The 67,345-nt window shown below is 47.0% G+C and overlaps 22 non-coding genes across 22 annotated transcripts; all 22 read left to right on the forward strand.

Moving 5' to 3' along the window:
- Positions 1-651: 651 nt before the first annotated feature.
- TRNAH-GUG (transfer RNA histidin (anticodon GUG)) lies at positions 652-723 on the forward strand. Its single transcript has one exon. It is a non-coding gene; the product is annotated as a tRNA-His (tRNA).
- Positions 724-3,044: 2,321 nt separating this feature from the next.
- Positions 3,045-3,116, forward strand: TRNAH-GUG (transfer RNA histidin (anticodon GUG)). Its single transcript has one exon. It is a non-coding gene; the product is annotated as a tRNA-His (tRNA).
- A 2,321-nt stretch (positions 3,117-5,437) lies between these two features.
- Positions 5,438-5,509, forward strand: TRNAH-GUG (transfer RNA histidin (anticodon GUG)). The gene has a single exon. It is a non-coding gene; the product is annotated as a tRNA-His (tRNA).
- A 2,321-nt stretch (positions 5,510-7,830) lies between these two features.
- Positions 7,831-7,902, forward strand: TRNAH-GUG (transfer RNA histidin (anticodon GUG)). The gene has a single exon. It is a non-coding gene; the product is annotated as a tRNA-His (tRNA).
- An 8,385-nt stretch (positions 7,903-16,287) lies between these two features.
- Positions 16,288-16,359, forward strand: TRNAH-GUG (transfer RNA histidin (anticodon GUG)). Its single transcript has one exon. It is a non-coding gene; the product is annotated as a tRNA-His (tRNA).
- Positions 16,360-18,757: 2,398 nt separating this feature from the next.
- Positions 18,758-18,829, forward strand: TRNAH-GUG (transfer RNA histidin (anticodon GUG)). The gene has a single exon. It is a non-coding gene; the product is annotated as a tRNA-His (tRNA).
- Positions 18,830-23,697: 4,868 nt separating this feature from the next.
- TRNAH-GUG (transfer RNA histidin (anticodon GUG)) lies at positions 23,698-23,769 on the forward strand. Its single transcript has one exon. It is a non-coding gene; the product is annotated as a tRNA-His (tRNA).
- Positions 23,770-26,166: 2,397 nt separating this feature from the next.
- On the forward strand, positions 26,167-26,238 carry TRNAH-GUG (transfer RNA histidin (anticodon GUG)). Its single transcript has one exon. It is a non-coding gene; the product is annotated as a tRNA-His (tRNA).
- A 2,398-nt stretch (positions 26,239-28,636) lies between these two features.
- Positions 28,637-28,708, forward strand: TRNAH-GUG (transfer RNA histidin (anticodon GUG)). Its single transcript has one exon. It is a non-coding gene; the product is annotated as a tRNA-His (tRNA).
- A 2,279-nt stretch (positions 28,709-30,987) lies between these two features.
- On the forward strand, positions 30,988-31,059 carry TRNAH-GUG (transfer RNA histidin (anticodon GUG)). Its single transcript has one exon. It is a non-coding gene; the product is annotated as a tRNA-His (tRNA).
- Positions 31,060-33,380: 2,321 nt separating this feature from the next.
- Positions 33,381-33,452, forward strand: TRNAH-GUG (transfer RNA histidin (anticodon GUG)). Its single transcript has one exon. It is a non-coding gene; the product is annotated as a tRNA-His (tRNA).
- Positions 33,453-35,773: 2,321 nt separating this feature from the next.
- Positions 35,774-35,845, forward strand: TRNAH-GUG (transfer RNA histidin (anticodon GUG)). Its single transcript has one exon. It is a non-coding gene; the product is annotated as a tRNA-His (tRNA).
- Positions 35,846-38,166: 2,321 nt separating this feature from the next.
- TRNAH-GUG (transfer RNA histidin (anticodon GUG)) lies at positions 38,167-38,238 on the forward strand. The gene has a single exon. It is a non-coding gene; the product is annotated as a tRNA-His (tRNA).
- A 2,398-nt stretch (positions 38,239-40,636) lies between these two features.
- On the forward strand, positions 40,637-40,708 carry TRNAH-GUG (transfer RNA histidin (anticodon GUG)). The gene has a single exon. It is a non-coding gene; the product is annotated as a tRNA-His (tRNA).
- A 2,398-nt stretch (positions 40,709-43,106) lies between these two features.
- On the forward strand, positions 43,107-43,178 carry TRNAH-GUG (transfer RNA histidin (anticodon GUG)). Its single transcript has one exon. It is a non-coding gene; the product is annotated as a tRNA-His (tRNA).
- Positions 43,179-48,046: 4,868 nt separating this feature from the next.
- Positions 48,047-48,118, forward strand: TRNAH-GUG (transfer RNA histidin (anticodon GUG)). Its single transcript has one exon. It is a non-coding gene; the product is annotated as a tRNA-His (tRNA).
- Positions 48,119-50,515: 2,397 nt separating this feature from the next.
- TRNAH-GUG (transfer RNA histidin (anticodon GUG)) lies at positions 50,516-50,587 on the forward strand. The gene has a single exon. It is a non-coding gene; the product is annotated as a tRNA-His (tRNA).
- A 2,398-nt stretch (positions 50,588-52,985) lies between these two features.
- Positions 52,986-53,057, forward strand: TRNAH-GUG (transfer RNA histidin (anticodon GUG)). The gene has a single exon. It is a non-coding gene; the product is annotated as a tRNA-His (tRNA).
- Positions 53,058-55,336: 2,279 nt separating this feature from the next.
- Positions 55,337-55,408, forward strand: TRNAH-GUG (transfer RNA histidin (anticodon GUG)). Its single transcript has one exon. It is a non-coding gene; the product is annotated as a tRNA-His (tRNA).
- A 4,868-nt stretch (positions 55,409-60,276) lies between these two features.
- TRNAH-GUG (transfer RNA histidin (anticodon GUG)) lies at positions 60,277-60,348 on the forward strand. The gene has a single exon. It is a non-coding gene; the product is annotated as a tRNA-His (tRNA).
- A 2,398-nt stretch (positions 60,349-62,746) lies between these two features.
- TRNAH-GUG (transfer RNA histidin (anticodon GUG)) lies at positions 62,747-62,818 on the forward strand. Its single transcript has one exon. It is a non-coding gene; the product is annotated as a tRNA-His (tRNA).
- A 2,398-nt stretch (positions 62,819-65,216) lies between these two features.
- TRNAH-GUG (transfer RNA histidin (anticodon GUG)) lies at positions 65,217-65,288 on the forward strand. The gene has a single exon. It is a non-coding gene; the product is annotated as a tRNA-His (tRNA).
- Positions 65,289-67,345: the final 2,057 nt, after the last annotated feature.

Here is a 67,345-nt window from a genome sequence, read left to right on the forward strand (position 1 = left end):
TGCATCCCTGCATGAGGGTGAGACAGGGAGGAGATAAAATCCCTGTATGAAGCCAAGAGAACGAGGCGGCATGAACATACATCCTTGTATGCAGGTGTGGCATGGAGTCATCATGAACATGCATCCCTTTATAAGGACATAACATGGAGGACGCATGAACATGAATGCCTGAATTTTATGGTGGTGGCCTTCGGGTGATTTGGCACGTGCAATTGGTGAAGAGCACTTCTCCTGCGCAAAAAAAGAAATGTACTATTAGCACCCCGGAGGGAGCCTCTGCACTTCTTATAGGGAGAAAACTCTGCAATGGAAGGGGACAGGGTCAATAACAGCTGTAAACTCTCACAAGACCATCACTGCTCTCACACTTTCCTGCTCTCAGGCTGGCGGGCCATTATCGGCCCTGGCTGCCGCACCATTGCCAGGTTTGTGTAACTATATTATTTCTAATTGGCTCCACTTTGATGACTTTCATTTGGATTCTGACTTGATTATTGAGATCTTAAATAAGTGACTGGGGATCAGGTGTCCACTTATTCTCATGGATAACATCACAACCAACCTTTAATTCAAACATGAGTCATGACATCACAGATGGATTACAGCTTATGATAGAGGTGGAACGTCACATTGTAGTAGCCCAAGTAGCTCGCCGTGATCGTATAGTGGTTAGTACTCTGCGTTGTGGCCGCAGCAACCTCGGTTCGAATCCGAGTCACGGCATTGCGGTGAGGCAATGTCACGGCAGTTGGGCAGATATTTTAGAATTTCCATTAATACATTGGCAATCTCTGTGGAGGACTGAAACAATTCGATATGTCCTGTTACTGTTATGAACCTTTTGTTTCTTTAATGCTCTTTGCACACTTTTTCATCGGGTGACTGTAATGTATTTCAACCAAATCTAATTAAGAGCGCATTATGTGGTGACATTTGCAGTACATGAAACATTATAACACTGCCATTTACGTCAATAACCACTAGCTTGATTAAGACATATGTATTGCAGCGACAGTATTTCCCAGTTACAAATGGGAATAAAAACAACATCCGCGAGGGATTGAACCAGCGACATTTAACTGATGTTGCCAATGGAGCGCGTTACAGAGAGCGCGAGGTCCCGCCTTTACAGTCACACGCTGATGATAATACAGATGTTTAAATAAACAGGCATATCTGTGGACTTGTGGTCTTTCTACATTGGGACTCATAGTCTAGTCCTAGGCTATTGTAGGCACTGGAGTATCTTTTAGTGGAATGAGAGGCATTCTGTAGTCGCGTGAAAGGACCTTTCAAGTCAATCTGATCTGTATTGTCCTGTGAAAAAAAGCGTTCTTAGACACAGTGAGGAGTTTTTGGGGATAATGGGAAAATCATTTCCAACTAAATGACAGGAATTTCTTAGTCCAATCATGAGGTGTGCTAGGCTTTTTTATACTGTGGCGGAAAGAGAGAGAGTATAACAGTCATTATAAATAAAGGGCCAAGGAAGTGACAGTTTATGGAAGGAACAATTTGCACATAGTTTTAGAATGTGGTCAGGAGGAGGACAATGTGCTTACACATATGAAACATTAGAAGGTAGACATTATGGAAGCACATATATTTCTTTATTTTTAGTGTATTTGGGGAGAGGGGGTTAATATAGCACGTCCAATGTGGAAAAGTGCTTTCCATAGCACCTTGCAGGTGGGCGACATCTAGAGCTGTGCAGTAGCCACCCATGCCCCAGACGTCAAAGAGAACAAGAAGTTACACATGTTGGAAGTGAGGGTGAGACATTGAGGAGATATGATCCCCGTATGAAGCCGAGAGAAGGAGGAGGCGTGAACGTGCATCCATGTATGCGGGCGAGACAGGAAGGAGCATTGGTCATGCATCCCTGCATGAGGGTGAGACAGGGAGGAGATATGATCCCCGTATGAAGCCGAGAGAAGGAGGAGGCGTGAACGTGCAGCCATGTATGCGGGCGAGACAGGAAGGAGCATTGGTCATGCATCCCTGCATGAGGGTGAGACAGGGAGGAGATATGATCCCCGTATGAAGCCGAGAGAAGGAGGAGGCGTGAACGTGCATCCATGTATGCAGGCGAGAAGGGAAGGAGCATTGGTCATGCATGCCTGCATGAGGGTGAGACAGGAAGGAGCATTGGTCATGCATCCCTGCATGAGGGTGAGACAGGGAGGAGATATGATCCCCGTATGAAGCCGAGAGAAGGAGGAGGCGTGAACGTGCATCCATGTATGCGGGCGAGACGGGAAGGAGCATTGGTCATGCATCCCTTCCTGAGGGTGAGACAGGGAGGAGATAAAATCCCTGTATGAAGCCGAGAGAACGAGGAGACATGAACGTGCATCCATGTATGCGGGCGAGAAGGGAAGGAGCATTGGTCATGCATCCCTGCATGAGGGTGAGACAGGGAGGAGATAAAATCCCTGTATGAAGCCAAGAGAACGAGGCGGCATGAACATACATCCTTGTATGCAGGTGTGACATGGAGTCATCATGAACATGCATCCCTTTATAAGGACATAACATGGAGGACGCATGAACATGAATGCCTGAATTTTATGGTGGTGGCCTTCGGGTGATTTGGCACGTGCAATTGGTGAAGAGCACTTCTCCTGCGCAAAAAAAGAAATGTACTATTAGCACCCCGGAGGGAGCCTCTGCACTTCTTATAGGGAGAAAACTCTGCAATGGAAGGGGACAGGGTCAATAACAGCTGTAAACTCTCACAAGACCATCACTGCTCTCACACTTTCCTGCTCTCAGGCTGGCGGGCCATTATCGGCCCTGGCTGCCGCACCATTGCCAGGTTTGTGTAACTATATTATTTCTAATTGGCTCCACTTTGATGACTTTCATTTGGATTCTGACTTGATTATTGAGATCTTAAATAAGTGACTGGGGATCAGGTGTCCACTTATTCTCATGGATAACATCACAACCAACCTTTAATTCAAACATGAGTCATGAAATCACAGATGGATTACAGCTTATGATAGAGGTGGAACGTCACATTGTAGTAGCCCAAGTAGCTCGCCGTGATCGTATAGTGGTTAGTACTCTGCGTTGTGGCCGCAGCAACCTCGGTTCGAATCCGAGTCACGGCATTGCGGTGAGGCAATGTCACGGCAGTTGGGCAGATATTTTAGAATTTCCATTAATACATTGGCAATCTCTGTGGAGGACTGAAACAATTCGATATGTCCTGTTACTGTTATGAACCTTTTGTTTCTTTAATGCTCTTTGCACACTTTTTCATCGGGTGACTGTAATGTATTTCAACCAAATCTAATTAAGAGCGCATTATGTGGTGACATTTGCAGGACATGAAACATTATAACACTGCCATTTACGTCAATAACCACTAGCTTGATTAAGACATATGTATTGCAGCGACAGTATTTCCCAGTTACAAATGGGAATAAAAACAACATCCGCGAGGGATTGAACCAGCGACATTTAACTGATGTTGCCAATGGAGCGCGTTACAGAGAGCGCGAGGTCCCGCCTTTACAGTCACACGCTGATGATAATACAGATGTTTAAATAAACAGGCATATCTGTGGACTTGTGGTCTTTCTACATTGGGACTCATAGTCTAGTCCTAGGCTATTGTAGGCACTGGAGTATCTTTTAGTGGAATGAGAGGCATTCTGTAGTCGCGTGAAAGGACCTTTCAAGTCAATCTGATCTGTATTGTCCTGTGAAAAAAAGCGTTCTTAGACACAGTGAGGAGTTTTTGGGGATAATGGGAAAATCATTTCCAACTAAATGACAGGAATTTCTTAGTCCAATCATGAAGTGTGCTAGGCTTTTTTATACTGTGGCGGAAAGAGAGAGAGTATAACAGTCATTATAAATAAAGGGCCAAGGAAGTGACAGTTTATGGAAGGAACAATTTGCACATAGTTTTAGAATGTGGTCAGGAGGAGGACAATGTGCTTACACATATGAAACATTAGAAGGTAGACATTATGGAAGCACATATATTTCTTTATTTTTAGTGTATTTGGGGAGAGGGGGTTAATATAGCACGTCCAATGTGGAAAAGTGCTTTCCATAGCACCTTGCAGGTGGGCGACATCTAGAGCTGTGCAGTAGCCACCCATGCCCCAGACGTCAAAGAGAACAAGAAGTTACACATGTTGGAAGTGAGGGTGAGACATTGAGGAGATATGATCCCCGTATGAAGCCGAGAGAAGGAGGAGGCGTGAACGTGCATCCATGTATGCGGGCGAGACAGGAAGGAGCATTGGTCATGCATCCCTGCATGAGGGTGAGACAGGGAGGAGATATGATCCCCGTATGAAGCCGAGAGAAGGAGGAGGCGTGAACGTGCAGCCATGTATGCGGGCGAGACAGGAAGGAGCATTGGTCATGCATCCCTGCATGAGGGTGAGACAGGGAGGAGATATGATCCCCGTATGAAGCCGAGAGAAGGAGGAGGCGTGAACGTGCATCCATGTATGCAGGCGAGAAGGGAAGGAGCATTGGTCATGCATGCCTGCATGAGGGTGAGACAGGAAGGAGCATTGGTCATGCATCCCTGCATGAGGGTGAGACAGGGAGGAGATATGATCCCCGTATGAAGCCGAGAGAAGGAGGAGGCGTGAACGTGCATCCATGTATGCGGGCGAGACGGGAAGGAGCATTGGTCATGCATCCCTTCCTGAGGGTGAGACAGGGAGGAGATAAAATCCCTGTATGAAGCCGAGAGAACGAGGAGACATGAACGTGCATCCATGTATGCGGGCGAGAAGGGAAGGAGCATTGGTCATGCATCCCTGCATGAGGGTGAGACAGGGAGGAGATAAAATCCCTGTATGAAGCCAAGAGAACGAGGCGGCATGAACATACATCCTTGTATGCAGGTGTGACATGGAGTCATCATGAACATGCATCCCTTTATAAGGACATAACATGGAGGACGCATGAACATGAATGCCTGAATTTTATGGTGGTGGCCTTCGGGTGATTTGGCACGTGCAATTGGTGAAGAGCACTTCTCCTGCGCAAAAAAAGAAATGTACTATTAGCACCCCGGAGGGAGCCTCTGCACTTCTTATAGGGAGAAAACTCTGCAATGGAAGGGGACAGGGTCAATAACAGCTGTAAACTCTCACAAGACCATCACTGCTCTCACACTTTCCTGCTCTCAGGCTGGCGGGCCATTATCGGCCCTGGCTGCCGCACCATTGCCAGGTTTGTGTAACTATATTATTTCTAATTGGCTCCACTTTGATGACTTTCATTTGGATTCTGACTTGATTATTGAGATCTTAAATAAGTGACTGGGGATCAGGTGTCCACTTATTCTCATGGATAACATCACAACCAACCTTTAATTCAAACATGAGTCATGACATCACAGATGGATTACAGCTTATGATAGAGGTGGAACGTCACATTGTAGTAGCCCAAGTAGCTCGCCGTGATCGTATAGTGGTTAGTACTCTGCGTTGTGGCCGCAGCAACCTCGGTTCGAATCCGAGTCACGGCATTGCGGTGAGGCAATGTCACGGCAGTTGGGCAGATATTTTAGAATTTCCATTAATACATTGGCAATCTCTGTGGAGGACTGAAACAATTCGATATGTCCTGTTACTGTTATGAACCTTTTGTTTCTTTAATGCTCTTTGCACACTTTTTCATCGGGTGACTGTAATGTATTTCAACCAAATCTAATTAAGAGCGCATTATGTGGTGACATTTGCAGTACATGAAACATTATAACACTGCCATTTACGTCAATAACCACTAGCTTGATTAAGACATATGTATTGCAGCGACAGTATTTCCCAGTTACAAATGGGAATAAAAACAACATCCGCGAGGGATTGAACCAGCGACATTTAACTGATGTTGCCAATGGAGCGCGTTACAGAGAGCGCGAGGTCCCGCCTTTACAGTCACACGCTGATGATAATACAGATGTTTAAATAAACAGGCATATCTGTGGACTTGTGGTCTTTCTACATTGGGACTCATAGTCTAGTCCTAGGCTATTGTAGGCACTGGAGTATCTTTTAGTGGAATGAGAGGCATTCTGTAGTCGCGTGAAAGGACCTTTCAAGTCAATCTGATCTGTATTGTCCTGTGAAAAAAAGCGTTCTTAGACACAGTGAGGAGTTTTTGGGGATAATGGGAAAATCATTTCCAACTAAATGACAGGAATTTCTTAGTCCAATCATGAAGTGTGCTAGGCTTTTTTATACTGTGGCGGAAAGAGAGAGAGTATAACAGTCATTATAAATAAAGGGCCAAGGAAGTGACAGTTTATGGAAGGAACAATTTGCACATAGTTTTAGAATGTGGTCAGGAGGAGGACAATGTGCTTACACATATGAAACATTAGAAGGTAGACATTATGGAAGCACATATATTTCTTTATTTTTAGTGTATTTGGGGAGAGGGGGTTAATATAGCACGTCCAATGTGGAAAAGTGCTTTCCATAGCACCTTGCAGGTGGGCGACATCTAGAGCTGTGCAGTAGCCACCCATGCCCCAGACGTCAAAGAGAACAAGAAGTTACACATGTTGGAAGTGAGGGTGAGACATTGAGGAGATATGATCCCCGTATGAAGCCGAGAGAAGGAGGAGGCGTGAACGTGCATCCATGTATGCGGGCGAGACAGGAAGGAGCATTGGTCATGCATCCCTGCATGAGGGTGAGACAGGGAGGAGATATGATCCCCGTATGAAGCCGAGAGAAGGAGGAGGCGTGAACGTGCAGCCATGTATGCGGGCGAGACAGGAAGGAGCATTGGTCATGCATCCCTGCATGAGGGTGAGACAGGGAGGAGATATGATCCCCGTATGAAGCCGAGAGAAGGAGGAGGCGTGAACGTGCATCCATGTATGCAGGCGAGAAGGGAAGGAGCATTGGTCATGCATGCCTGCATGAGGGTGAGACAGGAAGGAGCATTGGTCATGCATCCCTGCATGAGGGTGAGACAGGGAGGAGATATGATCCCCGTATGAAGCCGAGAGAAGGAGGAGGCGTGAACGTGCATCCATGTATGCGGGCGAGACGGGAAGGAGCATTGGTCATGCATCCCTTCCTGAGGGTGAGACAGGGAGGAGATAAAATCCCTGTATGAAGCCGAGAGAACGAGGAGACATGAACGTGCATCCATGTATGCGGGCGAGAATGGAAGGAGCATTGGTCATGCATCCCTGCATGAGGGTGAGACAGGGAGGAGATAAAATCCCTGTATGAAGCCAAGAGAACGAGGCGGCATGAACATACATCCTTGTATGCAGGTGTGGCATGGAGTCATCATGAACATGCATCCCTTTATAAGGACATAACATGGAGGACGCATGAACATGAATGCCTGAATTTTATGGTGGTGGCCTTCGGGTGATTTGGCACGTGCAATTGGTGAAGAGCACTTCTCCTGCGCAAAAAAAGAAATGTACTATTAGCACCCCGGAGGGAGCCTCTGCACTTCTTATAGGGAGAAAACTCTGCAATGGAAGGGGACAGGGTCAATAACAGCTGTAAACTCTCACAAGACCATCACTGCTCTCACACTTTCCTGCTCTCAGGCTGGCGGGCCATTATCGGCCCTGGCTGCCGCACCATTGCCAGGTTTGTGTAACTATATTATTTCTAATTGGCTCCACTTTGATGACTTTCATTTGGATTCTGACTTGATTATTGAGATCTTAAATAAGTGACTGGGGATCAGGTGTCCACTTATTCTCATGGATAACATCACAACCAACCTTTAATTCAAACATGAGTCATGACATCACAGATGGATTACAGCTTATGATAGAGGTGGAACGTCACATTGTAGTAGCCCAAGTAGCTCGCCGTGATCGTATAGTGGTTAGTACTCTGCGTTGTGGCCGCAGCAACCTCGGTTCGAATCCGAGTCACGGCATTGCGGTGAGGCAATGTCACGGCAGTTGGGCAGATATTTTAGAATTTCCATTAATACATTGGCAATCTCTGTGGAGGACTGAAACAATTCGATATGTCCTGTTACTGTTATGAACCTTTTGTTTCTTTAATGCTCTTTGCACACTTTTTCATCGGGTGACTGTAATGTATTTCAACCAAATCTAATTAAGAGCGCATTATGTGGTGACATTTGCAGTACATGAAACATTATAACACTGCCATTTACGTCAATAACCACTAGCTTGATTAAGACATATGTATTGCAGCGACGGGGGCGTGGCCGACCGCCATGTGAGAAAGCCGCGCTTCGTAGCAGCTCCGTTGATGCGCTCATCATTTTGCCCACAACCTGCATCCACCTTAAATGAAACTACACCTGCGACCCGAAGATCGCTTCGGTACAGTCGGCTGACCTTCCGACGGTGTTTTGGGGCCGGTGCGTGGCCTCACCGAGGAGAAACGCCGTGGTGTAGGAGGAAAGCGCACGACTCAAAATGGCGACCGCTTGCTGACCGCGGAAGAGACGAGCGCCGGATCGCGCCCAACACAGAGCGGAAAAGGAGGCTCGCCTCGGACTCCGGCTACCAGGGGGAATTGGCCCAGTCGACCGACGGCCGGAGACTGCATCTGCCCCGTGCGCCTCCCCTGCGGTAGAGGCGCACAACGAAGGGCTCAGACCCGGTAACAGCGCTACGAGGTACGGAGTGGGAACAGGGCTGGGGGGACATTCGGCTCGTCGACCGAACCTGCTGCATCATCCCTGAGAGAGGTTGCACTCTACCACCGGCCCTATTGGAGGCCGGGGCGCTCCGGAAGCAAGGGTTTGCCGAGATCATAATCCTCGCCCCCCAGCACCCCAACCCGCCGGCGCCCCCCATTCCAAGCCCGCCCGCACAAGAGATGTCCGCAAAAGGCCCCAGGAACAAGCACAAGCAGACAACCATGGAGGCGTTCGCAGCCACTGGCGCCCTCAAACCAGATGCCGCCTCGACGACCTCGGAGGTAGGACCCTCTGAACCCACGAACTCGCAACTACTGGAAGCCATTACGGCGCTCCAAAAAACCATGGAGGGCAAGATAGATGCCATGGCCATCGACTTAAACCTACTCAGACAAGATGTGCGCTCCATTGCGGGCAGAACGGAGGCATTGGAGTCCCAGGTTAAAGAAAATACTGACGCCAAAACTCGCCTCTTAAGAGAGGTAGATGCCCTAGCCCAGAAAGTCAAGAACCTCGAAGACAGGGCGGACGAGGCGGAAGGACGGGCACGCCGCAATAACATAAGAATTATCGGATTGCCGGAGGGGACGGAAGGGAACGACCCCACGAACTTTGTCGAAAATCTGCTGCTGCAAGAGGTCGGTGCCGGCAAATTGTCTCAGGGGTTCACCATCGAGAGGGCGCACAGATCCCTCACTAAGCGCCCACCACCGGGGAACCCGCCAAGGCCGATAATAGCTAAAGTCCTCAATTACAAAGACAGAGAGACTATCCTGGCCCACTCACGGAATGGGGGCCACATTGAGTCTGGCTCCGCCAAAATCGCAATCTACCCGGACTATACCCTCCAAGTCCAAAGGAGCAGAGCCCAATTCGCCCACATCAAGGCCAGATTGAAAAATGCGGGCTTGCGATACATGCTACTATACCCGGCCAGACTTAAGATCATCCATAACAATCGAACGCACCTCTTCGAATCACCGACAGATATAAATGAATGGATGGACAGGGAGCAGATCCCTGACATAGAAGGAAGGCAACGGAAAACAAGAGAAAACGGCACCCCCAAGGAAGCCTAATGAAACCACTTTATCGGGACGTATGCGAAGTAATCTCACCTTGCAGATTGTGGCACCATCGAGTGTCTTGGAGCTGACCGAATGGCACCGCTTGGTATCGGACACTACCAAGGGGATTGGCCCGCACCCCCGAATCTCTTTGGGTATCTAACCCGCCCGTAGGGCACCAGAGGACCGTAGGTCTAATGGAGCAGAAACGGGGATGTCAGGATGGGGGGAACCCCGTTAGACTAGTTCTGTTATTGGCTAACGCCAAGTTCACTGTTTGCAGGGTCGGGAAATTGCCCGTTAGCATCCCGTCCCAGTTAGTTAATGGGAAAGTCCGGAACCACCTTGACCACCACACATCACCACTTCAAACTAGTATTGTTAAGTGCCACCGCCAGAGCAGGCCACTGAACCATACACTGATAGGCCGGGGGGCGACACCACAGGGCAGCCCACCCACGTCCTCACACTCACGCTACACCCATGACTAACGTTGTTAAAGTCATGTCATGGAACGTTAGGGGCCTGAACAGCTACATCAAACAACACAGGGTCCACACCTTCCTCAAACGCCACAAGATAGGAATCGCCCTATTGCAGGAAACCCACCTGAATGCACAGAAACTTGCGGCACTGGCTAAGAGATGGAGAGGAACCCTGATAGGCACCACGTACTCTAACTATGCACGGGGAGTCCTGATATGGATTGCCCCCACCATTCCCGTCAACCTCGCATGCACCCACATCGATAACGAAGGTAGGATGGCCTTGCTCAGAGGCACCATAGACGGCAGAGAATTCTGCCTAGTAAACACCTATGCCCCCAACCATGATGCGACGGTCTTCTTCCGCTCCTTATACACCCGGCTTAGCCCGGACAGAGACGGCACGCTCATATGGGGTGGCGATCATAACTGCACCCTTGACCCGCGTATGGACAGATCGGATAACAAACATACCCGCCCCTCCCCTCCCGCTAAAATACTGAAAGCCCTCTTACATCAATACGCCCTGCTAGACCTCTGGAGGACTCAGCACCCGGAAGAAAGAGGCTACTCCTTTTACTCACCCCCTCACGCGGTCTACACTAGAATCGACAGCCTACTGGTGAGCGAGGAACACTTAGACACATTTGTAGACACGCAATACCTCGCTAGAGTGCTGTCTGATCACTCCCCCATAGTAACCTCCTGGACATTAACGGCACCGCGACCCCCCATACCCACATGGAGACTCAGAGGCGAAGCACTGTTAGACAAGGCTTTCCAAGAACAGATTAGGCAATGCACGGCGAACTATTGGCTGACAAATAAGGACAGTGTCCAACATGTCAGCACGGCATGGGAAGCTTACAAAGTAGTGATTAGGGGGGAGGCGATAGCCACTATAGGGGGGGCCCAAAAGTCTATCACAGCTAAGTTGGCTATTGCTGAAAACGAGCTGCAGCAACTAGAATCTTTGGCCTCCTCAGACCCAGCCCACGTACATAGCATAATCGAACTAAAGAAGGCCTGTCTACAACATTGGGAGGCCCTCGGGAAACTCAGCTACACGAAATACATCGAAAGAAACCACGCCCTCGGTGACAAACCGGGCAAGCTACTAGCGTGGCTCTGCAAGCGGGAAACCCCTAGAATACCTATCTGCCACATGCGCGATGATGAAGGCGTAGACACGTACTCACAAGCAACCATAAACCATATATTCACGAAGTACTATCAGGCCCTCTACACCGACCCCTCACAGCCAACAGACACTGAAATAGGGGATGTATTGGACATCATTGATTTACCACACCTCGAGGAACACGCGGCTGAATCCCTGGAAGGGCCAATAACCCCCGACGAGGTCGCAGTGATCATTAGAACGCTCCCCGCAGGGAAAACCCCAGGTCCGGATGGGCTCCCGGGCGAGTTCTATAAGGCCTACGAAGCCGAACTAGCCCCACTACTTGCCCAAGTCTTCAACGAGGCATACGACACAGGCCGACTACCCAGCACCATGAGAGAGGCAACCATCATACCCCTCTTGAAACCTGATAAAGATGGCGCAGAGTGCGGCTCGTACAGGCCGCTATCCCTACTGAACACAGATAGCAAGATTCTCGCAGCAATCCTGGCCATGAGGTTACGCAGAGTCATCCCGTCCCTGATCCACCAAGACCAGACAGCATATGTGCCCGGTAGAACCATTACGGAAAACCTACGCAGACTGCACCATGTTATCCACAGCACTGAAGGCAGACGGACACAATGTGCAGTAGCATCCCTTGACGCCTCTAAAGCATTTGACTCAGTGCGCTGGAGATGGCTCCTGGCCACCATGTCTAAGATGGGAATAGGGCTCAGCTACATAAAATGGGTCACACTCCTTTACACCAATCCAGAGGCCAGAGTACGCACCAACAGCACCTTCTCACACAAATGGGAGCTTTCTCGAGGAACTAGGCAGGGATGCCCCCTATCACCCATGCTGTATATTATAGCTATAGAACCCGTGGCAGCATATGTGAGACAGGAATACGGGGATGGAGGCATACTAGTAGATGGGGTGAACCATGTGATTTCCATGTACGCCGACGATATGCTCCTCTATCTAACAAACCCCACACACATACTGCCCTACATACTGGAAACCTTAGATAGATTTCACAGATACACGGGGATCCAGATCAACCGGGACAAATCATGCCTATTCCCCCTCGCCGCCTTGAGCGGGAAAATGGCCGGTCAGCTCCCCGATCTTGCCCTAAACTGGGAACCCTCCTCCTTCAAATACCTGGGCATCAGAGTGCACAGAGACCCCAAGACTGAGCACGTACTGAACACAGTGAGGGCAAAGGAAGGCCTGGCAAGGTCAATGGAGTTCTGGAGCAGGCTGCCGCTATCGGTAGCGGGCAGGGTGGGCCTGCTGAAAATGGTGGCGCTTCCCAGACTGCTGTATTTCTTCACCAACGTACCACACAACATACCACGACAATTTTTCAACGAACTACACAGACTGTGCAGAACATTCTTGCGGCAGGATGGCAGGCGTAGGGTCGCCCTCGAAACGATGCAGAGACCGTATGACAAGGGGGGCCTCAGAGTGCCCAACTTCGAACTGTATTACCTGGCCGGACAATTGAAGCACGTGATACAATGGATGGCCGACGAGGCCACTACGGACACTCGCTTGCTACAGCCGCAAGTCCCGCAATTGCTCCTCAGGGACCTGCTATGGTCTGAACCCAAGTCTAAACAACCTCACTCATACCTGATTCTCTTGGGCGTCCAAATCTGGCGGAGGGCCTGCAAGGCTGCACTGATCCCTGACCCCTACTCTCCTCAGATCCCTATAGCCGCCATCATGGCCAACAGACCGGGAAGCCATAGGATAATAAGAGACACTTGGGAACCTTGCGGCGTAGCTACCCTGGGCGACCTGGCGGATGATCAGGGAATCTTAACCTTCGCGGAGTTACAAAAAGTCTCTGGTATCCACACGGGACAGTTCTTACTCCACAATGCAGTGATTAGGAAACTGGTGACCCGCTGGCCACCAACGGATCCGTTAAATACTGGTCACGAACACATTGAGGACCTGCTCGGGGCGGCCGAGGGTGGCCATGAGACCTCAAGAATATATGACACACTGCTAGACAGCGTCACCCAACGAAACCTCCAGTGTAAGGCGGCGTGGGAACAGGAACTAGGATCACAATTCGAAGACAATGAATGGGGGGCCATAATGGGATACCACAGGAAAGTATCCAGGAACGCCAGGTTCCAACTCATCCAATTCTACATTACGAATAGAGCGTATCTCACACCAGACGTCATCTCCAGATTTAGTGGAGCTGTGACCACTGGGTGCCCCAAATGCAACGAAGCCCACGCGGCGATGATACATATGTTTTGGGGATGCCCCGCCATTCAGTCTTTCTGGGCCCAGGTCAAAGCCAAGGTGGCCGAGGCGAACATCACCCTAGAAGTTCATACGCCAAAAGCATGCATCCTCGGCATATACCCCAGAAGCAAGAAGAACAGACCACTCAATAAACTAAAAGACCTAATGTATATACTGGCGAAGAGACGCATTACAATGAATTGGAAGCGCCCGCGGGCCCCCTGCTTGTTGACTTGGTGGCAAGACCTCCGCAAATGGACGAACGCAGAGACAGCGGTCTGGGAGATGGCGCAGTGCCAACAAAGGCAGGACACCTCAGACGACCTACTACAATGGGTGGAGCTAACGGTTACGCTGTTCAGCCCCAACATGGGAAGCTCCTCTGGCGATGACACAGATGACCCACAACAATCACGTGGATGAACTGGTGGTGTAACACGTTTGGGCCCGGACAAGTTGGGATAGGGAGGGGGGAGGGTGGGATGGGTGTGATTGCACTTTGTTTTTTGTGTATGTTCACGTTGATGACACAATGAAAATAATAAAACAGATTAAAAAAAAAAAAAATGTATTGCAGCGACAGTATTTCCCAGTTACACATGGGAATAAAAACAACATCCGCGAGGGATTGAACCAACGACATTTAACTGATGTTGCCAATGGAGCGCGTTACAGAGAGCGCGAGGTCCCGCCTTTACAGTCACACGCTGATGATAATACAGATGTTTAAATAAACAGGCATATCTGTGGACTTGTGGTCTTTCTACATTGGGACTCATAGTCTAGTCCTAGGCTATTGTAGGCACTGGAGTATCTTTTAGTGGAATGAGAGGCATTCTGTAGTCGCGTGAAAGGACCTTTCAAGTCAATCTGATCTGTATTGTCCTGTGAAAAAAAGCGTTCTTAGACACAGTGCGGAGTTTTTGGGGATAATGGGAAAATCATTTCCAACTAAATGACAGGAATTTCTTAGTCCAATCATGAGGTGTGCTAGGCTTTTTTATACTGTGGCGGAAAGAGAGAGAGTATAACAGTCATTATAAATAAAGGGCCAAGGAAGTTACAGTTTATGGAAGGAACAATTTGCACATAGTTTTAGAATGTGGTCAGGAGGAGGACAATGTGCTTACACATATGAAACATTAGAAGGTAGACATTATGGAAGCACATATATTTCTTTATTTTTATTGTATTTGGGGAGAGGGGGTTAATATAGCACGTCCAATGTGGAAAAGTGCTTTCAATAGCACCTTGCAGGTGGGCGACATCTAGAGCTGTGCAGTAGCCACCCATGCCCCAGACGTCAAAGAGAACAAGAAGTTACACATGTTGGAAGTGAGGGTGAGACATTGAGGAGATATGATCCCCGTATGAAGCCGAGAGAAGGAGGAGGCGTGAACGTGCATCCATGTATGCAGGCGAGAAGGGAAGGAGCATTGGTCATGCATCCCTGCATGAGGGTGAGACAGGGAGGAGATATGATCCCCGTATGAAGCCGAGAGAAGGAGGAGGCGTGAACGTGCAGCCATGTATGCGGGCGAGACAGGAAGGAGCATTGGTCATGCATCCCTGCATGAGGGTGAGACAGGGAGGAGATATGATCCCCGTATGAAGCCGAGAGAAGGAGGAGGCGTGAACGTGCATCCATGTATGCAGGCGAGAAGGGAAGGAGCATTGGTCATGCATGCCTGCATGAGGGTGAGACAGGGAGGAGATATGATCCCTGTATGAAGCCGAGAGAAGGAGGAGGCGTGAACGTGCATCCATGTATGCGGGCGAGACAGGAAGGAGCATTGGTCATGCATCCCTGCATGAGGGTGAGACAGGGAGGAGATATGATCCCCGTATGAAGCCGAGAGAAGGAGGAGGCGTGAACGTGCATCCATGTATGCGGGCGAGACGGGAAGGAGCATTGGTCATGCATCCCTTCCTGAGGGTGAGACAGGGAGGAGATAAAATCCCTGTATGAAGCCGAGAGAACGAGGAGACATGAACGTGCATCCATGTATGCGGGCGAGAAGGGAAGGAGCATTGGTCATGCATCCCTGCATGAGGGTGAGACAGGGAGGAGATAAAATCCCTGTATGAAGCCAAGAGAACGAGGCGGCATGAACATGCATCCTTGTATGCAGGTGTGACATGGAGTCATCATGAACATGCATCCCTTTATAAGGACATAACATGGAGGACGCATGAACATGAATGCCTGAATTTTATGGTGGTGGCCTTCGGGTGATTTGGCACGTGCAATTGGTGAAGAGCACTTCTCCTGCGCAAAAAAATAAATGTACTATTAGCACCCCGGAGGGAGCCTCTGCACTTCTTATAGGGAGAAAACTCTGCAATGGAAGGGGACAGGGTCAATAACAGCTGTAAACTCTCACAAGACCATCACTGCTCTCACACTTTCCTGCTCTCAGGCTGACGGGCCATTATCGGCCCTGGCTGCCGCACCATTGCCAGGTTTGTGTAACTATATTATTTCTAATTGGCTCCACTTTGATGACTTTCATTTGGATTCTGACTTGATTATTGAGATCTTAAATAAGTGACTGGGGATCAGGTGTCCACTTATTCTCATGGATAACATGACAACCAACCTTTAATTCAAACATGAGTCATGACATCACAGATGGATTACAGCTTATGATAGAGGTGGAACGTCACATTGTAGTAGCCCAAGTAGCTCGCCGTGATCGTATAGTGGTTAGTACTCTGCGTTGTGGCCGCAGCAACCTCGGTTCGAATCCGAGTCACGGCATTGCGGTGAGGCAATGTCACGGCAGTTGGGCAGATATTTTAGAATTTCCATTAATACATTGGCAATCTCTGTGGAGGACTGAAACAATTCGATATGTCCTGTTACTGTTATGAACCTTTTGTTTCTTTAATGCTCTTTGCACACTTTTTCATCGGGTGACTGTAATGTATTTCAACCAAATCTAATTAAGAGCGCATTATGTGGTGACATTTGCAGTACATGAAACATTATAACACTGCCATTTACGTCAATAACCACTAGCTTGATTAAGACATATGTATTGCAGCGACAGTATTTCCCAGTTACAAATGGGAATAAAAACAACATCCGCGAGGGATTGAACCAACGACATTTAACTGATGTTGCCAATGGAGCGCGTTACAGAGAGCGCGAGGTCCCGCCTTTACAGTCACACGCTGATGATAATACAGATGTTTAAATAAACAGGCATATCTGTGGACTTGTGGTCTTTCTACATTGGGACTCATAGTCTAGTCCTAGGCTATTGTAGGCACTGGAGTATCTTTTAGTGGAATGAGAGGCATTCTGTAGTCGCGTGAAAGGACCTTTCAAGTCAATCTGATCTGTATTGTCCTGTGAAAAAAAGCGTTCTGAGACACAGTGAGGAGTTTTTGGGGATAATGGGAAAATCATTTCCAACTAAATGACAGGAATTTCTTAGTCCAATCATGAGGTGTGCTAGGCTTTTTTATACTGTGGCGGAAAGAGAGAGAGTATAACAGTCATTATAAATAAAGGGCCAAGGAAGTTACAGTTTATGGAAGGAACAATTTGCACATAGTTTTAGAATGTGGTCAGGAGGAGGACAATGTGCTTACACATATGAAACATTAGAAGGTAGACATTATGGAAGCACATATATTTCTTTATTTTTATTGTATTTGGGGAGAGGGGGTTAATATAGCACGTCCAATGTGGAAAAGTGCTTTCAATAGCACCTTGCAGGTGGGCGACATCTAGAGCTGTGCAGTAGCCACCCATGCCCCAGACGTCAAAGAGAACAAGAAGTTACACATGTTGGAAGTGAGGGTGAGACATTGAGGAGATATGATCCCCGTATGAAGCCGAGAGAAGGAGGAGGCGTGAACGTGCATCCATGTATGCAGGCGAGAAGGGAAGGAGCATTGGTCATGCATCCCTGCATGAGGGTGAGACAGGGAGGAGATATGATCCCCGTATGAAGCCGAGAGAAGGAGGAGGCGTGAACGTGCAGCCATGTATGCGGGCGAGACAGGAAGGAGCATTGGTCATGCATCCCTGCATGAGGGTGAGACAGGGAGGAGATATGATCCCCGTATGAAGCCGAGAGAAGGAGGAGGCGTGAACGTGCATCCATGTATGCAGGCGAGAAGGGAAGGAGCATTGGTCATGCATGCCTGCATGAGGGTGAGACAGGGAGGAGATATGATCCCTGTATGAAGCCGAGAGAAGGAGGAGGCGTGAACGTGCATCCATGTATGCGGGCGAGACAGGAAGGAGCATTGGTCATGCATCCCTGCATGAGGGTGAGACAGGGAGGAGATATGATCCCCGTATGAAGCCGAGAGAAGGAGGAGGCGTGAACGTGCATCCATGTATGCGGGCGAGACGGGAAGGAGCATTGGTCATGCATCCCTTCCTGAGGGTGAGACAGGGAGGAGATAAAATCCCTGTATGAAGCCGAGAGAACGAGGAGACATGAACGTGCATCCATGTATGCGGGCGAGAAGGGAAGGAGCATTGGTCATGCATCCCTGCATGAGGGTGAGACAGGGAGGAGATAAAATCCCTGTATGAAGCCAAGAGAACGAGGCGGCATGAACATACATCCTTGTATGCAGGTGTGACATGGAGTCATCATGAACATGCATCCCTTTATAAGGACATAACATGGAGGACGCATGAACATGAATGCCTGAATTTTATGGTGGTGGCCTTCGGGTGATTTGGCACGTGCAATTGGTGAAGAGCACTTCTCCTGCGCAAAAAAAGAAATGTACTATTAGCACCCCGGAGGGAGCCTCTGCACTTCTTATAGGGAGAAAACTCTGCAATGGAAGGGGACAGGGTCAATAACAGCTGTAAACTCTCACAAGACCATCACTGCTCTCACACTTTCCTGCTCTCAGGCTGGCGGGCCATTATCGGCCCTGGCTGCCGCACCATTGCCAGGTTTGTGTAACTATATTATTTCTAATTGGCTCCACTTTGATGACTTTCATTTGGATTCTGACTTGATTATTGAGATCTTAAATAAGTGACTGGGGATCAGGTGTCCACTTATTCTCATGGATAACATCACAACCAACCTTTAATTCAAACATGAGTCATGACATCACAGATGGATTACAGCTTATGATAGAGGTGGAACGTCACATTGTAGTAGCCCAAGTAGCTCGCCGTGATCGTATAGTGGTTAGTACTCTGCGTTGTGGCCGCAGCAACCTCGGTTCGAATCCGAGTCACGGCATTGCGGTGAGGCAATGTCACGGCAGTTGGGCAGATATTTTAGAATTTCCATTAATACATTGGCAATCTCTGTGGAGGACTGAAACAATTCGATATGTCCTGTTACTGTTATGAACCTTTTGTTTCTTTAATGCTCTTTGCACACTTTTTCATCGGGTGACTGTAATGTATTTCAACCAAATCTAATTAAGAGCGCATTATGTGGTGACATTTGCAGTACATGAAACATTATAACACTGCCATTTACGTCAATAACCACTAGCTTGATTAAGACATATGTATTGCAGCGACAGTATTTCCCAGTTACAAATGGGAATAAAAACAACATCCGCGAGGGATTGAACCAACGACATTTAACTGATGTTGCCAATGGAGCGCGTTACAGAGAGCGCGAGGTCCCGCCTTTACAGTCACACGCTGATGATAATACAGATGTTTAAATAAACAGGCATATCTGTGGACTTGTGGTCTTTCTACATTGGGACTCATAGTCTAGTCCTAGGATATTGTAGGCACTGGAGTATCTTTTAGTGGAATGAGAGGCATTCTGTAGTCGCGTGAAAGGACCTTTCAAGTCAATCTGATCTGTATTGTCCTGCGAAAAAAAGCGTTCTTAGACACAGTGAGGAGTTTTTGGGGATAATGGGAAAATCATTTCCAACTAAATGACAGGAATTTCTTAGTCCAATCATGAGGTGTGCTAGGCTTTTTTATACTGTGGCGGAAAGAGAGAGAGTATAACAGTCATTATAAATAAAGGGCCAAGGAAGTTACAGTTTATGGAAGGAACAATTTGCACATAGTTTTAGAATGTGGTCAGGAGGAGGACAATGTGCTTACACATATGAAACATTAGAAGGTAGACATTATGGAAGCACATATATTTCTTTATTTTTATTGTATTTGGGGAGAGGGGGTTAATATAGCACGTCCAATGTGGAAAAGTGCTTTCAATAGCACCTTGCAGGTGGGCGACATCTAGAGCTGTGCAGTAGCCACCCATGCCCCAGACGTCAAAGAGAACAAGAAGTTACACATGTTGGAAGTGAGGGTGAGACATTGAGGAGATATGATCCCCATATGAAGCCGAGAGAAGGAGGAGGCGTGAACGTGCATCCATGTATGCAGGCGAGAAGGGAAGGAGCATTGGTCATGCATCCCTGCATGAGGGTGAGACAGGGAGGAGATATGATCCCCGTATGAAGCCGAGAGAAGGAGGAGGCGTGAACGTGCAGCCATGTATGCGGGCGAGACAGGAAGGAGCATTGGTCATGCATCCCTGCATGAGGGTGAGACAGGGAGGAGATATGATCCCCGTATGAAGCCGAGAGAAGGAGGAGGCGTGAACGTGCATCCATGTATGCAGGCGAGAAGGGAAGGAGCATTGGTCATGCATGCCTGCATGAGGGTGAGACAGGGAGGAGATATGATCCCTGTATGAAGCCGAGAGAAGGAGGAGGCGTGAACGTGCATCCATGTATGCGGGCGAGACAGGAAGGAGCATTGGTCATGCATCCCTGCATGAGGGTGAGACAGGGAGGAGATATGATCCCCGTATGAAGCCGAGAGAAGGAGGAGGCGTGAACGTGCATCCATGTATGCGGGCGAGACGGGAAGGAGCATTGGTCATGCATCCCTTCCTGAGGGTGAGACAGGGAGGAGATAAAATCCCTGTATGAAGCCGAGAGAACGAGGAGACATGAACGTGCATCCATGTATGCGGGCGAGAAGGGAAGGAGCATTGGTCATGCATCCCTGCATGAGGGTGAGACAGGGAGGAGATAAAATCCCTGTATGAAGCCAAGAGAACGAGGCGGCATGAACATGCATCCTTGTATGCAGGTGTGACATGGAGTCATCATGAACATGCATCCCTTTATAAGGACATAACATGGAGGACGCATGAACATGAATGCCTGAATTTTATGGTGGTGGCCTTCGGGTGATTTGGCACGTGCAATTGGTGAAGAGCACTTCTCCTGCGCAAAAAAAGAAATGTACTATTAGCACCCCGGAGGGAGCCTCTGCACTTCTTATAGGGAGAAAACTCTGCAATGGAAGGGGACAGGGTCAATAACAGCTGTAAACTCTCACAAGACCATCACTGCTCTCACACTTTCCTGCTCTCAGGCTGGCGGGCCATTATCGGCCCTGGCTGCCGCACCATTGCCAGGTTTGTGTAACTATATTATTTCTAATTATCTCCACTTTGATGACTTTCATTTGGATTCTGACTTGATTATTGAGATCTTAAATAAGTGACTGGGGATCAGGTGTCCACTTATTCTCATGGATAACATCACAACCAACCTTTAATTCAAACATGAGTCATGACATCACAGATGGAGTACAGCTTATGATAGAGGTGGAACTTCACATTGTAGCGGTCCAAGTAGCTCGCTGTGATCGTATAGTGGTTAGTACTCTGCGTTGTGGCCGCAGCAACCTCGGTTTGAATCCGAGTCACGGCATTGCGGTGAGGCAATGTCACGGCAGTTGGGCAGATATTTTAGAATTTCCATTAATACATTGGCAATCTCTGTGGAGGACTGAAACAATTCGATATGTCCTGTTACTGTTATGAACCTTTTGTTTCTTTAATGCTCTTTGCACACTTTTTCATCGGGTGACTGTAATGTATTTCAACCAAATCTAATTAAGAGCGCATTATGTGGTGACATTTGCAGTACATGAAACATTATAACACTGCCATTTACGTCAATAACCACTAGCTTGATTAAGACATATGTATTGCAGCGACAGTATTTCCCAGTTACAAATGGGAATAAAAACAACATCCGCGAGGGATTGAACCAACGACATTTAACTGATGTTGCCAATGGAGCGCGTTACAGAGAGCGCGAGGTCCCGCCTTTACAGTCACACGCTGATGATAATACAGATGTTTAAATAAACAGGCATATCTGTGGACTTGTGGTCTTTCTACATTGGGACTCATAGTCTAGTCCTAGGCTATTGTAGGCACTGGAGTATCTTTTAGTGGAATGAGAGGCATTCTGTAGTCGCGTGAAAGGACCTTTCAAGTCAATCTGATCTGTATTGTCCTGTGAAAAAAAGCGTTCTGAGACACAGTGAGGAGTTTTTGGGGATAATGGGAAAATCATTTCCAACTAAATGACAGGAATTTCTTAGTCCAATCATGAGGTGTGCTAGGCTTTTTTATACTGTGGCGGAAAGAGAGAGAGTATAACAGTCATTATAAATAAAGGGCCAAGGAAGTTACAGTTTATGGAAGGAACAATTTGCACATAGTTTTAGAATGTGGTCAGGAGGAGGACAATGTGCTTACACATATGAAACATTAGAAGGTAGACATTATGGAAGCACATATATTTCTTTATTTTTATTGTATTTGGGGAGAGGGGGTTAATATAGCACGTCCAATGTGGAAAAGTGCTTTCAATAGCACCTTGCAGGTGGGCGACATCTAGAGCTGTGCAGTAGCCACCCATGCCCCAGACGTCAAAGAGAACAAGAAGTTACACATGTTGGAAGTGAGGGTGAGACATTGAGGAGATATGATCCCCGTATGAAGCCGAGAGAAGGAGGAGGCGTGAACGTGCATCCATGTATGCAGGCGAGAAGGGAAGGAGCATTGGTCATGCATCCCTGCATGAGGGTGAGACAGGGAGGAGATATGATCCCCGTATGAAGCCGAGAGAAGGAGGAGGCGTGAACGTGCAGCCATGTATGCGGGCGAGACAGGAAGGAGCATTGGTCATGCATCCCTGCATGAGGGTGAGACAGGGAGGAGATATGATCCCCGTATGAAGCCGAGAGAAGGAGGAGGCGTGAACGTGCATCCATGTATGCAGGCGAGAAGGGAAGGAGCATTGGTCATGCATGCCTGCATGAGGGTGAGACAGGGAGGAGATATGATCCCTGTATGAAGCCGAGAGAAGGAGGAGGCGTGAACGTGCATCCATGTATGCGGGCGAGACAGGAAGGAGCATTGGTCATGCATCCCTGCATGAGGGTGAGACAGGGAGGAGATATGATCCCCGTATGAAGCCGAGAGAAGGAGGAGGCGTGAACGTGCATCCATGTATGCGGGCGAGACGGGAAGGAGCATTGGTCATGCATCCCTTCCTGAGGGTGAGACAGGGAGGAGATAAAATCCCTGTATGAAGCCGAGAGAACGAGGAGACATGAACGTGCATCCATGTATGCGGGCGAGAAGGGAAGGAGCATTGGTCATGCATCCCTGCATGAGGGTGAGACAGGGAGGAGATAAAATCCCTGTATGAAGCCAAGAGAACGAGGCGGCATGAACATACATCCTTGTATGCAGGTGTGACATGGAGTCATCATGAACATGCATCCCTTTATAAGGACATAACATGGAGGACGCATGAACATGAATGCCTGAATTTTATGGTGGTGGCCTTCGGGTGATTTGGCACGTGCAATTGGTGAAGAGCACTTCTCCTGCGCAAAAAAAGAAATGTACTATTAGCACCCCGGAGGGAGCCTCTGCACTTCTTATAGGGAGAAAACTCTGCAATGGAAGGGGACAGGGTCAATAACAGCTGTAAACTCTCACAAGACCATCACTGCTCTCACACTTTCCTGCTCTCAGGCTGGCGGGCCATTATCGGCCCTGGCTGCCGCACCATTGCCAGGTTTGTGTAACTATATTATTTCTAATTGGCTCCACTTTGATGACTTTCATTTGGATTCTGACTTGATTATTGAGATCTTAAATAAGTGACTGGGGATCAGGTGTCCACTTATTCTCATGGATAACATCACAACCAACCTTTAATTCAAACATGAGTCATGACATCACAGATGGATTACAGCTTATGATAGAGGTGGAACGTCACATTGTAGTAGCCCAAGTAGCTCGCCGTGATCGTATAGTGGTTAGTACTCTGCGTTGTGGCCGCAGCAACCTCGGTTCGAATCCGAGTCACGGCATTGCGGTGAGGCAATGTCACGGCAGTTGGGCAGATATTTTAGAATTTCCATTAATACATTGGCAATCTCTGTGGAGGACTGAAACAATTCGATATGTCCTGTTACTGTTATGAACCTTTTGTTTCTTTAATGCTCTTTGCACACTTTTTCATCGGGTGACTGTAATGTATTTCAACCAAATCTAATTAAGAGCGCATTATGTGGTGACATTTGCAGTACATGAAACATTATAACACTGCCATTTACGTCAATAACCACTAGCTTGATTAAGACATATGTATTGCAGCGACAGTATTTCCCAGTTACAAATGGGAATAAAAACAACATCCGCGAGGGATTGAACCAACGACATTTAACTGATGTTGCCAATGGAGCGCGTTACAGAGAGCGCGAGGTCCCGCCTTTACAGTCACACGCTGATGATAATACAGATGTTTAAATAAACAGGCATATCTGTGGACTTGTGGTCTTTCTACATTGGGACTCATAGTCTAGTCCTAGGCTATTGTAGGCACTGGAGTATCTTTTAGTGGAATGAGAGGCATTCTGTAGTCGCGTGAAAGGACCTTTCAAGTCAATCTGATCTGTATTGTCCTGCGAAAAAAAGCGTTCTTAGACACAGTGAGGAGTTTTTGGGGATAATGGGAAAATCATTTCCAACTAAATGACAGGAATTCTTAGTCCAATCATGAGGTGTGCTAGGCTTTTTTATACTGTGGCGGAAAGAGAGAGAGTATAACAGTCATTATAAATAAAGGGCCAAGGAAGTTACAGTTTATGGAAGGAACAATTTGCACATAGTTTTAGAATGTGGTCAGGAGGAGGACAATGTGCTTACACATATGAAACATTAGAAGGTAGACATTATGGAAGCACATATATTTCTTTATTTTCATTGTATTTGGGGAGAGGGGGTTAATATAGCACGTCCAATGTGGAAAAGTGCTTTCAATAGCACCTTGCAGGTGGGCGACATCTAGAGCTGTGCAGTAGCCACCCATGCCCCAGACGTCAAAGAGAACAAGAAGTTACACATGTTGGAAGTGAGGGTGAGACATTGAGGAGATATGATCCCCGTATGAAGCCGAGAGAAGGAGGAGGCGTGAACGTGCATCCATGTATGCAGGCGAGAAGGGAAGGAGCATTGGTCATGCATCCCTGCATGAGGGTGAGACAGGGAGGAGATATGATCCCCGTATGAAGCCGAGAGAAGGAGGAGGCGTGAACGTGCAGCCATGTATGCGGGCGAGACAGGAAGGAGCATTGGTCATGCATCCCTGCATGAGGGTGAGACAGGGAGGAGATATGATCCCCGTATGAAGCCGAGAGAAGGAGGAGGCGTGAACGTGCATCCATGTATGCAGGCGAGAAGGGAAGGAGCATTGGTCATGCATGCCTGCATGAGGGTGATACAGGGAGGAGATATGATCCCTGTATGAAGCCGAGAGAAGGAGGAGGCGTGAACGTGCATCCATGTATGCGGGCGAGACAGGAAGGAGCATTGGTCATGCATCCCTGCATGAGGGTGAGACAGGGAGGAGATATGATCCCCGTATGAAGCCGAGAGAAGGAGGAGGCGTGAACGTGCATCCATGTATGCGGGCGAGACGGGAAGGAGCATTGGTCATGCATCCCTTCCTGAGGGTGAGACAGGGAGGAGATAAAATCCCTGTATGAAGCCGAGAGAACGAGGAGACATGAACGTGCATCCATGTATGCGGGCGAGAAGGGAAGGAGCATTGGTCATGCATCCCTGCATGAGGGTGAGACAGGGAGGAGATAAAATCCCTGTATGAAGCCAAGAGAACGAGGCGGCATGAACATACATCCTTGTATGCAGGTGTGACATGGAGTCATCATGAACATGCATCCCTTTATAAGGACATAACATGGAGGACGCATGAACATGAATGCCTGAATTTTATGGTGGTGGCCTTCGGGTGATTTGGCACGTGCAATTGGTGAAGAGCACTTCTCCTGCGCAAAAAAAGAAATGTACTATTAGCACCCCGGACGGAGCCTCTGCACTTCTTATAGGGAGAAAACTCTGCAATGGAAGGGGACAGGGTCAATAACAGCTGTAAACTCTCACAAGACCATCACTGCTCTCACACTTTCCTGCTCTCAGGCTGGCGGGCCATTATCGGCCCTGGCTGCCGCACCATTGCCAGGTTTGTGTAACTATATTATTTCTAATTGGCTCCACTTTGATGACTTTCATTTGGATTCTGACTTGATTATTGAGATCTTAAATAAGTGACTGGGGATCAGGTGTCCACTTATTCTCATGGATAACATCACAACCAACCTTTAATTCAAACATGAGTCATGACATCACAGATGGATTACAGCTTATGATAGAGGTGGAACGTCACATTGTAGTAGCCCAAGTAGCTCGCCGTGATCGTATAGTGGTTAGTACTCTGCGTTGTGGCCGCAGCAACCTCGGTTCGAATCCGAGTCACGGCATTGCGGTGTGGCAATGTCACGGCAGTTGGGCAGATATTTTAGAATTTCCATTAATACATTGGCAATCTCTGTGGAGGACTGAAACAATTCGATATGTCCTGTTACTGTTATGAACCTTTTGTTTCTTTAATGCTCTTTGCACACTTTTTCATCGGGTGACTGTAATGTATTTCAACCAAATCTAATTAAGAGCGCATTATGTGGTGACATTTGCAGTACATGAAACATTATAACACTGCCATTTACGTCAATAACCACTAGCTTGATTAAGACATATGTATTGCAGCGACAGTATTTCCCAGTTACAAATGGGAATAAAAACAACATCCGCGAGGGATTGAACCAACGACATTTAACTGATGTTGCCAATGGAGCGCGTTACAGAGAGCGCGAGGTCCCGCCTTTACAGTCACACGCTGATGATAATACAGATGTTTAAATAAACAGGCATATCTGTGGACTTGTGGTCTTTCTACATTGGGACTCATAGTCTAGTCCTAGGCTATTGTAGGCACTGGAGTATCTTTTAGTGGAATGAGAGGCATTCTGTAGTCGCGTGAAAGGACCTTTCAAGTCAATCTGATCTGTATTGTCCTGTGAAAAAAAGCGTTCTTAGACACAGTGAGGAGTTTTTGGGGATAATGGGAAAATCATTTCCAACTAAATGACAGGAATTTCTTCGTCCAATCATGAGGTGTGCTAGGCTTTTTTATACTGTGGCGGAAAGAGAGAGAGTATAACAGTCATTATAAATAAAGGGCCAAGGAAGTTACAGTTTATGGAAGGAACAATTTGCACATAGTTTTAGAATGTGGTCAGGAGGAGGACAATGTGCTTACACATATGAAACATTAGAAGGTAGACATTATGGAAGCACATATATTTCTTTATTTTTATTGTATTTGGGGAGAGGGGGTTAATATAGCACGTCCAATGTGGAAAAGTGCTTTCAATAGCACCTTGCAGGTGGGCGACATCTAGAGCTGTGCAGTAGCCACCCATGCCCCAGACGTCAAAGAGAACAAGAAGTTACACATGTTGGAAGTGAGGGTGAGACATTGAGGAGATATGATCCCCGTATGAAGCCGAGAGAAGGAGGAGGCGTGAACGTGCATCCATGTATGCAGGCGAGAAGGGAAGGAGCATTGGTCATGCATCCCTGCATGAGGGTGAGACAGGGAGGAGATATGATCCCCGTATGAAGCCGAGAGAAGGAGGAGGCGTGAACGTGCAGCCATGTATGCGGGCGAGACAGGAAGGAGCATTGGTCATGCATCCCTGCATGAGGGTGAGACAGGGAGGAGATATGATCCCCGTATGAAGCCGAGAGAAGGAGGAGGCGTGAACGTGCATCCATGTATGCAGGCGAGAAGGGAAGGAGCATTGGTCATGCATGCCTGCATGAGGGTGAGACAGGGAGGAGATATGATCCCTGTATGAAGCCGAGAGAAGGAGGAGGCGTGAACGTGCATCCATGTATGCGGGCGAGACAGGAAGGAGCATTGGTCATGCATCCCTGCATGAGGGTGAGACAGGGAGGAGATATGATCCCCGTATGAAGCCGAGAGAAGGAGGAGGCGTGAACGTGCATCCATGTATGCGGGCGAGACGGGAAGGAGCATTGGTCATGCATCCCTTCCTGAGGGTGAGACAGGGAGGAGATAAAATCCCTGTATGAAGCCGAGAGAACGAGGAGACATGAACGTGCATCCATGTATGCGGGCGAGAAGGGAAGGAGCATTGGTCATGCATTCCTGCATGAGGGTGAGACAGGGAGGAGATAAAATCCCTGTATGAAGCCAAGAGAACGAGGCGGCATGAACATACATCCTTGTATGCAGGTGTGACATGGAGTCATCATGAACATGCATCCCTTTATAAGGACATAACATGGAGGACGCATGAACATGAATGCCTGAATTTTATGGTGGTGGCCTTCGGGTGATTTGGCACGTGCAATTGGTGAAGAGCACTTCTCCTGCGCAAAAAAAGAAATGTACTATTAGCACCCCGGAGGGAGCCTCTGCACTTCTTATAGGGAGAAAACTCTGCAATGGAAGGGGACAGGGTCAATAACAGCTGTAAACTCTCACAAGACCATCACTGCTCTCACACTTTCCTGCTCTCAGGCTGGCGGGCCATTATCGGCCCTGGCTGCCGCACCATTGCCAGGTTTGTGTAACTATATTATTTCTAATTGGCTCCACTTTGATGACTTTCATTTGGATTCTGACTTGATTATTGAGATCTTAAATAAGTGACTGGGGATCAGGTGTCCACTTATTCTCATGGATAACATCACAACCAACCTTTAATTCAAACATGAGTCATGACATCACAGATGGATTACAGCTTATGATAGAGGTGGAACGTCACATTGTAGTAGCCCAAGTAGCTCGCCGTGATCGTATAGTGGTTAGTACTCTGCGTTGTGGCCGCAGCAACCTCGGTTCGAATCCGAGTCACGGCATTGCGGTGAGGCAATGTCATGGCAGTTGGGCAGATATTTTAGAATTTCCATTAATACATTGGCAATCTCTGTGGAGGACTGAAACAATTCGATATGTCCTGTTACTGTTATGAACCTTTTGTTTCTTTAATGCTCTTTGCACACTTTTTCATCGGGTGACTGTAATGTATTTCAACCAAATCTAATTAAGAGCGCATTATGTGGTGACATTTGCAGTACATGAAACATTATAACACTGCCATTTACGTCAATAACCACTAGCTTGATTAAGACATATGTATTGCAGCGACAGTATTTCCCAGTTACAAATGGGAATAAAAACAACATCCGCGAGGGATTGAACCAACGACATTTAACTGATGTTGCCAATGGAGCGCGTTACAGAGAGCGCGAGGTCCCGCCTTTACAGTCACACGCTGATGATAATACAGATGTTTAAATAAACAGGCATATCTGTGGACTTGTGGTCTTTCTACATTGGGACTCATAGTCTAGTCCTAGGCTATTGTAGGCACTGGAGTATCTTTTAGTGGAATGAGAGGCATTCTGTAGTCGCGTGAAAGGACCTTTCAAGTCAATCTGATCTGTATTGTCCTGTGAAAAAAAGCGTTCTTAGACACAGTGAGGAGTTTTTGGGGATAATGGGAAAATCATTTCCAACTAAATGACAGGAATTTCTTAGTCCAATCATGAGGTGTGCTAGGCTTTTTTATACTGTGGCGGAAAGAGAGAGAGTATAACAGTCATTATAAATAAAGGGCCAAGGAAGTTACAGTTTATGGAAGGAACAATTTGCACATAGTTTTAGAATGTGGTCAGGAGGAGGACAATGTGCTTACACATATGAAACATTAGAAGGTAGACATTATGGAAGCACATATATTTCTTTATTTTTATTGTATTTGGGGAGAGGGGGTTAATATAGCACGTCCAATGTGGAAAAGTGCTTTCAATAGCACCTTGCAGGTGGGCGACATCTAGAGCTGTGCAGTAGCCACCCATGCCCCAGACGTCAAAGAGAACAAGAAGTTACACATGTTGGAAGTGAGGGTGAGACATTAAGGAGATATGATCCCCGTATGAAGCCGAGAGAAGGAGGAGGCGTGAACGTGCAGCCATGTATGCGGGCGAGACAGGAAGGAGCATTGGTCATGCATCCCTGCATGAGGGTGAGACAGGGAGGAGATATGATCCCCGTATGAAGCCGAGAGAAGGAGGAGGCGTGAACGTGCATCCATGTATGCAGGCGAGAAGGGAAGGAGCATTGGTCATGCATGCCTGCATGAGGGTGAGACAGGGAGGAGATATGATCCCTGTATGAAGCCGAGAGAAGGAGGAGGCGTGAACGTGCATCCATGTATGCGGGCGAGACAGGAAGGAGCATTGGTCATGCATCCCTGCATGAGGGTGAGACAGGGAGGAGATATGATCCCCGTATGAAGCCGAGAGAAGGAGGAGGCGTGAACGTGCATCCATGTATGCGGGCGAGACGGGAAGGAGCATTGGTCATGCATCCCTTCCTGAGGGTGAGACAGGGAGGAGATAAAATCCCTGTATGAAGCCGAGAGAACGAGGAGACATGAACGTGCATCCATGTATGCGGGCGAGAAGGGAAGGAGCATTGGTCATGCATCCCTGCATGAGGGTGAGACAGGGAGGAGATAAAATCCCTGTATGAAGCCAAGAGAACGAGGCGGCATGAACATACATCCTTGTATGCAGGTGTGGCATGGAGTCATCATGAACATGCATCCCTTTATAAGGACATAACATGGAGGACGCATGAACATGAATGCCTGAATTTTATGGTGGTGGCCTTCGGGTGATTTGGCACGTGCAATTGGTGAAGAGCACTTCTCCTGCGCAAAAAAAGAAATGTACTATTAGCACCCCGGAGGGAGCCTCTGCACTTCTTATAGGGAGAAAACTCTGCAATGGAAGGGGACAGGGTCAATAACAGCTGTAAACTCTCACAAGACCATCACTGCTCTCACACTTTCCTGCTCTCAGGCTGGCGGGCCATTATCGGCCCTGGCTGCCGCACCATTGCCAGGTTTGTGTAACTATATTATTTCTAATTGGCTCCACTTTGATGACTTTCATTTGGATTCTGACTTGATTATTGAGATCTTAAATAAGTGACTGGGGATCAGGTGTCCACTTATTCTCATGGATAACATCACAACCAACCTTTAATTCAAACATGAGTCATGACATCACAGATGGATTACAGCTTATGATAGAGGTGGAACGTCACATTGTAGTAGCCCAAGTAGCTCGCCGTGATCGTATAGTGGTTAGTACTCTGCGTTGTGGCCGCAGCAACCTCGGTTCGAATCCGAGTCACGGCATTGCGGTGAGGCAATGTCACGGCAGTTGGGCAGATATTTTAGAATTTCCATTAATACATTGGCAATCTCTGTGGAGGACTGAAACAATTCGATATGTCCTGTTACTGTTATGAACCTTTTGTTTCTTTAATGCTCTTTGCACACTTTTTCATCGGGTGACTGTAATGTATTTCAACCAAATCTAATTAAGAGCGCATTATGTGGTGACATTTGCAGTACATGAAACATTATAACACTGCCATTTACGTCAATAACCACTAGCTTGATTAAGACATATGTATTGCAGCGACAGTATTTCCCAGTTACAAATGGGAATAAAAACAACATCCGCGAGGGATTGAACCAGCGACATTTAACTGATGTTGCCAATGGAGCGCGTTACAGAGAGCGCGAGGTCCCGCCTTTACAGTCACACGCTGATGATAATACAGATGTTTAAATAAACAGGCATATCTGTGGACTTGTGGTCTTTCTACATTGGGACTCATAGTCTAGTCCTAGGCTATTGTAGGCACTGGAGTATCTTTTAGTGGAATGAGAGGCATTCTGTAGTCGCGTGAAAGGACCTTTCAAGTCAATCTGATCTGTATTGTCCTGTGAAAAAAAGCGTTCTTAGACACAGTGAGGAGTTTTTGGGGATAATGGGAAAATCATTTCCAACTAAATGACAGGAATTTCTTAGTCCAATCATGAGGTGTGCTAGGCTTTTTTATACTGTGGCGGAAAGAGAGAGAGTATAACAGTCATTATAAATAAAGGGCCAAGGAAGTGACAGTTTATGGAAGGAACAATTTGCACATAGTTTTAGAATGTGGTCAGGAGGAGGACAATGTGCTTACACATATGAAACATTAGAAGGTAGACATTATGGAAGCACATATATTTCTTTATTTTTAGTGTATTTGGGGAGAGGGGGTTAATATAGCACGTCCAATGTGGAAAAGTGCTTTCCATAGCACCTTGCAGGTGGGCGACATCTAGAGCTGTGCAGTAGCCACCCATGCCCCAGACGTCAAAGAGAACAAGAAGTTACACATGTTGGAAGTGAGGGTGAGACATTGAGGAGATATGATCCCCGTATGAAGCCGAGAGAAGGAGGAGGCGTGAACGTGCATCCATGTATGCGGGCGAGACAGGAAGGAGCATTGGTCATGCATCCCTGCATGAGGGTGAGACAGGGAGGAGATATGATCCCCGTATGAAGCCGAGAGAAGGAGGAGGCGTGAACGTGCAGCCATGTATGCGGGCGAGACAGGAAGGAGCATTGGTCATGCATCCCTGCATGAGGGTGAGACAGGGAGGAGATATGATCCCCGTATGAAGCCGAGAGAAGGAGGAGGCGTGAACGTGCATCCATGTATGCAGGCGAGAAGGGAAGGAGCATTGGTCATGCATGCCTGCATGAGGGTGAGACAGGAAGGAGCATTGGTCATGCATCCCTGCATGAGGGTGAGACAGGGAGGAGATATGATCCCCGTATGAAGCCGAGAGAAGGAGGAGGCGTGAACGTGCATCCATGTATGCGGGCGAGACGGGAAGGAGCATTGGTCATGCATCCCTTCCTGAGGGTGAGACAGGGAGGAGATAAAATCCCTGTATGAAGCCGAGAGAACGAGGAGACATGAACGTGCATCCATGTATGCGGGCGAGAAGGGAAGGAGCATTGGTCATGCATCCCTGCATGAGGGTGAGACAGGGAGGAGATAAAATCCCTGTATGAAGCCAAGAGAACGAGGCGGCATGAACATACATCCTTGTATGCAGGTGTGACATGGAGTCATCATGAACATGCATCCCTTTATAAGGACATAACATGGAGGACGCATGAACATGAATGCCTGAATTTTATGGTGGTGGCCTTCGGGTGATTTGGCACGTGCAATTGGTGAAGAGCACTTCTCCTGCGCAAAAAAAGAAATGTACTATTAGCACCCCGGAGGGAGCCTCTGCACTTCTTATAGGGAGAAAACTCTGCAATGGAAGGGGACAGGGTCAATAACAGCTGTAAACTCTCACAAGACCATCACTGCTCTCACACTTTCCTGCTCTCAGGCTGGCGGGCCATTATCGGCCCTGGCTGCCGCACCATTGCCAGGTTTGTGTAACTATATTATTTCTAATTGGCTCCACTTTGATGACTTTCATTTGGATTCTGACTTGATTATTGAGATCTTAAATAAGTGACTGGGGATCAGGTGTCCACTTATTCTCATGGATAACATCACAACCAACCTTTAATTCAAACATGAGTCATGACATCACAGATGGATTACAGCTTATGATAGAGGTGGAACGTCACATTGTAGTAGCCCAAGTAGCTCGCCGTGATCGTATAGTGGTTAGTACTCTGCGTTGTGGCCGCAGCAACCTCGGTTCGAATCCGAGTCACGGCATTGCGGTGAGGCAATGTCACGGCAGTTGGGCAGATATTTTAGAATTTCCATTAATACATTGGCAATCTCTGTGGAGGACTGAAACAATTCGATATGTCCTGTTACTGTTATGAACCTTTTGTTTCTTTAATGCTCTTTGCACACTTTTTCATCGGGTGACTGTAATGTATTTCAACCAAATCTAATTAAGAGCGCATTATGTGGTGACATTTGCAGGACATGAAACATTATAACACTGCCATTTACGTCAATAACCACTAGCTTGATTAAGACATATGTATTGCAGCGACAGTATTTCCCAGTTACAAATGGGAATAAAAACAACATCCGCGAGGGATTGAACCAGCGACATTTAACTGATGTTGCCAATGGAGCGCGTTACAGAGAGCGCGAGGTCCCGCCTTTACAGTCACACGCTGATGATAATACAGATGTTTAAATAAACAGGCATATCTGTGGACTTGTGGTCTTTCTACATTGGGACTCATAGTCTAGTCCTAGGCTATTGTAGGCACTGGAGTATCTTTTAGTGGAATGAGAGGCATTCTGTAGTCGCGTGAAAGGACCTTTCAAGTCAATCTGATCTGTATTGTCCTGTGAAAAAAAGCGTTCTTAGACACAGTGAGGAGTTTTTGGGGATAATGGGAAAATCATTTCCAACTAAATGACAGGAATTTCTTAGTCCAATCATGAAGTGTGCTAGGCTTTTTTATACTGTGGCGGAAAGAGAGAGAGTATAACAGTCATTATAAATAAAGGGCCAAGGAAGTGACAGTTTATGGAAGGAACAATTTGCACATAGTTTTAGAATGTGGTCAGGAGGAGGACAATGTGCTTACACATATGAAACATTAGAAGGTAGACATTATGGAAGCACATATATTTCTTTATTTTTAGTGTATTTGGGGAGAGGGGGTTAATATAGCACGTCCAATGTGGAAAAGTGCTTTCCATAGCACCTTGCAGGTGGGCGACATCTAGAGCTGTGCAGTAGCCACCCATGCCCCAGACGTCAAAGAGAACAAGAAGTTACACATGTTGGAAGTGAGGGTGAGACATTGAGGAGATATGATCCCCGTATGAAGCCGAGAGAAGGAGGAGGCGTGAACGTGCATCCATGTATGCGGGCGAGACAGGAAGGAGCATTGGTCATGCATCCCTGCATGAGGGTGAGACAGGGAGGAGATATGATCCCCGTATGAAGCCGAGAGAAGGAGGAGGCGTGAACGTGCAGCCATGTATGCGGGCGAGACAGGAAGGAGCATTGGTCATGCATCCCTGCATGAGGGTGAGACAGGGAGGAGATATGATCCCCGTATGAAGCCGAGAGAAGGAGGAGGCGTGAACGTGCATCCATGTATGCAGGCGAGAAGGGAAGGAGCATTGGTCATGCATGCCTGCATGAGGGTGAGACAGGAAGGAGCATTGGTCATGCATCCCTGCATGAGGGTGAGACAGGGAGGAGATATGATCCCCGTATGAAGCCGAGAGAAGGAGGAGGCGTGAACGTGCATCCATGTATGCGGGCGAGACGGGAAGGAGCATTGGTCATGCATCCCTTCCTGAGGGTGAGACAGGGAGGAGATAAAATCCCTGTATGAAGCCGAGAGAACGAGGAGACATGAACGTGCATCCATGTATGCGGGCGAGAAGGGAAGGAGCATTGGTCATGCATCCCTGCATGAGGGTGAGACAGGGAGGAGATAAAATCCCTGTATGAAGCCAAGAGAACGAGGCGGCATGAACATACATCCTTGTATGCAGGTGTGACATGGAGTCATCATGAACATGCATCCCTTTATAAGGACATAACATGGAGGACGCATGAACATGAATGCCTGAATTTTATGGTGGTGGCCTTCGGGTGATTTGGCACGTGCAATTGGTGAAGAGCACTTCTCCTGCGCAAAAAAAGAAATGTACTATTAGCACCCCGGAGGGAGCCTCTGCACTTCTTATAGGGAGAAAACTCTGCAATGGAAGGGGACAGGGTCAATAACAGCTGTAAACTCTCACAAGACCATCACTGCTCTCACACTTTCCTGCTCTCAGGCTGGCGGGCCATTATCGGCCCTGGCTGCCGCACCATTGCCAGGTTTGTGTAACTATATTATTTCTAATTGGCTCCACTTTGATGACTTTCATTTGGATTCTGACTTGATTATTGAGATCTTAAATAAGTGACTGGGGATCAGGTGTCCACTTATTCTCATGGATAACATCACAACCAACCTTTAATTCAAACATGAGTCATGACATCACAGATGGATTACAGCTTATGATAGAGGTGGAACGTCACATTGTAGTAGCCCAAGTAGCTCGCCGTGATCGTATAGTGGTTAGTACTCTGCGTTGTGGCCGCAGCAACCTCGGTTCGAATCCGAGTCACGGCATTGCGGTGAGGCAATGTCACGGCAGTTGGGCAGATATTTTAGAATTTCCATTAATACATTGGCAATCTCTGTGGAGGACTGAAACAATTCGATATGTCCTGTTACTGTTATGAACCTTTTGTTTCTTTAATGCTCTTTGCACACTTTTTCATCGGGTGACTGTAATGTATTTCAACCAAATCTAATTAAGAGCGCATTATGTGGTGACATTTGCAGTACATGAAACATTATAACACTGCCATTTACGTCAATAACCACTAGCTTGATTAAGACATATGTATTGCAGCGACAGTATTTCCCAGTTACAAATGGGAATAAAAACAACATCCGCGAGGGATTGAACCAGCGACATTTAACTGATGTTGCCAATGGAGCGCGTTACAGAGAGCGCGAGGTCCCGCCTTTACAGTCACACGCTGATGATAATACAGATGTTTAAATAAACAGGCATATCTGTGGACTTGTGGTCTTTCTACATTGGGACTCATAGTCTAGTCCTAGGCTATTGTAGGCACTGGAGTATCTTTTAGTGGAATGAGAGGCATTCTGTAGTCGCGTGAAAGGACCTTTCAAGTCAATCTGATCTGTATTGTCCTGTGAAAAAAAGCGTTCTTAGACACAGTGAGGAGTTTTTGGGGATAATGGGAAAATCATTTCCAACTAAATGACAGGAATTTCTTAGTCCAATCATGAAGTGTGCTAGGCTTTTTTATACTGTGGCGGAAAGAGAGAGAGTATAACAGTCATTATAAATAAAGGGCCAAGGAAGTGACAGTTTATGGAAGGAACAATTTGCACATAGTTTTAGAATGTGGTCAGGAGGAGGACAATGTGCTTACACATATGAAACATTAGAAGGTAGACATTATGGAAGCACATATATTTCTTTATTTTTAGTGTATTTGGGGAGAGGGGGTTAATATAGCACGTCCAATGTGGAAAAGTGCTTTCCATAGCACCTTGCAGGTGGGCGACATCTAGAGCTGTGCAGTAGCCACCCATGCCCCAGACGTCAAAGAGAACAAGAAGTTACACATGTTGGAAGTGAGGGTGAGACATTGAGGAGATATGATCCCCGTATGAAGCCGAGAGAAGGAGGAGGCGTGAACGTGCATCCATGTATGCGGGCGAGACAGGAAGGAGCATTGGTCATGCATCCCTGCATGAGGGTGAGACAGGGAGGAGATATGATCCCCGTATGAAGCCGAGAGAAGGAGGAGGCGTGAACGTGCAGCCATGTATGCGGGCGAGACAGGAAGGAGCATTGGTCATGCATCCCTGCATGAGGGTGAGACAGGGAGGAGATATGATCCCCGTATGAAGCCGAGAGAAGGAGGAGGCGTGAACGTGCATCCATGTATGCAGGCGAGAAGGGAAGGAGCATTGGTCATGCATGCCTGCATGAGGGTGAGACAGGAAGGAGCATTGGTCATGCATCCCTGCATGAGGGTGAGACAGGGAGGAGATATGATCCCCGTATGAAGCCGAGAGAAGGAGGAGGCGTGAACGTGCATCCATGTATGCGGGCGAGACGGGAAGGAGCATTGGTCATGCATCCCTTCCTGAGGGTGAGACAGGGAGGAGATAAAATCCCTGTATGAAGCCGAGAGAACGAGGAGACATGAACGTGCATCCATGTATGCGGGCGAGAATGGAAGGAGCATTGGTCATGCATCCCTGCATGAGGGTGAGACAGGGAGGAGATAAAATCCCTGTATGAAGCCAAGAGAACGAGGCGGCATGAACATACATCCTTGTATGCAGGTGTGGCATGGAGTCATCATGAACATGCATCCCTTTATAAGGACATAACATGGAGGACGCATGAACATGAATGCCTGAATTTTATGGTGGTGGCCTTCGGGTGATTTGGCACGTGCAATTGGTGAAGAGCACTTCTCCTGCGCAAAAAAAGAAATGTACTATTAGCACCCCGGAGGGAGCCTCTGCACTTCTTATAGGGAGAAAACTCTGCAATGGAAGGGGACAGGGTCAATAACAGCTGTAAACTCTCACAAGACCATCACTGCTCTCACACTTTCCTGCTCTCAGGCTGGCGGGCCATTATCGGCCCTGGCTGCCGCACCATTGCCAGGTTTGTGTAACTATATTATTTCTAATTGGCTCCACTTTGATGACTTTCATTTGGATTCTGACTTGATTATTGAGATCTTAAATAAGTGACTGGGGATCAGGTGTCCACTTATTCTCATGGATAACATCACAACCAACCTTTAATTCAAACATGAGTCATGACATCACAGATGGATTACAGCTTATGATAGAGGTGGAACGTCACATTGTAGTAGCCCAAGTAGCTCGCCGTGATCGTATAGTGGTTAGTACTCTGCGTTGTGGCCGCAGCAACCTCGGTTCGAATCCGAGTCACGGCATTGCGGTGAGGCAATGTCACGGCAGTTGGGCAGATATTTTAGAATTTCCATTAATACATTGGCAATCTCTGTGGAGGACTGAAACAATTCGATATGTCCTGTTACTGTTATGAACCTTTTGTTTCTTTAATGCTCTTTGCACACTTTTTCATCGGGTGACTGTAATGTATTTCAACCAAATCTAATTAAGAGCGCATTATGTGGTGACATTTGCAGTACATGAAACATTATAACACTGCCATTTACGTCAATAACCACTAGCTTGATTAAGACATATGTATTGCAGCGACAGTATTTCCCAGTTACACATGGGAATAAAAACAACATCCGCGAGGGATTGAACCAACGACATTTAACTGATGTTGCCAATGGAGCGCGTTACAGAGAGCGCGAGGTCCCGCCTTTACAGTCACACGCTGATGATAATACAGATGTTTAAATAAACAGGCATATCTGTGGACTTGTGGTCTTTCTACATTGGGACTCATAGTCTAGTCCTAGGCTATTGTAGGCACTGGAGTATCTTTTAGTGGAATGAGAGGCATTCTGTAGTCGCGTGAAAGGACCTTTCAAGTCAATCTGATCTGTATTGTCCTGTGAAAAAAAGCGTTCTTAGACACAGTGCGGAGTTTTTGGGGATAATGGGAAAATCATTTCCAACTAAATGACAGGAATTTCTTAGTCCAATCATGAGGTGTGCTAGGCTTTTTTATACTGTGGCGGAAAGAGAGAGAGTATAACAGTCATTATAAATAAAGGGCCAAGGAAGTTACAGTTTATGGAAGGAACAATTTGCACATAGTTTTAGAATGTGGTCAGGAGGAGGACAATGTGCTTACACATATGAAACATTAGAAGGTAGACATTATGGAAGCACATATATTTCTTTATTTTTATTGTATTTGGGGAGAGGGGGTTAATATAGCACGTCCAATGTGGAAAAGTGCTTTCAATAGCACCTTGCAGGTGGGCGACATCTAGAGCTGTGCAGTAGCCACCCATGCCCCAGACGTCAAAGAGAACAAGAAGTTACACATGTTGGAAGTGAGGGTGAGACATTGAGGAGATATGATCCCCGTATGAAGCCGAGAGAAGGAGGAGGCGTGAACGTGCATCCATGTATGCAGGCGAGAAGGGAAGGAGCATTGGTCATGCATCCCTGCATGAGGGTGAGACAGGGAGGAGATATGATCCCCGTATGAAGCCGAGAGAAGGAGGAGGCGTGAACGTGCAGCCATGTATGCGGGCGAGACAGGAAGGAGCATTGGTCATGCATCCCTGCATGAGGGTGAGACAGGGAGGAGATATGATCCCCGTATGAAGCCGAGAGAAGGAGGAGGCGTGAACGTGCATCCATGTATGCAGGCGAGAAGGGAAGGAGCATTGGTCATGCATGCCTGCATGAGGGTGAGACAGGGAGGAGATATGATCCCTGTATGAAGCCGAGAGAAGGAGGAGGCGTGAACGTGCATCCATGTATGCGGGCGAGACAGGAAGGAGCATTGGTCATGCATCCCTGCATGAGGGTGAGACAGGGAGGAGATATGATCCCCGTATGAAGCCGAGAGAAGGAGGAGGCGTGAACGTGCATCCATGTATGCGGGCGAGACGGGAAGGAGCATTGGTCATGCATCCCTTCCTGAGGGTGAGACAGGGAGGAGATAAAATCCCTGTATGAAGCCGAGAGAACGAGGAGACATGAACGTGCATCCATGTATGCGGGCGAGAAGGGAAGGAGCATTGGTCATGCATCCCTGCATGAGGGTGAGACAGGGAGGAGATAAAATCCCTGTATGAAGCCAAGAGAACGAGGCGGCATGAACATGCATCCTTGTATGCAGGTGTGACATGGAGTCATCATGAACATGCATCCCTTTATAAGGACATAACATGGAGGACGCATGAACATGAATGCCTGAATTTTATGGTGGTGGCCTTCGGGTGATTTGGCACGTGCAATTGGTGAAGAGCACTTCTCCTGCGCAAAAAAATAAATGTAATATTAGCACCCCGGAGGGAGCCTCTGCACTTCTTATAGGGAGAAAACTCTGCAATGGAAGGGGACAGGGTCAATAACAGCTGTAAACTCTCACAAGACCATCACTGCTCTCACACTTTCCTGCTCTCAGGCTGACGGGCCATTATCGGCCCTGGCTGCCGCACCATTGCCAGGTTTGTGTAACTATATTATTTCTAATTGGCTCCACTTTGATGACTTTCATTTGGATTCTGACTTGATTATTGAGATCTTAAATAAGTGACTGGGGATCAGGTGTCCACTTATTCTCATGGATAACATGACAACCAACCTTTAATTCAAACATGAGTCATGACATCACAGATGGATTACAGCTTATGATAGAGGTGGAACGTCACATTGTAGTAGCCCAAGTAGCTCGCCGTGATCGTATAGTGGTTAGTACTCTGCGTTGTGGCCGCAGCAACCTCGGTTCGAATCCGAGTCACGGCATTGCGGTGAGGCAATGTCACGGCAGTTGGGCAGATATTTTAGAATTTCCATTAATACATTGGCAATCTCTGTGGAGGACTGAAACAATTCGATATGTCCTGTTACTGTTATGAACCTTTTGTTTCTTTAATGCTCTTTGCACACTTTTTCATCGGGTGACTGTAATGTATTTCAACCAAATCTAATTAAGAGCGCATTATGTGGTGACATTTGCAGTACATGAAACATTATAACACTGCCATTTACGTCAATAACCACTAGCTTGATTAAGACATATGTATTGCAGCGACAGTATTTCCCAGTTACAAATGGGAATAAAAACAACATCCGCGAGGGATTGAACCAACGACATTTAACTGATGTTGCCAATGGAGCGCGTTACAGAGAGCGCGAGGTCCCGCCTTTACAGTCACACGCTGATGATAATACAGATGTTTAAATAAACAGGCATATCTGTGGACTTGTGGTCTTTCTACATTGGGACTCATAGTCTAGTCCTAGGCTATTGTAGGCACTGGAGTATCTTTTAGTGGAATGAGAGGCATTCTGTAGTCGCGTGAAAGGACCTTTCAAGTCAATCTGATCTGTATTGTCCTGTGAAAAAAAGCGTTCTGAGACACAGTGAGGAGTTTTTGGGGATAATGGGAAAATCATTTCCAACTAAATGACAGGAATTTCTTAGTCCAATCATGAGGTGTGCTAGGCTTTTTTATACTGTGGCGGAAAGAGAGAGAGTATAACAGTCATTATAAATAAAGGGCCAAGGAAGTTACAGTTTATGGAAGGAACAATTTGCACATAGTTTTAGAATGTGGTCAGGAGGAGGACAATGTGCTTACACATATGAAACATTAGAAGGTAGACATTATGGAAGCACATATATTTCTTTATTTTTATTGTATTTGGGGAGAGGGGGTTAATATAGCACGTCCAATGTGGAAAAGTGCTTTCAATAGCACCTTGCAGGTGGGCGACATCTAGAGCTGTGCAGTAGCCACCCATGCCCCAGACGTCAAAGAGAACAAGAAGTTACACATGTTGGAAGTGAGGGTGAGACATTGAGGAGATATGATCCCCGTATGAAGCCGAGAGAAGGAGGAGGCGTGAACGTGCATCCATGTATGCAGGCGAGAAGGGAAGGAGCATTGGTCATGCATCCCTGCATGAGGGTGAGACAGGGAGGAGATATGATCCCCGTATGAAGCCGAGAGAAGGAGGAGGCGTGAACGTGCAGCCATGTATGCGGGCGAGACAGGAAGGAGCATTGGTCATGCATCCCTGCATGAGGGTGAGACAGGGAGGAGATATGATCCCCGTATGAAGCCGAGAGAAGGAGGAGGCGTGAACGTGCATCCATGTATGCAGGCGAGAAGGGAAGGAGCATTGGTCATGCATGCCTGCATGAGGGTGAGACAGGGAGGAGATATGATCCCTGTATGAAGCCGAGAGAAGGAGGAGGCGTGAACGTGCATCCATGTATGCGGGCGAGACAGGAAGGAGCATTGGTCATGCATCCCTGCATGAGGGTGAGACAGGGAGGAGATATGATCCCCGTATGAAGCCGAGAGAAGGAGGAGGCGTGAACGTGCATCCATGTATGCGGGCGAGACGGGAAGGAGCATTGGTCATGCATCCCTTCCTGAGGGTGAGACAGGGAGGAGATAAAATCCCTGTATGAAGCCGAGAGAACGAGGAGACATGAACGTGCATCCATGTATGCGGGCGAGAAGGGAAGGAGCATTGGTCATGCATCCCTGCATGAGGGTGAGACAGGGAGGAGATAAAATCCCTGTATGAAGCCAAGAGAACGAGGCGGCATGAACATACATCCTTGTATGCAGGTGTGACATGGAGTCATCATGAACATGCATCCCTTTATAAGGACATAACATGGAGGACGCATGAACATGAATGCCTGAATTTTATGGTGGTGGCCTTCGGGTGATTTGGCACGTGCAATTGGTGAAGAGCACTTCTCCTGCGCAAAAAAAGAAATGTACTATTAGCACCCCGGAGGGAGCCTCTGCACTTCTTATAGGGAGAAAACTCTGCAATGGAAGGGGACAGGGTCAATAACAGCTGTAAACTCTCACAAGACCATCACTGCTCTCACACTTTCCTGCTCTCAGGCTGGCGGGCCATTATCGGCCCTGGCTGCCGCACCATTGCCAGGTTTGTGTAACTATATTATTTCTAATTGGCTCCACTTTGATGACTTTCATTTGGATTCTGACTTGATTATTGAGATCTTAAATAAGTGACTGGGGATCAGGTGTCCACTTATTCTCATGGATAACATCACAACCAACCTTTAATTCAAACATGAGTCATGACATCACAGATGGATTACAGCTTATGATAGAGGTGGAACGTCACATTGTAGTAGCCCAAGTAGCTCGCCGTGATCGTATAGTGGTTAGTACTCTGCGTTGTGGCCGCAGCAACCTCGGTTCGAATCCGAGTCACGGCATTGCGGTGAGGCAATGTCACGGCAGTTGGGCAGATATTTTAGAATTTCCATTAATACATTGGCAATCTCTGTGGAGGACTGAAACAATTCGATATGTCCTGTTACTGTTATGAACCTTTTGTTTCTTTAATGCTCTTTGCACACTTTTTCATCGGGTGACTGTAATGTATTTCAACCAAATCTAATTAAGAGCGCATTATGTGGTGACATTTGCAGTACATGAAACATTATAACACTGCCATTTACGTCAATAACCACTAGCTTGATTAAGACATATGTATTGCAGCGACAGTATTTCCCAGTTACAAATGGGAATAAAAACAACATCCGCGAGGGATTGAACCAACGACATTTAACTGATGTTGCCAATGGAGCGCGTTACAGAGAGCGCGAGGTCCCGCCTTTACAGTCACACGCTGATGATAATACAGATGTTTAAATAAACAGGCATATCTGTGGACTTGTGGTCTTTCTACATTGGGACTCATAGTCTAGTCCTAGGATATTGTAGGCACTGGAGTATCTTTTAGTGGAATGAGAGGCATTCTGTAGTCGCGTGAAAGGACCTTTCAAGTCAATCTGATCTGTATTGTCCTGCGAAAAAAAGCGTTCTTAGACACAGTGAGGAGTTTTTGGGGATAATGGGAAAATCATTTCCAACTAAATGACAGGAATTTCTTAGTCCAATCATGAGGTGTGCTAGGCTTTTTTATACTGTGGCGGAAAGAGAGAGAGTATAACAGTCATTATAAATAAAGGGCCAAGGAAGTTACAGTTTATGGAAGGAACAATTTGCACATAGTTTTAGAATGTGGTCAGGAGGAGGACAATGTGCTTACACATATGAAACATTAGAAGGTAGACATTATGGAAGCACATATATTTCTTTATTTTTATTGTATTTGGGGAGAGGGGGTTAATATAGCACGTCCAATGTGGAAAAGTGCTTTCAATAGCACCTTGCAGGTGGGCGACATCTAGAGCTGTGCAGTAGCCACCCATGCCCCAGACGTCAAAGAGAACAAGAAGTTACACATGTTGGAAGTGAGGGTGAGACATTGAGGAGATATGATCCCCATATGAAGCCGAGAGAAGGAGGAGGCGTGAACGTGCATCCATGTATGCAGGCGAGAAGGGAAGGAGCATTGGTCATGCATCCCTGCATGAGGGTGAGACAGGGAGGAGATATGATCCCCGTATGAAGCCGAGAGAAGGAGGAGGCGTGAACGTGCAGCCATGTATGCGGGCGAGACAGGAAGGAGCATTGGTCATGCATCCCTGCATGAGGGTGAGACAGGGAGGAGATATGATCCCCGTATGAAGCCGAGAGAAGGAGGAGGCGTGAACGTGCATCCATGTATGCAGGCGAGAAGGGAAGGAGCATTGGTCATGCATGCCTGCATGAGGGTGAGACAGGGAGGAGATATGATCCCTGTATGAAGCCGAGAGAAGGAGGAGGCGTGAACGTGCATCCATGTATGCGGGCGAGACAGGAAGGAGCATTGGTCATGCATCCCTGCATGAGGGTGAGACAGGGAGGAGATATGATCCCCGTATGAAGCCGAGAGAAGGAGGAGGCGTGAACGTGCATCCATGTATGCGGGCGAGACGGGAAGGAGCATTGGTCATGCATCCCTTCCTGAGGGTGAGACAGGGAGGAGATAAAATCCCTGTATGAAGCCGAGAGAACGAGGAGACATGAACGTGCATCCATGTATGCGGGCGAGAAGGGAAGGAGCATTGGTCATGCATCCCTGCATGAGGGTGAGACAGGGAGGAGATAAAATCCCTGTATGAAGCCAAGAGAACGAGGCGGCATGAACATGCATCCTTGTATGCAGGTGTGACATGGAGTCATCATGAACATGCATCCCTTTATAAGGACATAACATGGAGGACGCATGAACATGAATGCCTGAATTTTATGGTGGTGGCCTTCGGGTGATTTGGCACGTGCAATTGGTGAAGAGCACTTCTCCTGCGCAAAAAAAGAAATGTACTATTAGCACCCCGGAGGGAGCCTCTGCACTTCTTATAGGGAGAAAACTCTGCAATGGAAGGGGACAGGGTCAATAACAGCTGTAAACTCTCACAAGACCATCACTGCTCTCACACTTTCCTGCTCTCAGGCTGGCGGGCCATTATCGGCCCTGGCTGCCCCACCATTGCCAGGTTTGTGTAACTATATTATTTCTAATTATCTCCACTTTGATGACTTTTATTTGGATTCTGACTTGATTATTGAGATCTTAAATAAGTGACTGGGGATCAGGTGTCCACTTATTCTCATGGATAACATCACAACCAACCTTTAATTCAAACATGAGTCATGACATCACAGATGGAGTACAGCTTATGATAGAGGTGGAACGTCACATTGTAGCGGTCCAAGTAGCTCGCTGTGATCGTATAGTGGTTAGTACTCTGCGTTGTGGCCGCAGCAACCTCGGTTTGAATCCGAGTCACGGCATTGCGGTGAGGCAATGTCACGGCAGTTGGGCAGATATTTTAGAATTTCCATTAATACATTGGCAATCTCTGTGGAGGACTGAAACAATTCGATATGTCCTGTTACTGTTATGAACCTTTTGTTTCTTTAATGCTCTTTGCACACTTTTTCATCGGGTGACTGTAATGTATTTCAACCAAATCTAATTAAGAGCGCATTATGTGGTGACATTTGCAGTACATGAAACATTATAACACTGCCATTTACGTCAATAACCACTAGCTTGATTAAGACATATGTATTGCAGCGACAGTATTTCCCAGTTACAAATGGGAATAAAAACAACATCCGCGAGGGATTGAACCAACGACATTTAACTGATGTTGCCAATGGAGCGCGTTACAGAGAGCGCGAGGTCCCGCCTTTACAGTCACACGCTGATGATAATACAGATGTTTAAATAAACAGGCATATCTGTGGACTTGTGGTCTTTCTACATTGGGACTCATAGTCTAGTCCTAGGCTATTGTAGGCACTGGAGTATCTTTTAGTGGAATGAGAGGCATTCTGTAGTCGCGTGAAAGGACCTTTCAAGTCAATCTGATCTGTATTGTCCTGTGAAAAAAAGCGTTCTGAGACACAGTGAGGAGTTTTTGGGGATAATGGGAAAATCATTTCCAACTAAATGACAGGAATTTCTTAGTCCAATCATGAGGTGTGCTAGGCTTTTTTATACTGTGGCGGAAAGAGAGAGAGTATAACAGTCATTATAAATAAAGGGCCAAGGAAGTTACAGTTTATGGAAGGAACAATTTGCACATAGTTTTAGAATGTGGTCAGGAGGAGGACAATGTGCTTACACATATGAAACATTAGAAGGTAGACATTATGGAAGCACATATATTTCTTTATTTTTATTGTATTTGGGGAGAGGGGGTTAATATAGCACGTCCAATGTGGAAAAGTGCTTTCAATAGCACCTTGCAGGTGGGCGACATCTAGAGCTGTGCAGTAGCCACCCATGCCCCAGACGTCAAAGAGAACAAGAAGTTACACATGTTGGAAGTGAGGGTGAGACATTGAGGAGATATGATCCCCGTATGAAGCCGAGAGAAGGAGGAGGCGTGAACGTGCATCCATGTATGCAGGCGAGAAGGGAAGGAGCATTGGTCATGCATCCCTGCATGAGGGTGAGACAGGGAGGAGATATGATCCCCGTATGAAGCCGAGAGAAGGAGGAGGCGTGAACGTGCAGCCATGTATGCGGGCGAGACAGGAAGGAGCATTGGTCATGCATCCCTGCATGAGGGTGAGACAGGGAGGAGATATGATCCCCGTATGAAGCCGAGAGAAGGAGGAGGCGTGAACGTGCATCCATGTATGCAGGCGAGAAGGGAAGGAGCATTGGTCATGCATGCCTGCATGAGGGTGAGACAGGGAGGAGATATGATCCCTGTATGAAGCCGAGAGAAGGAGGAGGCGTGAACGTGCATCCATGTATGCGGGCGAGACAGGAAGGAGCATTGGTCATGCATCCCTGCATGAGGGTGAGACAGGGAGGAGATATGATCCCCGTATGAAGCCGAGAGAAGGAGGAGGCGTGAACGTGCATCCATGTATGCGGGCGAGACGGGAAGGAGCATTGGTCATGCATCCCTTCCTGAGGGTGAGACAGGGAGGAGATAAAATCCCTGTATGAAGCCGAGAGAACGAGGAGACATGAACGTGCATCCATGTATGCGGGCGAGAAGGGAAGGAGCATTGGTCATGCATCCCTGCATGAGGGTGAGACAGGGAGGAGATAAAATCCCTGTATGAAGCCAAGAGAACGAGGCGGCATGAACATACATCCTTGTATGCAGGTGTGACATGGAGTCATCATGAACATGCATCCCTTTATAAGGACATAACATGGAGGACGCATGAACATGAATGCCTGAATTTTATGGTGGTGGCCTTCGGGTGATTTGGCACGTGCAATTGGTGAAGAGCACTTCTCCTGCGCAAAAAAAGAAATGTACTATTAGCACCCCGGAGGGAGCCTCTGCACTTCTTATAGGGAGAAAACTCTGCAATGGAAGGGGACAGGGTCAATAACAGCTGTAAACTCTCACAAGACCATCACTGCTCTCACACTTTCCTGCTCTCAGGCTGGCGGGCCATTATCGGCCCTGGCTGCCGCACCATTGCCAGGTTTGTGTAACTATATTATTTCTAATTGGCTCCACTTTGATGACTTTCATTTGGATTCTGACTTGATTATTGAGATCTTAAATAAGTGACTGGGGATCAGGTGTCCACTTATTCTCATGGATAACATCACAACCAACCTTTAATTCAAACATGAGTCATGACATCACAGATGGATTACAGCTTATGATAGAGGTGGAACGTCACATTGTAGTAGCCCAAGTAGCTCGCCGTGATCGTATAGTGGTTAGTACTCTGCGTTGTGGCCGCAGCAACCTCGGTTCGAATCCGAGTCACGGCATTGCGGTGAGGCAATGTCACGGCAGTTGGGCAGATATTTTAGAATTTCCATTAATACATTGGCAATCTCTGTGGAGGACTGAAACAATTCGATATGTCCTGTTACTGTTATGAACCTTTTGTTTCTTTAATGCTCTTTGCACACTTTTTCATCGGGTGACTGTAATGTATTTCAACCAAATCTAATTAAGAGCGCATTATGTGGTGACATTTGCAGTACATGAAACATTATAACACTGCCATTTACGTCAATAACCACTAGCTTGATTAAGACATATGTATTGCAGCGACAGTATTTCCCAGTTACAAATGGGAATAAAAACAACATCCGCGAGGGATTGAACCAACGACATTTAACTGATGTTGCCAATGGAGCGCGTTACAGAGAGCGCGAGGTCCCGCCTTTACAGTCACACGCTGATGATAATACAGATGTTTAAATAAACAGGCATATCTGTGGACTTGTGGTCTTTCTACATTGGGACTCATAGTCTAGTCCTAGGCTATTGTAGGCACTGGAGTATCTTTTAGTGGAATGAGAGGCATTCTGTAGTCGCGTGAAAGGACCTTTCAAGTCAATCTGATCTGTATTGTCCTGCGAAAAAAAGCGTTCTTAGACACAGTGAGGAGTTTTTGGGGATAATGGGAAAATCATTTCCAACTAAATGACAGGAATTCTTAGTCCAATCATGAGGTGTGCTAGGCTTTTTTATACTGTGGCGGAAAGAGAGAGAGTATAACAGTCATTATAAATAAAGGGCCAAGGAAGTTACAGTTTATGGAAGGAACAATTTGCACATAGTTTTAGAATGTGGTCAGGAGGAGGACAATGTGCTTACACATATGAAACATTAGAAGGTAGACATTATGGAAGCACATATATTTCTTTATTTTCATTGTATTTGGGGAGAGGGGGTTAATATAGCACGTCCAATGTGGAAAAGTGCTTTCAATAGCACCTTGCAGGTGGGCGACATCTAGAGCTGTGCAGTAGCCACCCATGCCCCAGACGTCAAAGAGAACAAGAAGTTACACATGTTGGAAGTGAGGGTGAGACATTGAGGAGATATGATCCCCGTATGAAGCCGAGAGAAGGAGGAGGCGTGAACGTGCATCCATGTATGCAGGCGAGAAGGGAAGGAGCATTGGTCATGCATCCCTGCATGAGGGTGAGACAGGGAGGAGATATGATCCCCGTATGAAGCCGAGAGAAGGAGGAGGCGTGAACGTGCAGCCATGTATGCGGGCGAGACAGGAAGGAGCATTGGTCATGCATCCCTGCATGAGGGTGAGACAGGGAGGAGATATGATCCCCGTATGAAGCCGAGAGAAGGAGGAGGCGTGAACGTGCATCCATGTATGCAGGCGAGAAGGGAAGGAGCATTGGTCATGCATGCCTGCATGAGGGTGATACAGGGAGGAGATATGATCCCTGTATGAAGCCGAGAGAAGGAGGAGGCGTGAACGTGCATCCATGTATGCGGGCGAGACAGGAAGGAGCATTGGTCATGCATCCCTGCATGAGGGTGAGACAGGGAGGAGATATGATCCCCGTATGAAGCCGAGAGAAGGAGGAGGCGTGAACGTGCATCCATGTATGCGGGCGAGACGGGAAGGAGCATTGGTCATGCATCCCTTCCTGAGGGTGAGACAGGGAGGAGATAAAATCCCTGTATGAAGCCGAGAGAACGAGGAGACATGAACGTGCATCCATGTATGCGGGCGAGAAGGGAAGGAGCATTGGTCATGCATCCCTGCATGAGGGTGAGACAGGGAGGAGATAAAATCCCTGTATGAAGCCAAGAGAACGAGGCGGCATGAACATACATCCTTGTATGCAGGTGTGACATGGAGTCATCATGAACATGCATCCCTTTATAAGGACATAACATGGAGGACGCATGAACATGAATGCCTGAATTTTATGGTGGTGGCCTTCGGGTGATTTGGCACGTGCAATTGGTGAAGAGCACTTCTCCTGCGCAAAAAAAGAAATGTACTATTAGCACCCCGGACGGAGCCTCTGCACTTCTTATAGGGAGAAAACTCTGCAATGGAAGGGGACAGGGTCAATAACAGCTGTAAACTCTCACAAGACCATCACTGCTCTCACACTTTCCTGCTCTCAGGCTGGCGGGCCATTATCGGCCCTGGCTGCCGCACCATTGCCAGGTTTGTGTAACTATATTATTTCTAATTGGCTCCACTTTGATGACTTTCATTTGGATTCTGACTTGATTATTGAGATCTTAAATAAGTGACTGGGGATCAGGTGTCCACTTATTCTCATGGATAACATCACAACCAACCTTTAATTCAAACATGAGTCATGACATCACAGATGGATTACAGCTTATGATAGAGGTGGAACGTCACATTGTAGTAGCCCAAGTAGCTCGCCGTGATCGTATAGTGGTTAGTACTCTGCGTTGTGGCCGCAGCAACCTCGGTTCGAATCCGAGTCACGGCATTGCGGTGTGGCAATGTCACGGCAGTTGGGCAGATATTTTAGAATTTCCATTAATACATTGGCAATCTCTGTGGAGGACTGAAACAATTCGATATGTCCTGTTACTGTTATGAACCTTTTGTTTCTTTAATGCTCTTTGCACACTTTTTCATCGGGTGACTGTAATGTATTTCAACCAAATCTAATTAAGAGCGCATTATGTGGTGACATTTGCAGTACATGAAACATTATAACACTGCCATTTACGTCAATAACCACTAGCTTGATTAAGACATATGTATTGCAGCGACAGTATTTCCCAGTTACAAATGGGAATAAAAACAACATCCGCGAGGGATTGAACCAACGACATTTAACTGATGTTGCCAATGGAGCGCGTTACAGAGAGCGCGAGGTCCCGCCTTTACAGTCACACGCTGATGATAATACAGATGTTTAAATAAACAGGCATATCTGTGGACTTGTGGTCTTTCTACATTGGGACTCATAGTCTAGTCCTAGGCTATTGTAGGCACTGGAGTATCTTTTAGTGGAATGAGAGGCATTCTGTAGTCGCGTGAAAGGACCTTTCAAGTCAATCTGATCTGTATTGTCCTGTGAAAAAAAGCGTTCTTAGACACAGTGAGGAGTTTTTGGGGATAATGGGAAAATCATTTCCAACTAAATGACAGGAATTTCTTCGTCCAATCATGAGGTGTGCTAGGCTTTTTTATACTGTGGCGGAAAGAGAGAGAGTATAACAGTCATTATAAATAAAGGGCCAAGGAAGTTACAGTTTATGGAAGGAACAATTTGCACATAGTTTTAGAATGTGGTCAGGAGGAGGACAATGTGCTTACACATATGAAACATTAGAAGGTAGACATTATGGAAGCACATATATTTCTTTATTTTTATTGTATTTGGGGAGAGGGGGTTAATATAGCACGTCCAATGTGGAAAAGTGCTTTCAATAGCACCTTGCAGGTGGGCGACATCTAGAGCTGTGCAGTAGCCACCCATGCCCCAGACGTCAAAGAGAACAAGAAGTTACACATGTTGGAAGTGAGGGTGAGACATTGAGGAGATATGATCCCCGTATGAAGCCGAGAGAAGGAGGAGGCGTGAACGTGCATCCATGTATGCAGGCGAGAAGGGAAGGAGCATTGGTCATGCATCCCTGCATGAGGGTGAGACAGGGAGGAGATATGATCCCCGTATGAAGCCGAGAGAAGGAGGAGGCGTGAACGTGCAGCCATGTATGCGGGCGAGACAGGAAGGAGCATTGGTCATGCATCCCTGCATGAGGGTGAGACAGGGAGGAGATATGATCCCCGTATGAAGCCGAGAGAAGGAGGAGGCGTGAACGTGCATCCATGTATGCAGGCGAGAAGGGAAGGAGCATTGGTCATGCATGCCTGCATGAGGGTGAGACAGGGAGGAGATATGATCCCTGTATGAAGCCGAGAGAAGGAGGAGGCGTGAACGTGCATCCATGTATGCGGGCGAGACAGGAAGGAGCATTGGTCATGCATCCCTGCATGAGGGTGAGACAGGGAGGAGATATGATCCCCGTATGAAGCCGAGAGAAGGAGGAGGCGTGAACGTGCATCCATGTATGCGGGCGAGACGGGAAGGAGCATTGGTCATGCATCCCTTCCTGAGGGTGAGACAGGGAGGAGATAAAATCCCTGTATGAAGCCGAGAGAACGAGGAGACATGAACGTGCATCCATGTATGCGGGCGAGAAGGGAAGGAGCATTGGTCATGCATTCCTGCATGAGGGTGAGACAGGGAGGAGATAAAATCCCTGTATGAAGCCAAGAGAACGAGGCGGCATGAACATACATCCTTGTATGCAGGTGTGACATGGAGTCATCATGAACATGCATCCCTTTATAAGGACATAACATGGAGGACGCATGAACATGAATGCCTGAATTTTATGGTGGTGGCCTTCGGGTGATTTGGCACGTGCAATTGGTGAAGAGCACTTCTCCTGCGCAAAAAAAGAAATGTACTATTAGCACCCCGGAGGGAGCCTCTGCACTTCTTATAGGGAGAAAACTCTGCAATGGAAGGGGACAGGGTCAATAACAGCTGTAAACTCTCACAAGACCATCACTGCTCTCACACTTTCCTGCTCTCAGGCTGGCGGGCCATTATCGGCCCTGGCTGCCGCACCATTGCCAGGTTTGTGTAACTATATTATTTCTAATTGGCTCCACTTTGATGACTTTCATTTGGATTCTGACTTGATTATTGAGATCTTAAATAAGTGACTGGGGATCAGGTGTCCACTTATTCTCATGGATAACATCACAACCAACCTTTAATTCAAACATGAGTCATGACATCACAGATGGATTACAGCTTATGATAGAGGTGGAACGTCACATTGTAGTAGCCCAAGTAGCTCGCCGTGATCGTATAGTGGTTAGTACTCTGCGTTGTGGCCGCAGCAACCTCGGTTCGAATCCGAGTCACGGCATTGCGGTGAGGCAATGTCATGGCAGTTGGGCAGATATTTTAGAATTTCCATTAATACATTGGCAATCTCTGTGGAGGACTGAAACAATTCGATATGTCCTGTTACTGTTATGAACCTTTTGTTTCTTTAATGCTCTTTGCACACTTTTTCATCGGGTGACTGTAATGTATTTCAACCAAATCTAATTAAGAGCGCATTATGTGGTGACATTTGCAGTACATGAAACATTATAACACTGCCATTTACGTCAATAACCACTAGCTTGATTAAGACATATGTATTGCAGCGACAGTATTTCCCAGTTACAAATGGGAATAAAAACAACATCCGCGAGGGATTGAACCAACGACATTTAACTGATGTTGCCAATGGAGCGCGTTACAGAGAGCGCGAGGTCCCGCCTTTACAGTCACACGCTGATGATAATACAGATGTTTAAATAAACAGGCATATCTGTGGACTTGTGGTCTTTCTACATTGGGACTCATAGTCTAGTCCTAGGCTATTGTAGGCACTGGAGTATCTTTTAGTGGAATGAGAGGCATTCTGTAGTCGCGTGAAAGGACCTTTCAAGTCAATCTGATCTGTATTGTCCTGTGAAAAAAAGCGTTCTTAGACACAGTGAGGAGTTTTTGGGGATAATGGGAAAATCATTTCCAACTAAATGACAGGAATTTCTTAGTCCAATCATGAGGTGTGCTAGGCTTTTTTATACTGTGGCGGAAAGAGAGAGAGTATAACAGTCATTATAAATAAAGGGCCAAGGAAGTTACAGTTTATGGAAGGAACAATTTGCACATAGTTTTAGAATGTGGTCAGGAGGAGGACAATGTGCTTACACATATGAAACATTAGAAGGTAGACATTATGGAAGCACATATATTTCTTTATTTTTATTGTATTTGGGGAGAGGGGGTTAATATAGCACGTCCAATGTGGAAAAGTGCTTTCAATAGCACCTTGCAGGTGGGCGACATCTAGAGCTGTGCAGTAGCCACCCATGCCCCAGACGTCAAAGAGAACAAGAAGTTACACATGTTGGAAGTGAGGGTGAGACATTAAGGAGATATGATCCCCGTATGAAGCCGAGAGAAGGAGGAGGCGTGAACGTGCAGCCATGTATGCGGGCGAGACAGGAAGGAGCATTGGTCATGCATCCCTGCATGAGGGTGAGACAGGGAGGAGATATGATCCCCGTATGAAGCCGAGAGAAGGAGGAGGCGTGAACGTGCATCCATGTATGCAGGCGAGAAGGGAAGGAGCATTGGTCATGCATGCCTGCATGAGGGTGAGACAGGGAGGAGATATGATCCCTGTATGAAGCCGAGAGAAGGAGGAGGCGTGAACGTGCATCCATGTATGCGGGCGAGACAGGAAGGAGCATTGGTCATGCATCCCTGCATGAGGGTGAGACAGGGAGGAGATATGATCCCCGTATGAAGCCGAGAGAAGGAGGAGGCGTGAACGTGCATCCATGTATGCGGGCGAGACGGGAAGGAGCATTGGTCATGCATCCCTTCCTGAGGGTGAGACAGGGAGGAGATAAAATCCCTGTATGAAGCCGAGAGAACGAGGAGACATGAACGTGCATCCATGTATGCGGGCGAGAAGGGAAGGAGCATTGGTCATGCATCCCTGCATGAGGGTGAGACAGGGAGGAGATAAAATCCCTGTATGAAGCCAAGAGAACGAGGCGGCATGAACATACATCCTTGTATGCAGGTGTGACATGGAGTCATCATGAACATGCATCCCTTTATAAGGACATAACATGGAGGACGCATGAACATGAATGCCTGAATTTTATGGTGGTGGCCTTCGGGTGATTTGGCACGTGCAATTGGTGAAGAGCACTTCTCCTGCGCAAAAAAAGAAATGTACTATTAGCACCCCGGAGGGAGCCTCTGCACTTCTTATAGGGAGAAAACTCTGCAATGGAAGGGGACAGGGTCAATAACAGCTGTAAACTCTCACAAGACCATCACTGCTCTCACACTTTCCTGCTCTCAGGCTGGCGGGCCATTATCGGCCCTGGCTGCCGCACCATTGCCAGGTTTGTGTAACTATATTATTTCTAATTGGCTCCACTTTGATGACTTTCATTTGGATTCTGACTTGATTATTGAGATCTTAAATAAGTGACTGGGGATCAGGTGTCCACTTATTATCATGGATAACATCACAACCAACCTTTAATTCAAACATGAGTCATGACATCACAGATGGATTACAGCTTATGATAGAGGTGGAACGTCACATTGTAGTAGCCCAAGTAGCTCGCCGTGATCGTATAGTGGTTAGTACTCTGCGTTGTGGCCGCAGCAACCTCGGTTCGAATCCGAGTCACGGCATTGCGGTGAGGCAATGTCACGGCAGTTGGGCAGATATTTTAGAATTTCCATTAATACATTGGCAATCTCTGTGGAGGACTGAAACAATTCGATATGTCCTGTTACTGTTATGAACCTTTTGTTTCTTTAATGCTCTTTGCACACTTTTTCATCGGGTGACTGTAATGTATTTCAACCAAATCTAATTAAGAGCGCATTATGTGGTGACATTTGCAGTACATGAAACATTATAACACTGCCATTTACGTCAATAACCACTAGCTTGATTAAGACATATGTATTGCAGCGACAGTATTTCCCAGTTACAAATGGGAATAAAAACAACATCCGCGAGGGATTGAACCAACGACATTTAACTGATGTTGCCAATGGAGCGCGTTACAGAGAGCGCGAGGTCCCGCCTTTACAGTCACACGCTGATGATAATACAGATGTTTAAATAAACAGGCATATCTGTGGACTTGTGGTCTTTCTACATTGGGACTCATAGTCTAGTCCTAGGCTATTGTAGGCACTGGAGTATCTTTTAGTGGAATGAGAGGCATTCTGTAGTCGCGTGAAAGGACCTTTCAAGTCAATCTGATCTGTATTGTCCTGTGAAAAAAAGCGTTCTTAGACACAGTGAGGAGTTTTTGGGGATAATGGGAAAATCATTTCCAACTAAATGACAGGAATTTCTTAGTCCAATCATGAGGTGTGCTAGGCTTTTTTATACTGTGGCGGAAAGAGAGAGAGTATAACAGTCATTATAAATAAAGGGCCAAGGAAGTTACAGTTTATGGAAGGAACAATTTGCACATAGTTTTAGAATGTGGTCAGGAGGAGGACAATGTGCTTACACATATGAAACATTAGAAGGTAGACATTATGGAAGCACATATATTTCTTTATTTTTATTGTATTTGGGGAGAGGGGGTTAATATAGCACGTCCAATGTGGAAAAGTGCTTTCAATAGCACCTTGCAGGTGGGCGACATCTAGAGCTGTGCAGTAGCCACCCATGCCCCAGACGTCAAAGAGAACAAGAAGTTACACATGTTGGAAGTGAGGGTGAGACATTGAGGAGATATGATCCCCGTATGAAGCCGAGAGAAGGAGGAGGCGTGAACGTGCATCCATGTATGCAGGCGAGAAGGGAAGGAGCATTGGTCATGCATCCCTGCATGAGGGTGAGACAGGGAGGAGATATGATCCCCGTATGAAGCCGAGAGAAGGAGGAGGCGTGAACGTGCATCCATGTATGCGGGCGGGACAGGAAGGAGCATTGGTCATGCATCCCTGCATGAGGGTGAGACAGGGAGGAGATATGATCCCCGTATGAAGCCGAGAGAAGGAGGAGGCGTGAACGTGCATCCATGTATGCAGGCGAGAAGGGAAGGAGCATTGGTCATGCATGCCTGCATGAGGGTGAGACAGGGAGGAGATATGATCCCTGTATGAAGCCGAGAGAAGGAGGAGGCGTGAACGTGCATCCATGTATGCGGGCGAGACAGGAAGGAGCATTGGTCATGCATCCCTGCATGAGGGTGAGACAGGGAGGAGATATGATCCCCGTATGAAGCCGAGAGAAGGAGGAGGCGTGAACGTGCATCCATGTATGCGGGCGAGACGGGAAGGAGCATTGGTCATGCATCCCTTCCTGAGGGTGAGACAGGGAGGAGATAAAATCCCTGTATGAAGCCGAGAGAACGAGGAGACATGAACGTGCATCCATGTATGCGGGCGAGAAGGGAAGGAGCATTGGTCATGCATCCCTGCATGAGGGTGAGACAGGGAGGAGATAAAATCCCTGTATGAAGCCAAGAGAACGAGGCGGCATGAACATACATCCTTGTATGCAGGTGTGACATGGAGTCATCATGAACATGCATCCCTTTATAAGGACATAACATGGAGGACGCATGAACATGAATGCCTGAATTTTATGGTGGTGGCCTTCAGGTGATTTGGCACGTGCAATTGGTGAAGAGCACTTCTCCTGCGCAAAAAAAGAAATGTACTATTAGCACCCCGGAGGGAGCCTCTGCACTTCTTATAGGGAGAAAACTCTGCAATGGAAGGGGACAGGGTCAATAACAGCTGTAAACTCTCACAAGACCATCACTGCTCTCACACTTTCCTGCTCTCAGGCTGGCGGGCCATTATCGGCCCTGGCTGCCGCACCATTGCCAGGTTTGTGTAACTATATTATTTCTAATTGGCTCCACTTTGATGACTTTCATTTGGATTCTGACTTGATTATTGAGATCTTAAATAAGTGACTGGGGATCAGGTGTCCACTTATTCTCATGGATAACATCACAACCAACCTTTAATTCAAACATGAGTCATGACATCACAGATGGATTACAGCTTATGATAGAGGTGGAACGTCACATTGTAGTAGCCCAAGCAGCTCGCTGTGATCGTATAGTGGTTAGTACTCTGCGTTGTGGCCGCAGCAACCTCGGTTCGACTCCGAGTCACGGCATTGCGGTGAGGCAATGTCACGGCAGTTGGGCAGATATTTTAGAATTTCCATTAATACATTGGCAATCTCTGTGGAGGACTGAAACAATTCGATATGTCCTGTTACTGTTATGAACCTTTTGTTTCTTTAATGCTCTTTGCACACTTTTTCATCGGGTGACTGTAATGTATTTCAACCAAATCTAATTAAGAGCGCATTATGTGGTGACATTTGCAGTACATGAAACATTATAACACTGCCATTTACGTCAATAACCACTAGCTTGATTAAGACATATGTATTGCAGCGACAGTATTTCCCAGTTACAAATGGGAATAAAAACAACATCCGCGAGGGATTGAACCAACGACATTTAACTGATGTTGCCAATGGAGCGCGTTACAGAGAGCGCGAGGTCCCGCCTTTACAGTCACACGCTGATGATAATACAGATGTTTAAATAAACAGGCATATCTGTGGACTTGTGGTCTTTCTACATTGGGACTCATAGTCTAGTCCTAGGCTATTGTAGGCACTGGAGTATCTTTTAGTGGAATGAGAGGCATTCTGTAGTCGCGTGAAAGGACCTTTCAAGTCAATCTGATCTGTATTGTCCTGTGAAAAAAAGCGTTCTTAGACACAGTGAGGAGTTTTTGGGGATAATGGGAAAATCATTTCCAACTAAATGACAGGAATTTCTTAGTCCAATCATGAGGTGTGCTAGGCTTTTTTATACTGTGGCGGAAAGAGAGAGAGTATAACAGTCATTATAAATAAAGGGCCAAGGAAGTTACAGTTTATGGAAGGAACAATTTGCACATAGTTTTAGAATGTGGTCAGGAGGAGGACAATGTGCTTACACATATGAAACATTAGAAGGTAGACATTATGGAAGCACATATATTTCTTTATTTTTATTGTATTTGGGGAGAGGGGGTTAATATAGCACGTCCAATGTGGAAAAGTGCTTTCAATAGCACCTTGCAGGTGGGCGACATCTAGAGCTGTGCAGTAGCCACCCATGCCCCAGACGTCAAAGAGAACAAGAAGTTACACATGTTGGAAGTGAGGGTGAGACATTGAGGAGATATGATCCCCGTATGAAGCCGAGAGAAGGAGGAGGCGTGAACGTGCATCCATGTATGCAGGCGAGAAGGGAAGGAGCATTGGTCATGCATCCCTGCATGAGGGTGAGACAGGGAGGAGATATGATCCCCGTATGAAGCCGAGAGAAGGAGGAGGCGTGAACGTGCAGCCATGTATGCGGGCGAGACAGGAAGGAGCATTGGTCATGCATCCCTGCATGAGGGTGAGACAGGGAGGAGATATGATCCCCGTATGAAGCCGAGAGAAGGAGGAGGCGTGAACGTGCATCCATGTATGCAGGCGAGAAGGGAAGGAGCATTGGTCATGCATGCCTGCATGAGGGTGAGACAGGGAGGAGATATGATCCCTGTATGAAGCCGAGAGAAGGAGGAGGCGTGAACGTGCATCCATGTATGCGGGCGAGACAGGAAGGAGCATTGGTCATGCATCCCTGCATGAGGGTGAGACAGGGAGGAGATATGATCCCCGTATGAAGCCGAGAGAAGGAGGAGGCGTGAACGTGCATCCATGTATGCGGGCGAGACGGGAAGGAGCATTGGTCATGCATCCCTTCCTGAGGGTGAGACAGGGAGGAGATAAAATCCCTGTATGAAGCCGAGAGAACGAGGAGACATGAACGTGCATCCATGTATGCGGGCGAGAAGGGAAGGAGCATTGGTCATGCATCCCTGCATGAGGGTGAGACAGGGAGGAGATAAAATCCCTGTATGAAGCCAAGAGAACGAGGCGGCATGAACATACATCCTTGTATGCAGGTGTGACATGGAGTCATCATGAACATGCATCCCTTTATAAGGACATAACATGGAGGACGCATGAACATGAATGCCTGAATTTTATGGTGGTGGCCTTCGGGTGATTTGGCACGTGCAATTGGTGAAGAGCACTTCTCCTGCGCAAAAAAAGAAATGTACTATTAGCACCCCGGAGGGAGCCTCTGCACTTCTTATAGGGAGAAAACTCTGCAATGGAAGGGGACAGGGTCAATAACAGCTGTAAACTCTCACAAGACCATCACTGCTCTCACACTTTCCTGCTCTCAGGCTGGCGGGCCATTATCGGCCCTGGCTGCCGCACCATTGCCAGGTTTGTGTAACTATATTATTTCTAATTGGCTCCACTTTGATGACTTTCATTTGGATTCTGACTTGATTATTGAGATCTTAAATAAGTGACTGGGGATCAGGTGTCCACTTATTCTCATGGATAACATCACAACCAACCTTTAATTCAAACATGAGTCATGACATCACAGATGGATTACAGCTTATGATAGAGGTGGAACGTCACATTGTAGTAGCCCAAGTAGCTCGCCGTGATCGTATAGTGGTTAGTACTCTGCGTTGTGGCCGCAGCAACCTCGGTTCGAATCCGAGTCATGGCATTGCGGTGAGGCAATGTCACGGCAGTTGGGCAGATATTTTAGAATTTCCATTAATACATTGGCAATCTCTGTGGAGGACTGAAACAATTCGATATGTCCTGTTACTGTTATGAACCTTTTGTTTCTTTAATGCTCTTTGCACACTTTTTCATCGGGTGACTGTAATGTATTTCAACCAAATCTAATTAAGAGCGCATTATGTGGTGACATTTGCAGTACATGAAACATTATAACACTGCCATTTACGTCAATAACCACTAGCTTGATTAAGACATATGTATTGCAGCGACAGTATTTCCCAGTTACAAATGGGAATAAAAACAACATCCGCGAGGGATTGAACCAACGACATTTAACTGATGTTGCCAATGGAGCGCGTTACAGAGAGCGCGAGGTCCCGCCTTTACAGTCACACGCTGATGATAATACAGATGTTTAAATAAACAGGCATATCTGTGGACTTGTGGTCTTTCTACATTGGGACTCATAGTCTTGTCCTAGGCTATTGTAGGCACTTGAGTATCTTTTAGTGGAATGAGAGGCATTCTGTAGTCGCGTGAAAGGACCTTTCAAGTCAATCTGATCTGTATTGTCCTGTGAAAAAAAGCGTTCTTAGACACAGTGAGGAGTTTTTGGGGATAATGGGAAAATCATTTCCAACTAAATGACAGGAATTTCTTAGTCCAATCATGAGGTGTGCTAGGCTTTTTTATACTGTGGCGGAAAGAGAGAGAGTATAACAGTCATTATAAATAAAGGGCCAAGGAAGTTACAGTTTATGGAAGGAACAATTTGCACATAGTTTTAGAATGTGGTCAGGAGGAGGACAATGTGCTTACACATATGAAACATTAGAAGGTAGACATTATGGAAGCACATATATTTCTTTATTTTTATTGTATTTGGGGAGAGGGGGTTAATATAGCACGTCCAATGTGGAAAAGTGCTTTCAATAGCACCTTGCAGGTGGGCGACATCTAGAGCTGTGCAGTAGCCACCCATGCCCCAGACGTCAAAGAGAACAAGAAGTTACACATGTTGGAAGTGAGGGTGAGACATTGAGGAGATATGATCCCCGTATGAAGCCGAGAGAAGGAGGAGGCGTGAACGTGCATCCATGTATGCAGGCGAGAAGGGAAGGAGCATTGGTCATGCATCCCTGCATGAGGGTGAGACAGGGAGGAGATATGATCCCCGTATGAAGCCGAGAGAAGGAGGAGGCGTGAACGTGCAGCCATGTATGCGGGCGAGACAGGAAGGAGCATTGGTCATGCATCCCTGCATGAGGGTGAGACAGGGAGGAGATATGATCCCCGTATGAAGCCGAGAGAAGGAGGAGGCGTGAACGTGCATCCATGTATGCAGGCGAGAAGGGAAGGAGCATTGGTCATGCATGCCTGCATGAGGGTGAGACAGGGAGGAGATATGATCCCTGTATGAAGCCGAGAGAAGGAGGAGGCGTGAACGTGCATCCATGTATGCGGGCGAGACAGGAAGGAGCATTGGTCATGCATCCCTGCATGAGGGTGAGACAGGGAGGAGATATGATCCCCGTATGAAGCCGAGAGAAGGAGGAGGCGTGAACGTGCATCCATGTATGCGGGCGAGACGGGAAGGAGCATTGGTCATGCATCCCTTCCTGAGGGTGAGACAGGGAGGAGATAAAATCCCTGTATGAAGCCGAGAGAACGAGGAGACATGAACGTGCATCCATGTATGCGGGCGAGAAGGGAAGGAGCATTGGTCATGCATCCCTGCATGAGGGTGAGACAGGGAGGAGATAAAATCCCTGTATGAAGCCAAGAGAACGAGGCGGCATGAACATACATCCTTGTATGCAGGTGTGACATGGAGTCATCATGAACATGCATCCCTTTATAAGGACATAACATGGAGGACGCATGAACATGAATGCCTGAATTTTATGGTGGTGGCCTTCGGGTGATTTGGCACGTGCAATTGGTGAAGAGCACTTCTCCTGCGCAAAAAAAGAAATGTACTATTAGCACCCCGGAGGGAGCCTCTGCACTTCTTATAGGGAGAAAACTCTGCAATGGAAGGGGACAGGGTCAATAACAGCTGTAAACTCTCACAAGACCATCACTGCTCTCACACTTTCCTGCTCTCAGGCTGGCGGGCCATTATCGGCCCTGGCTGCCGCACCATTGCCAGGTTTGTGTAACTATATTATTTCTAATTGGCTCCACTTTGATGACTTTCATTTGGATTCTGACTTGATTATTGAGATCTTAAATAAGTGACTGGGGATCAGGTGTCCACTTATTCTCATGGATAACATCACAACCAACCTTTAATTCAAACATGAGTCATGACATCACAGATGGATTACAGCTTATGATAGAGGTGGAACGTCACATTGAAGTAGCCCAAGTAGCTCGCCGTGATCGTATAGTGGTTAGTACTCTGCGTTGTGGCCGCAGCAACCTCGGTTCGAATCCGAGTCACGGCATTGCGGTGTGGCAATGTCACAGCAGTTGGGCAGATATTTTAGAATTTCCATTAATACATTGGCAATCTCTGTGGAGGACTGAAACAATTCGATATGTCCTGTTACTGTTATGAACCTTTTGTTTCTTTAATGCTCTTTGCACACTTTTTCATCGGGTGACTGTAATGTATTTCAACCAAATCTAATTAAGAGCGCATTATGTGGTGACATTTGCAGTACATGAAACATTATAACACTGCCATTTACGTCAATAACCACTAGCTTGATTAAGACATATGTATTGCAGCGACAGTATTTCCCAGTTACAAATGGGAATAAAAACAACATCCGCGAGGGATTGAACCAACGACATTTAACTGATGTTGCCAATGGAGCGCGTTACAGAGAGCGCGAGGTCCCGCCTTTACAGTCACACGCTGATGATAATACAGATGTTTAAATAAACAGGCATATCTGTGGACTTGTGGTCTTTCTACATTGGGACTCATAGTCTAGTCCTAGGCTATTGTAGGCACTGGAGTATCTTTTAGTGGAATGAGAGGCATTCTGTAGTCGCGTGAAAGGACCTTTCAAGTCAATCTGATCTGTATTGTCCTGTGAAAAAAAGCGTTCTTAGACACAGTGAGGAGTTTTTGGGGATAATGGGAAAATCATTTCCAACTAAATGACAGGAATTTCTTAGTCCAATCATGAGGTGTGCTAGGCTTTTTTATACTGTGGCGGAAAGAGAGAGAGTATAACAGTCATTATAAATAAAGGGCCAAGGAAGTTACAGTTTATGGAAGGAACAATTTGCACATAGTTTTAGAATGTGGTCAGGAGGAGGACAATGTGCTTACACATATGAAACATTAGAAGGTAGACATTATGGAAGCACATATATTTCTTTATTTTTATTGTATTTGGGGAGAGGGGGTTAATATAGCACGTCCAATGTGGAAAAGTGCTTTCAATAGCACCTTGCAGGTGGGCGACATCTAGAGCTGTGCAGTAGCCACCCATGCCCCAGACGTCAAAGAGAACAAGAAGTTACACATGTTGGAAGTGAGGGTGAGACATTGAGGAGATATGATCCCCGTATGAAGCCGAGAGAAGGAGGAGGCGTGAACGTGCATCCATGTATGCAGGCGAGAAGGGAAGGAGCATTGGTCATGCATCCCTGCATGAGGGTGAGACAGGGAGGAGATATGATCCCCGTATGAAGCCGAGAGAAGGAGGAGGCGTGAACGTGCAGCCATGTATGCGGGCGAGACAGGAAGGAGCATTGGTCATGCATCCCTGCATGAGGGTGAGACAGGGAGGAGATATGATCCCCGTATGAAGCCGAGAGAAGGAGGAGGCGTGAACGTGCATCCATGTATGCAGGCGAGAAGGGAAGGAGCATTGGTCATGCATGCCTGCATGAGGGTGAGACAGGGAGGAGATATGATCCCTGTATGAAGCCGAGAGAAGGAGGAGGCGTGAACGTGCATCCATGTATGCGGGCGAGACAGGAAGGAGCATTGGTCATGCATCCCTGCATGAGGGTGAGACAGGGAGGAGATATGATCCCCGTATGAAGCCGAGAGAAGGAGGAGGCGTGAACGTGCATCCATGTATGCGGGCGAGACGGGAAGGAGCATTGGTCATGCATCCCTTCCTGAGGGTGAGACAGGGAGGAGATAAAATCCCTGTATGAAGCCGAGAGAACGAGGAGACATGAACGTGCATCCATGTATGCGGGCGAGAAGGGAAGGAGCATTGGTCATGCATCCCTGCATGAGGGTGAGACAGGGAGGAGATAAAATCCCTGTATGAAGCCAAGAGAACGAGGCGGCATGAATATACATCCTTGTATGCAGGTGTGACATGGAGTCATCATGAACATGCATCCCTTTATAAGGACATAACATGGAGGACGCATGAACATGAATGCCTGAATTTTATGGTGGTGGCCTTCGGGTGATTTGGCACGTGCAATTGGTGAAGAGCACTTCTCCTGCGCAAAAAAAGAAATGTACTATTAGCACCCCGGAGGGAGCCTCTGCACTTCTTATAGGGAGAAAACTCTGCAATGGAAGGGGACAGGGTCAATAACAGCTGTAAACTCTCACAAGACCATCACTGCTCTCACACTTTCCTGCTCTCAGGCTGGCGGGCCATTATCGGCCCTGGCTGCCGCACCATTGCCAGGTTTGTGTAACTATATTATTTCTAATTGGCTCCACTTTGATGACTTTCATTTGGATTCTGACTTGATTATTGAGATCTTAAATAAGTGACTGGGGATCAGGTGTCCACTTATTCTCATGGATAACATCACAACCAACCTTTAATTCAAACATGAGTCATGACATCACAGATGGATTACAGCTTATGATAGAGGTGGAACGTCACATTGTAGTAGCCCAAGTAGCTCGCCGTGATCGTATAGTGGTTAGTACTCTGCGTTGTGGCCGCAGCAACCTCGGTTCGAATCCGAGTCACGGCATTGCGGTGTGGCAATGTCACGGCAGTTGGGCAGATATTTTAGAATTTCCATTAATACATTGGCAATCTCTGTGGAGGACTGAAACAATTCGATATGTCCTGTTACTGTTATGAACCTTTTGTTTCTTTAATGCTCTTTGCACACTTTTTCATCGGGTGACTGTAATGTATTTCAACCAAATCTAATTAAGAGCGCATTATGTGGTGACATTTGCAGTACATGAAACATTATAACACTGCCATTTACGTCAATAACCACTAGCTTGATTAAGACATATGTATTGCAGCGACAGTATTTCCCAGTTACAAATGGGAATAAAAACAACATCCGCGAGGGATTGAACCAACGACATTTAACTGATGTTGCCAATGGAGCGCGTTACAGAGAGCGCGAGGTCCCGCCTTTACAGTCACACGCTGATGATAATACAGATGTTTAAATAAACAGGCATATCTGTGGACTTGTGGTCTTTCTACATTGGGACTCATAGTCTAGTCCTAGGCTATTGTAGGCACTGGAGTATCTTTTAGTGGAATGAGAGGCATTCTGTAGTCGCGTGAAAGGACCTTTCAAGTCAATCTGATCTGTATTGTCCTGTGAAAAAAAGCGTTCTTAGACACAGTGAGGAGTTTTTGGGGATGATGGGAAAATCATTTCCAACTAAATGACAGGAATTTCTTCGTCCAATCATGAGGTGTGCTAGGCTTTTTTATACTGTGGCGGAAAGAGAGAGAGTATAACAGTCATTATAAATAAAGGGCCAAGGAAGTTACAGTTTATGGAAGGAACAATTTGCACATAGTTTTAGAATGTGGTCAGGAGGAGGACAATGTGCTTACACATATGAAACATTAGAAGGTAGACATTATGGAAGCACATATATTTATTTATTTTTATTGTATTTGGGGAGAGGGGGTTAATATAGCACGTCCAATGTGGAAAAGTGCTTTCAATAGCACCTTGCAGGTGGGCGACATCTAGAGCTGTGCAGTAGCCACCCATGCCCCAGACGTCAAAGAGAACAAGAAGTTACACATGTTGGAAGTGAGGGTGAGACATTGAGGAGATATGATCCCCGTATGAAGCCGAGAGAAGGAGGAGGCGTGAACGTGCATCCATGTATGCAGGCGAGAAGGGAAGGAGCATTGGTCATGCATCCCTGCATGAGGGTGAGACAGGGAGGAGATATGATCCCCGTATGAAGCCGAGAGAAGGAGGAGGCGTGAACGTGCAGCCATGTATGCGGGCGAGACAGGAAGGAGCATTGGTCATGCATCCCTGCATGAGGGTGAGACAGGGAGGAGATATGATCCCCGTATGAAGCCGAGAGAAGGAGGAGGCGTGAACGTGCATCCATGTATGCAGGCGAGAAGGGAAGGAGCATTGGTCATGCATGCCTGCATGAGGGTGAGACAGGGAGGAGATATGATCCCTGTATGAAGCCGAGAGAAGGAGGAGGCGTGAACGTGCATCCATGTATGCGGGCGAGACAGGAAGGAGCATTGGTCATGCATCCCTGCATGAGGGTGAGACAGGGAGGAGATATGATCCCCGTATGAAGCCGAGAGAAGGAGGAGGCGTGAACGTGCATCCATGTATGCGGGCGAGACGGGAAGGAGCATTGGTCATGCATCCCTTCCTGAGGGTGAGACAGGGAGGAGATAAAATCCCTGTATGAAGCCGAGAGAACGAGGAGACATGAACGTGCATCCATGTATGCGGGCGAGAAGGGAAGGAGCATTGGTCATGCATCCCTGCATGAGGGTGAGACAGGGAGGAGATAAAATCCCTGTATGAAGCCAAGAGAACGAGGCGGCATGAACATACATCCTTGTATGCAGGTGTGACATGGAGTCATCATGAACATGCATCCCTTTATAAGGACATAACATGGAGGACGCATGAACATGAATGCCTGAATTTTATGGTGGTGGCCTTCGGGTGATTTGGCACGTGCAATTGGTGAAGAGCACTTCTCCTGCGCAAAAAAAGAAATGTACTATTAGCACCCCGGAGGGAGCCTCTGCACTTCTTATAGGGAGAAAACTCTGCAATGG

Source organism: Ambystoma mexicanum (genome assembly GCF_040938575.1).
Source record: "Ambystoma mexicanum isolate Mex_15411 chromosome 12 unlocalized genomic scaffold, UKY_AmexF1_1 Mex_chr12_unloc.1, whole genome shotgun sequence".
Taxonomy (NCBI): domain Eukaryota; kingdom Metazoa; phylum Chordata; class Amphibia; order Caudata; family Ambystomatidae; genus Ambystoma; species Ambystoma mexicanum.